Raw genomic sequence first — 72,089 nt, 5'->3', positions numbered from 1 at the left:
GGATATGTCATCACACATTTGTCCAAATCCATAGAATGTACAACACCAAGGGTGAACCCTAAAATAAACTATGGACTTTGGGTGACTATCATGTCCTCTTAGGTCCAACCTTGGTAACAACTGTACCATTCTGCCAAGTGATGTTGATAATGGTGGAGTAGGGAAATGTGTAGGAGTAGGGGACAAATCTTTATTCCTCCCTCCCAATTTTTTGTATGCCTAAAACCACTCTTAAAAAATAGTCTTTTAAAAAAACCAACAAATTTATTATTTTAATGTTCTGGAGATCAGAAGTCCAAAATATGTGAGTAGAGTTCCTAGAGGGTCTAGAACTTTCCTTATTTATTTATTTTTTTCTGAGAAATGGAAAATTTCCTGCCATATCAGTAAACAAGGATGCCATAGTCATCAGGGATTGCAGTCCTCCGGTGTGAGCCAGTGAGCCCTAAGGGGACTCAGGAAGGAGAAGAATACTTGCTATCTAGCAGCCATCAGACTATAGCCACTCCCTAGTGTGAGCCCTGAGGGACTCAGGAAATTGGCCCCAGATAGCTGAGGTGCCTATCAAAGGAATGATTTCAGAGATCCCAGACTCTTGCATCTTCCCATGCATAGAAAACCACTACACACCTGCCCTTTGTTGCAAAACTTCTATATAACATGGCTCCTCCCTGGCCTCCTCAGAGAAGTTCTCTGGGGATTATTTGTGATGCCTTCTTGAAGTCCTAAAAATTCCCACCTAATAAAACACAACTCTCAACTTTTAGGTTGTGAATATTTTTTAAGTCAATACCACTTTGTATCAGAGTTCAACCAGAGAATCAGTGTGTGTGAGTCTCTCCAGTAGTGTCCAACTCTTTGCAATCCCAAGGACTGTAGCCCATCTGGCTCCTCTGTCCATGGGATTCTCCAGGCAAGAATACTGGAGTGGGTTGCCATTTCCTTCTCCAGGGTATCTTCTCAACCTAGTGATTGAACCTGGGTTTCTCGCATTGCAGGCATCGCAGGTATTACAGGCAGAGAAGCAGAACCAGTAGCCAATTGCATATGTGTGTTTGTGTGTGTGTTCATGTATGTGTGTGTTTACACTAAGGAATTTACCAGATAGAAGCAGCTTCTGCAGTAACAGTGAAGCTGGCTAAGAAAGGCTATCTGCACATCTGACTCTGGAGCCCAGTGTCCACAAGCAGGCAGTCGGGAAGGGAAAATCACAAGCAGGATGGAAGCCCGTGAGGATGGGCTGAAACCATGTCTATTTTTGTTGACTCTGATCTTGGTGACAAGCATATCTACAGAAACTGGGGCCCTTTGTCGTGGAGCTGAACACACACATACACCTGACCCGTGAGTCAGAGAACTGAAGAAAGATCTGACGAGAATAGAAATTGCAGGCTCACCTTGCTTCCCACTGACAATCAGCAAGTTGGCAGCAATGTGTGTGGTGCTACAGTGTGGCTCCTGTCTCTGCTTTGCCAGCTTTCATGAGGGAGCCTCCTTTGTACCCATCCTAACAGGAAATGCAGGTGGAAGGGAATTCTGGGAGCAAAGCTATGCCCAGGTTGGCACTAGAAAGTCATCACACACCTCCTAGAGCTGTTGGAAGAAACAGTGTCTGAACAGAAGTCAGCTCAGTGGCCAGACCCAGTGATGTTAGTACTCATCTCTGTTACTATGATGGTTAACATGCAACCTCACCCACCAGTCCACATGAGGAGTATGTTTATGGCAAGTGGGCCCCTGTTGTTGACCAAAATCTTGGCATTCTCTGCCCACCAAAGCCAAATTAAAAATATGGAAACAGTTTGAAGGAAATAGAAAGGTGGCTTTAATTCTCAGCCAGCAGAAAGGGGAACACAGTAGGCTAATGCTGAAAGAACCGCTCCCCTCTCCATGAGGGGTCTAGGGGCGTATATAAGATGAGGGTTTGCAGTTAGGCGGTCTGTGATGAGGAACAATGGTATAAGAATCTTGCATTCTTCTTCGTCTTGCATTGTTTCAAAAGCAGTCATAGGCTGGTGCCAGTAGCCCAGTAACAGAGTCTGGCAGTCCGGTGACCCTGCCCCTTCTTTCTGATATATAAAAAGAAAAAAAAAGCTACAAGACATGATTTGCAGAGAGAGTGCTGTAAAGTAAGCATCAGATACAGGATGTAATTAGCATAGAGTCAAAGGATAATGGGTGCAAAATGTAGCTCATACAGAGTTTGGGGACAGAAAAGCATTTTTTAGTTATAGATCACAGATTAGGAACAGTTAAAGTAAAAATCAGGAGTGTTCAGGCCCATTCACTGTTCTCTTTATCTTCTTTGTTCTCAGGAAAGGCAAAGGAAAACCCATTCCTCTTTTTTCTTTTTCATTGCAGCACCCCCCTTTCATGGAGAACCACGCTGATGATGAGAAACAGAATGTTTCCTGCCATATTAATAAACAAGAATGTGACAGTCACCAGCAATTACAGCTACCACAGAGGGTGAGATGGTGAACAGAGAGGAAATTCAGGATGTGAAAACACAGGATTCAGGCTCCAGATAGCTGAGGCACATATGAAAGGAGTGATGTCAGTGAGCCCACACTCTTGTATCTCCCCTTACATAGAACAGGGCTTCCCCGATGGCTCAGCAGATAAAGAATCCACCTGCAATACAGGAGACACAGAAGATATGGGCTTGATTTCTGGGTCCAGAAGATCCTCTGGAGGAAGGCATGACAACCCATTCCAGCAGTCTTGCCTGGAGAATCCCATGAACAGAGGAGCCTGGCAGGCTACAATCCAAAGGGTCTCAAAGAACCAGACAGGGAACAATGGACAGGTTCAATATTGGGAAAGGAGGACGTCAAGGCTGTACACTGTCACCCTGTTTATTTAACTTATATGCAAGGTACATGATGTGAAACCCCGGACTGGATGAACTACAAGCTGGAATCAAGATTGCTTGGAGAAATATCAGCAACCTCAGATATGCAGATGATGCCACTCTAATGGCAGAAAATGAAAAGGAACTAAAGAGCCTCTTGATGAAGGTGAAAGAGGAGAGTGAAAAAACTGGCTTAAAACTCAACATGCAAAAATCTAAAATTATGATATCCAGTACCATCACTTCATGGCAAATAGATGGGAAAAACTGGAAACTGTGACAGATTTGGGAAGAGCAGGAGAGAGCAACAGAGGATGAGATGGTTGGATGGCATCACTGACTCAATATCTTCTGTGTCTCTTTGCGCAAGCTTCTGGAGACAGTGAGACAAGGAAGCTTGGTGTGTTGTAGTTCATACTGTCACAAAGAGTTAGACATTACTTTGTGATTGAACAACAAAAATGTGTAGAACAGAGCTAAATTGTTTAACTTGAGCTATCTGGTTTTCTTTAATTAACAATAAACTTTTCATGTTCAGACTACTGTCTTTTGTTGCAAAACTTCTATATAACCTGGCTCTTTTCATTGCCTCTTTGGAGTAGTTTCTCAGAGCTATCTGAAATGCTGTCTCCTGGGCTCCAGTCCTTTTGTCCCACATAAAACTTTACTCACAATTCTCACACTGTGCAATTTTTTTCCAACAGTGATCACAGAGGAAGAAATTTCTCTCACAAAAAAAGTGCTATGCCATCTTCTCTTAGAGTTTAGAAAAATGGGGAATTAGTCTCAGGCTGGAAGAAGCTGAAGGAGGGTGGAAAGCCCTCCTTCAGGGCTGGAGAGTATGAACTTTCTGCTAAGCTTTCTGCGACAATCTGCTTTGCTGGAACGAAAGCAATGTGCAGAAATATAAGGGATGCAAAGAAAGAGAGAACTCATAGGCCAGAGTAGCTGGAAGCTGGGAAAGAGATAGATGAAAACGTGTGGGGAGGATCCATTGAGATGTAACCATGGCAGGAACACATCTGAGTTTCTATTCACGTGAAATGAATGATCCCTGGTTAAGATGTGTCGCTGGCCCAGGGAGAAGAAAAAAGTAATGTCCCACAGTTGCTGACAGCCTGAGAACCAAACCTTACAGTGTGGGTTCTGGTTTTAAATTTCCTTTGTTATGGAGTCTAAATTGAACATAATGTGATCTTTATGTGAGGCCTGGTGTTAGAGTTGAATTGGGGTTGGATGGAGGCATGTCCTGGGGTTCAGGTTGGATGAGGAGAGGTAGTTTTCTTAGAATGAAGGAGAAGGTGGAGCTGAGTCAGCACCGAATGTAGGAAGGACTAGAGCTGCAAGAAGTTGAGCAGGTAAGGTAGCAGTGAGTGGTTGGGTGAGTCAGAGCTGAGAGGGAGGGGCAAATGGGTCCATCAGGGAAGGGGGCTTTGGAGGATAAAACTGTAAGTGGGGAGGGGCAAGTATGTGATGCTGCCTCTGTAAGCAGATGAGGGGTTGGCAGTGCTGGCACCTCAAAGGCACAGGAGCTTGGATTGTTTGGTTCCCTGACCTCCCAGTTCTGCTGCTATAACAAGTTATCATAGACTGGATGGCTTATAAACAGCATTTATTTCTCACAGTTGTGGAGATTGGGAAGTTCAAGGTCAAGGCACCAGGAGACCCAGTGTCTGGTTCATAGAGTTTCCTTCTTGCTATAACCTCACATGATGGAAGGGGTGAGGGAGGTCTTGGGTCCCTTCTATAAGGGCGCTAATCCCATGAATAAGGCCCCACCCTCAGACCTAAGCACCTCCCAAAGGCCCCACCTTCTAATACCACCACAGGAGATGCTAGATTTCAGCATATGAATTTGGCGGGAAACATTTAGTCTCTAGCAGGGGTAATAGTATCCACCTAAGGCTGCAGTGGGGAGTAATATAATCTGAGATAGGCAACAGATCGAGCCCAGAGTCTGGCAGGTGGAAGATCCCTGATAGAGCTCCTTCTCCACCCACTCCAGACTAGGACAACACCATCACTCAGGACATGTGTCCCGGCTCTGACCTTGGGCAAGCCCTCCTGAGCCTCAGCTTCTTCAGCTGCAAAATGTGGATAGTAATAGCACCTTCCTTCAAGTTGAGATGAGGACTCAGTGAGATGGTCCTTATAATGTGCCTGGCTCAGGGCCTGCCCAGAAGGCATCCTCGATTAAAGGCAGTTGGTGTCACCCTGAGCTGAGGGCTCTGCAGGGGCCTCTTAGTGAAGCCCTGAACCCACAGGAGAGTTGTTGCTCCTACAATGATCATTTGCTCCAGGTGTTCTTTCTGGAATCCTCCTTGGGACCCATGGATGTCCTTCTTCTGCCCCTTGGTCATGTCCTGTCTCTCTGTCCAGGTTTGGCAGGGCCAGTCTAGCCTGAACTTCATCTCTGGTGATGGGTGTTCACAAAACCATCCATTTTCCCTAAGTATCCCACTGAGATTGCAAGTCTCTTCCACCTGGTTAATGGCCAGAGCACAGCGTTGTTGGGGGCAACTCTGAACCATTCAGACTGTACACACTCTCTGCCACCCCCTCCTTACCAGCAATTTGGGAAAACACAGCCAATTCTTTAAGGCACTTCATGTGGAAAGCAGAATTTATACCATATGAACTATTTCTTTTTTTCCTTCCTTTTGTTTTCTGTTAAATGAGTCTCTCTTGCTCATTATTCTGTCTCATGGAAGATCTCAAAAGAGTGATGATTCTAGGAAATTAATGAACTCCTGGGAAGTTGAGGCTCCTAAAAACATACTCATTTAAAGCATGAAATATGGCTCCGCATGTGTGTAAACCCAGGCAACTTCATGGGGCCAGGAAGGCGGGGGCTTGAATTGCTTTGCTGTAGAGCTTTCTATAATTACCTGCCTCTTACCTGCCATTGCCCATGGCTTCAGTTTCAAATTGAGAAATCAGAGAAAGCAATGCAGCAAATGTGATCTTTCCACTCTGCCTCAGCCCCATGATGCAGCCAGGTAGCGCCCCACCTGCACCTCTCACCTGTACAGCCCCCTTGAGCCCAGACCCCTTCTCCAGCCAATTCCACTTTGGGGTTCCAGAACCTAACTCTGGACCTTGTCCATGACCTTATCATGAGGTCTGTGTGTGTCGCTTTCCCTAATGTCTGGCTCCAGCCTCTTGGGTTCTTCTCACTGCAGAACCAAACAGATGACCTGACGGATGGAACAGAGTTGGACTTTATACCATCCTCAGGCCTAGGCAAGAGGTTGTACCATGGGTCCCACACTGTAGAGGACCCTGGTCTGTCCATGCCTGCCCTATGGCATCAGGAATCACTGGAACCAAAAGGGTGATGGGCCCATCTGGATGTTGCCTGACACGTCACCAGTCTAGACCACTTTTTGGTGCCTGGGACCCCAGAGTCCCCTGCCCAGGTGGCCTGAAGCCCATTCCCAGACCCAAATCAACCATCATAGATATAGAGGAAGCAGATAGTGAAGAGGAAGCAGGATCCACATCCCTCATAAGAGGGCTCATTGGCTGAGACCCTTCTGTTGCAGGTGGGTTTCTGCCATGCCGGGGGTGAAAATGTCCAGAGGCCACTGGAACCATTAGGGGACTTAGAGTCAACAGGAGGATACCGTCCCCGATCCCTAGAGGTCTGACCAGTACCAAGTTCTAAATTTCAGAGTTCATTGACTCACAGTATCTCAGAGCTGCAGAGACACTGGTCTAGGCATTGATTGAGAATCTGCTGAGACAAGAATGAGGTTTATCATCATGCCTGTGTTCTCAGCCACACCCTCCACTCTGCTTCCAAGAATAGTTTAGTCTCTGCCCACTCAGCAGGAATCTGGGTCCTTGGCCCACAAAAGCTCTGTTTAAGGACAATTTGCTTATCCTGGATCCTAGGGCCTTCGTGTCCTCCACACAGAATGATTTTGGCTACCATTCCTTCAGAAATGCTCAGGCCTGGCCAATCCCAGCCAGGGAGAGTAGAAGGGCCTTCCCAAGGCTGGCCAAACTCCTGGAGTTTATGGAGGTGCTGAGAAAATTCCAGAGCTTCTCCAAGTGTGGGCTCTGTATTAGGATCAGCTAGCATAGCACCAAATCTACTGAACCCAGGTTCCCCCTGAGGGGTCAGCCTGGAGCCAACCTTCAGGGCCTCCCTTGGGGCAGGTGGACCCAGTTCTGAGGACCTGGCTCTGGGCATACTGTCCACACCTGTGTCAGTGTGAGAGAGCTCCACAGGACTCAGGGGTCACACTCAGCATCTCTGGGAGGGGGAATGTTTCAGCAGCCACCACCTGCCAGACCCCTGGGTCTCCACCATGAGCATGGGGGAGTCATGAAGGAAGCATTACTCTTATCAGAGAACTCTTCTGAAATTCATGTTCCCCATAAAAGGAAGCATATCACACCCTCAGTGTTCTCCAGCTTCCCTCCCAACCAGCTGGGTGCTGAGCCCTGGAGTCACGGATGGGATCAGGACCTGATGTCACTGACAGAACAGATTCTGGATTCAGCTGGGCCTGAATTCCAGTCTTATCTCTGCCTCTCTCCCCCTGAGGGACCCTTGATCACTCTGAACCTCAGCCTCCTGTCTATTCTTAGGGCAAAAGATGTGAGCAAAAAGATGCAGCAAAAAGTAGTCACCTAGGAGACTTCCCTGCAGGCACAGTGGATGAGTCTGCCTACCAATGCAGGGTACGTGGGTTTGATCCCTGGTCTGGGAAGATTCCATATGCCGTGGAGTAACTACGCCCGTGTGCTACAACTGTGCTGAGACTGTGCTTTAGACCCCGGGAGCCAAAACTACTGAGCCTGCAAGCCACAACTGCTGAAGCCTGCATGCTCCTGGGGCCTCAAGTCATAGCTAATGAGCTCCTGTGCAGCAACTACTGAAGTCTGCACACCTCAGAGCCAATAAGTTGCAACTCCTGAGCCCACTTACTACAACCGATGAAGCCTGCATGCCTAAAGCCTGTGCTCCACAAGAGAAGCGTGCATGCGGCGGTGAAGACCCAGCACAGCCAGAAATAAATAAATAAAACAATATATAGCAGTGTGTACATGTAAAAAAAATTTTTTTGGAAAGAGTAGTCAGCTAGGAGTGTGGAGGAGAAGATTTGATGAGACCAGACCTGTAAGCACTTGGCCTCGCCCGCCCTTTCCTGTAGGAGGAGCTCAGCACGAGTTGGTTGTCGTCACTATCACAGGAGCAGCAGGGTGGGGGCCGTGACAGCTTTGGAGCCAGAAGTTAGCCTGGCTGGGTGTGAATCTGGGGTCCACCCCTCCCCTGTATATGACCAGGCAAGCTTTTTAATCATGCTGGACCTCAGTTTCTGCATCCATAATATGGGGAGGATGGTCGTGCCTTCCTCGCAGGGTTGTTTTGAAGATTCAGTGAGTTCATGTGGGTAAAGCACCTGCTCAGGGTGACTCCATCTGAGCCATCACCCCAAATCACCCAGGAGGAAGTCAGAGTCAAGACTGAACCCAGGACCTCCTGGACCCTTCCCTGGACACACTATCAATCCCAGCAGCCCTAGGGGCTGGTTTCCCAGGCTCTGCTCCACCCCTTCGCAGCAGTGTGCTCAGACCTCCTGCATCAGCCAGCACATCTCAAGGTGGTTCTGTGTTGAAAGAAACAGACATACACCCCAAGTTCTCCAGGCCCCAGGACAGGCCTGCCCATCCTCTGAGCCACTGCCTGCAGGTGGGAAGGATGGGTCACTGGGCAGAGACCTGGTCCTGCATCCCTACCCTCCCACCTCCCCCATCATCCTGTCACCACCCTGGATCTGCTTCCCCCTCTGGCCTCACTCTTCTCATTGTACACTGGGATTGTTGCCCCTATGTCTTGGGCTTGTTGGGGGACACATACACATAAAAGATGCCTGCAACCCCCTGCACTGTGCCCCCTGCCATGTTCTGTGATTAATGTCAGCCTTGTTAGTTTCTACCCCACCGTCTCCTCTGTAGGTTCTCTTGGAGCCAGGAGTTCATCCCCTGGGAGTAGGTCCCCGTTCTCATGATGCTCCCCTGTCTGGACTCTGAGTCCCCCTCAGCAAGGTTTTGTCCTTCTCTGATTGAGGTTCATTCTTTTCTATTTGTTATTCAAGTTAGAACATGGGCAGCTCAGTGTTGTGTCCCAGCAAGGGAGAGATTCAGGGTAGAAGCATGAAGCTTCTGCTCCTGCTGCTAAGTCGCTTCAGTCACGTCCAACTCTGTGTGATCCCAGAGACGGCACCCACCAGGTTCCCCCATCCCTGGCGTTCTCCAGGCAAGAACACTGGAGTGGGTTGCCATTTCCTTCTCCAATGCATGAAAGTGAAGTCACTCAGTCATGTCCGACCCTTAGCAACCCCATGGACTGCAGCCTACCAGATGCCTCTGTCCATGGGATTTTCCAGGCAAGAGTACTGGAGTGGGGTGCCTTTGCCTTCTCCATGAAGCCTCTGACTACCTTCCAAATCTCCCTCATATCAGATCTGGGAGTAGGGGTGAGCAAAGCCCAGTGGAAGCCAGTGTGAGCCTGAGCTTCCCACGTGGACTCTGCCTGTGACCTCCTGTGTGACCTCAGGCAGGTCACTGCCTCTGTCTGAGTCACGGATTTTTCTTATCAGTGAAGAGGGACAGAATTGTATTTTTGGTTACCTCCTAGGGAGGGTTGTGAGAAACAAATGGAAGGAAAGAGGAAAGGAGGGCTCTGCTGATTAGCGTGATTGGCATATTAATACTGACCATAACTATGATGTGGTTGGGCCAAGGGTTAGCATTTTACTACTGGTTTTATGTTCATCTCTTTCAGGTTTACCGTTGTTTGTCCCTCTGTTTCTCCTTCCCTGTCTTCTTTTGAATTAGTTAAATCTATCTTTCAGAATTTCATTTTTATTTATCTATTGACATTTTGGGGCTTCTCAGGCAGCACTGAAATGCAGGAGACCTGAGTTCGATCCCTGGGTCGGGAAGATCCCCTGGAGGAGGGCATGGAAATCCACTTCAGTATTCTTGCCTGGAGAATCCCATGGACAGAGGAGCCTGACAGGTCGCAAAGAGTTGGACATGACTGAAATGATTTAACATGCACACACATTGACATTTTTAACATGCACAGATATTGACATTTTAGCTATACCTATTTGCATTTTTTAAGTGATTGATCTAAAAATTACAAAACACATTTGTAACTTCTAGCCTTGCATCTCTGTAAGTCCATTTTCTGTCCTTCCCCATCCTTTGTGAAATACTTGTCATATGTATTACATCTACATACATTATAAATTCCACAATGCAATATGATGTATTTTTGCTTTAAATAATCTAATGTATTTTAAGAAAATAAAATGGAAAAAAAAATAGTCTTTTATACTCACACATTTCTCATTTCTGCTGTTCTTCAATATTTTCTTGAATATTTAAATTTCCATCTGGCACCACTTTCCTTCAGCTTAAAGAACTTTATTTAGTATTTCTTATAGTTCAGTTCTGCTGGTAACAAATTCCCTTAGTTTTCTTTTATCTGAAAATGTCCTTATTTCACTTTTGTTAGTGAATGGTATTTGTGCTGGATATACAATTCTGGATTGACCATGCTTTAAAGACGTAATTGGATTTCATATGATCTCCATTACTTCTCACTAGAAATCAGCAGTCAATCAAATTATTTTTCTCTATGTAATGTGTCCTTTTTCTCTAACTGCTTTCAAAATTTTCTCAACTTTGACTTTCAGAAGTTTGATTATGATACACTTAGATGTAATTACTTTTGAGTTCATTCTGCTTGGGGTTTGTTAAGCTTCATAAATCTGTAAATATTTGTCTTTTACCAAATGTGAGGAAATTCCAGCCAACACTTATTCAAATAGTTTCTTCTACCTCTCAAACACATGCGTATGTGTGCATACACACACATCTTGCTAGGGCTGAGTTCCATGTACATTATGTTTTTCTTTCAATATGATTCTATAGATTCCTGAGACTTTAAAAAGATTCTTATTTCTGTATCCTTTAGATTAGAAATTTCTATTGATGCATTTTCAATTTCTTGGTTATTTCTTCTGTCTTCACTTTTCCATTAATCCATCTACTGATTTTTTAAAATATTGCATATTTTGGTTCTGTAATTTCCACTTAGTTCATTTTTATAGTTCCATTTCCCTGCTGGGGTTAAAAAAATCTTCTTTTTATTCATTATTCTGAACATTTTTTTTTTTTTACCATCATGAGTTTAATACTTGTTTATAGTTCTAACATCTGGATCATCCTGAGATTATTCTCCACTACTGGCCCTTTCCATGATTTTAGTTTGAATTGCTATATTTCTAGTAATTGTGGATTTTATCTTGGAAAACATTTTATTTTTTATTTTGGGCTGTACCACGCATGTGACTTGTGGGTTCTTAATTCTCTAACCAGGGATTGAACCTGGGCCCTCAACAGTGAAAGTGTGGAGTCCTAACTTCTGGATCGCCAGGAAATTTCCTCTATCTTGGACATTATTAAAAGCTCTTTTATAGACATTTTGAATTCTTCCAAACAATAGTGGTTTGTGTCTGCTGGCTCTGGGGACAAATGAAGCCAGTGCAGACAGGAGCTGCTTATTTACCTTGGGTGTTTATCCAGTAGCAACCGTTCCTAGCAAGAGCTCCCAGGTTCCACTACTTCCCTACTGCAATGTTTTCCCAACATGGTAGAAGAGGAATGTTCTCAGAATACATGACTGGTCACTTTCTTTCCTTCCTCTGGCCCTCGCTGCACTGCTCCATGGCTCCCCTTCTTTTAGGAAAAAGAACAGACCCACTCTGTTGGCCTGAGAGACACTGATCAGCCAGACCCCTCCCTTCCTGGGGTGGTACCTAACAGCTTCTTTCTCCTCACATCTTGGGGCATCTTCATGCCCTGTGAGTGACACTCTTCTTCTTGCCACAGACCTTTTCACAGGCTGCTCCTTGTGCTTGCAGGGCTCTCTTGATTCCCACTTTCCACAACATATCCTTCATCCTTTAATCCCAGCTCACCCATCAGCCCCTCAGGGATGCCCTCTCTGACCTTCTGTGACAAGGTCAAACTCCCTATCTATATGTCTTCATAGCACTCCATCTGTCCACCCGTCACTCTTATAGTATCTATTATAATTGTGAATACACATTAATTTATGACATAATTAGTATCTGTTTGCCAAATTAGACTATGAGCTCCATAAGGTCAGAGACCGTGGTAACCTTGGATTACATTGTAGTCCCTGGGCCCTAGGACAAAGTAAGAGCTTAATATAAAGGTGTCAGAAGGGTGTGTGCTTAGGAGGTTGGCCTTGGCAATCACACTGCATATCTCAGTTCTAGGGCTCACTTCCCATTAGGAATATGGTTTTGACCCTTGAGTGTGACTTATTTCAGGGAGCAGTTTTCTTTAAAAAAAAAAAAAACATATTGGAGTACAGTTGATTTATGTTTCCCCAGTGGCTCAGTGGTAAAAAAAAAAAAAAATTCACCTGCAATGCAGGAGATGCAGGTTTGATTCCTGGGTCAGGATGATCCCCTGGAGCAGAGCATAGCAATACACTCCAGTATTCTTGCCAGGAAAATTCCATGGACAGAGAAGTCCAGTGGGCTATGGTCCATGGGGTCAACAAGGGTCAGACATGTCTGAAGTGACTGAACACATAGTTGGTTTATGGCATCTGCTCCCATCACTTCATGGCAAATAGAAGAGGAAAAAGTGGAAGCAGTGACAAATTTTCTTTTCTTGGGCTCCAAAATCACTGCAGATGGCAACTGCAGCCATGAAATTAAAAGATGCTTGCTCTTTGCAAGGAAAGCTATGACAAACCTAGACAGCATGTTAAAAAGCAGAGACCTCAATTTTCTGACAAAGGCCCCTATAGTCAAAGCTATGGTTTTTCCAGTGGTCACGATCAGATGTGCCAAAGATTTGATGCTTTCGAATTGTGGTGCTAGAAAAGACTCTTGAGAGTTCCTTGGACTGCAAAGAGATCAAACCAGTCAAACCTAAAGGAAATCAATGCTGAATATTCATTGGAAGGACTGATAACTGAAGCTCCAATACTTTGGCCACCTGATGTGAAGAGCAAATCACTGGGAAAGACCCTGATGTTGGAAAAGACTGAAAACAAAAGGAGAAGAGGGCAGCAGAGGATGAAATGGTTAGATAACATCATGGACTCAATGGAGAAGAATTAGAACAAACTCTGGGAGATAGTGGAGGACAGGGGGGCCTGGCATGCTATAGTCCACGGGGATCACAAAGAATTTGACATAACTTAGTAACTGAACAACAATAACAATTGATGTACAATGTTGTGCTTAGGCAGAATATTTCATTGCAAAGGCCAAATGGCTTAAGCCATTTTCCCCACAGGTTGCAGAAAGCCTGCTTGAGAATGAGGTCAGCACAAAGGACATAGAAATAGGAGACTAAAGCCAGGAGATAGAGCCCCAGATCCAGTCACCAAATGAAATGAGCTCTTCCTCTATATTTTCTGGTTATGCAGGCCAATAAATATTAATGACTTACCTTAAAACTTATAACATTATTTTTACAGAAAGAAATGTATGAGATCATTACTTAAAGTTTCCAAGGTAACCAAAAGAAGAACTAAAAATATAATAATGTTGGCAGAAGGGGAGACCGGCTGGTAGAATGAGCGAAAGCCCCACTCATCATAGCAGGAAGCCAGAAGATGGTGGTACAAACATATCATTTAGCTTTATGAGGAAACCGGTAAGAGAAACAGCTAAACAAGTTAAAATTGGTTTACCTCTGACAAGCAGAACTCAGGGTGAGAAGTTCAAGAGGCCACTACTTTTCATTATCAGCCTCTCTATACTATTTTTTTCAACCATATGCATGAACCATTCTGCAAAATGAAATATACAAAAATAAGTTTGGCACATTACATAATTGCAGTTCCTTAAGCTGATTCGGCTGAAAGAGCCCATTCACTTTTTGTTTTATAAAAATAAACTCTCACACTTATAGCTAAGAAAGTAAACATTAAAACCCGCATCATTTATTTTGTTGAAGTGATGGTGTAATTAAGTTTTAAAAATAGAACCTGGGATAACTTTCTCTCTAGTGTTTAAAGAAAAGATGGCTTGGACAGAGGTGGACTCAGTCATCTTCCTGGAGGAAACAGGATGGGCAGTGGGGGCTGCACTTGGCCCCCATGAGGACCATCCAAGACATCCACTGCCTGGAGTCTCCTTCCACGACCCACGTAAAGACCCATCGGTGCCCAAACCTGGGTGACTTGAACTCACAGGTGAGTGTCCAAGAGGTGGAGGAGGCAGCAGTGGTGGGTGGGGCAGTGGCCAGACCCTTCATTGCCCGGGGAAGTCTGTTCCCAGCACCAATTGTAGGGTTCATCCTATTCCCCCCTCCCTCCTTCCAAAGTGGCCTTCGGGTAGCAACTCATACTGGGGCAGATCCCTGAGGCAAAGGCAGATAGTGAGAAAGACATGGGGACCACAGTCTTGCAGTGGAGGATGGACCATGCTCTCTCCTGTACCCTGATTTCTTCCCAGGATCAAAACAATCTTCTAAGTTCACCTACCTTCTAACTTCTCCTCCCAGATCAGTCCCTCCATAACCCTGAACGTTCTTTCCTCCTCTGAGAAGTTAAAATGATGAAGCTAAGAAATTCCAGTGAGTCCCTTTAACTCTGAGTTTCTGTAATTCCAGAATGGACCATCCATGAAGGTAGAAATCATACATGCCTTGTTGAGCCCTGTATTTCTAGTGCCCAGCTCAGTGCCCAGCACAAGGAGGACATTAGGGAAATATTTATTGAATGAAATAATGAGTTCTAAGATCCTATAATTCTAAGTGTTTAAGGCTATGATTCTAGGATTGAATGTCTCTATGATTCTAGAATTCTGAATTGCTATTACATTTTACCAAGGATCTCCCACAACAAATGCCAACAGGGGTTGGTCAGGGAACCTGTATAAGAGAAATAGCTGGATTAGCCAGATGCAGGTGCAAACACTCAGTTTCTCAGGCCCAGTGGGGCAGGGCTCATGCAGGCCTCACAGACTGGCCCAGCTGGGGTCTTGCATCTGGCCTCGCTGAGAGCCGGCAGTCCCCACTGGTGATACTGTTCTGGCATTTCAGCTTTGAGGTTTCCCCATCCCAGTTCTCACTTCCTTTCTGGAGGTTGGTTCTTCTCCTTTGTTGTAGCTTGTTTTAAGCAGAAACTTTTCTTGCAAGGAGCAGAACACAAAAGACTCTGAGAAAAATATGTAATGATCTGTTGACCCACAGAACTGGAAAATACAGGGAGGGGGACCTGGCATCAGGGACTGGTGGAGACAGGGGCTCAAGCCATCTGCTCAGGGCTCTATGTTCCTTCCCCTCCTGTTTTAAAAAAAACTTGTTTATTCACTTTCTAAATTTTTTGGCTGCACTAGGTCTTTGTTGCTGTGTATAGGCTTTCTCTAGTTGTGGCAAGTGAGGGATATTCTCTAGTTGTGGAAGGAAGGCCTCTCATTGCTGTGGCTTCTCTTGTTGCCAAGCACGGATTCTAGGGCACATGGAATTCAGTAGTTGTGGTGCACAGACTTAGTTGCCCAGCAGCATGTGGCATCTTCCTGGAGTAGGGATTGAACCCATGTCCCTGCACCGCCAGGCAGATTCCTAACCACTGGATCACCAGGGAAGTCCGTTGTTTCTCTTTTCTTCACTCCGCCTCCATCTGTATTGATCCCCTTCTCAGGCAGGCTTCCACCTCATTGCAGGGAAGAAGCAGTTACCCCAGGACTCCATGGTCCTTACAGCTTAGGATCCCAGGGAAAGAACAACACACTCTCTCTCTAAGCATCCACATGTCCACTCTCAGGAAACACTCTGATTGGCTGAAGCTGGGTCATGTGCCCTATGTGGGCAGGGCCAGCTACACCAGCAGAATTGTTTCCTCTTCACAAAAAGGACTCTGCCCCAGGGCTGCAGGTGGGGGTAGTAGAAAGTCAAAGGCTCAAATGTCCTCTACATGATATGGAGGAAACAAAGATCTCCCTGGTGTGACTGCAGTCCCTCCAAGTCACAGAGGGTGACAGTGAGATCCCCGAGCTGGTAGATCAGCTCTCCTCTGTCCAAGCACCGTTGGCAAAGATGGAGAAGCCCTGAAAGGGCTGGAAGACAGGCCTTTCAGAAAAGCCTGAATCTGCCTCATCACCTTCTTGGGCTCTCTGTGTGGTGTGGGAAGAGAAGGAGGGACCAGTGGCCAGGGCCAGACTGGGTCAGATCACCCAGGGTCCGATCACCCACCACAGTTGCCAGGCCTCCTGAAAGAGGTAAATACCCCAGGCATTGTCTAAGTCTCTGTGCCTCTACTAGGCTGCCTCATGGGCTGCAGACAGAATGAATAAGCAATAAGATGGTGGATGCCGTGGAATAACCTAGATTTGAAAATGAAGGCGTTTGTCAGGTCAATCAATCAGGCAGCTGTCTGCAGTTGCAGCAGGTAAATCATAGGAGGAACCAATCAGCAGCTGCCTCCAGTGAGCTGGACCAATCAGCTAAGTTTGTTCAGCCACTCACTCACTGAACGGCAATAAATACACCTGTTAAGAGCCGGGGTGGGCAGGATTGGTGGTGGTCCAGTTTCTCTATTAGCTCCAGGGATCTCCCCACCTTTCTACGTGGGGAACAGCTTCTCCAACAAGCTCGGGACAAAATGGCTTCCCATAGTACCCCAGCTCAAGGCACACAGGTGGGATCCTGCTGGCATCTCTGTGTCACTTTGATATATACTTGAGTCATCAAGCTCGTCAGAGGTGTCAAAATGTTATGATCAGAAAGAGAAGGGATGAGTGGAATCAGGTGGGGTTAAATATTTGTCAGGTTCCTGAGTGACATACTCAGGAGACATCCCCACCCTTTCCACAGGGTCATCAACAGGTGACACATGGGTTGGGAAAAAGGAGCCTCTCCTGAACTGTCAGGCTCTTTCAGGGCCTCTGGGGAAACGCGACTGTTTTTTAAACATCTTTATTGCACTAAAATTACTGTACACAAATCTGGACATATTGAAAATGTACAGTCTGGAGAGTTTGGGCCAATGTTTACACCCATGAAATCATTGCCACAATCAAGATAGTGAACATATGTATTCCTTTTCAGGCTTTGTCAGCCTCCCACCCCACCCTCCATCAGCCACCAGACTGCTTTCTGTCATGATAGGCTAGAATCATATATAAAGTCCTAGAGTCACTCAGCATAATAATTTGGAAATTTGTCCATGTTGGTGTGCATGTGTGTCAATAGTTTGCTCCTTTTATGGTTGAGTAATATTCCACAGTATAGACACACCTCATTTTTCTTTTATCCATTCACCTGTTGATGGACATTTGGCACTATTACAAATAAAGATGTATTGAACATTCATGTACACAACATCTGTGTACATAAGCTTTGCATAAGCAAATGCTTCCTTTTACCTCAGGGAAACACCTAGGAGAGGAATGACTAGGTCAAATGGCAGGTATATGTCTGACTTTCAAGGTAACTGTCAAAATGTTCTCCAAAGTGATTGTATAGTTTTACATCCCACCTGAAGTATATCAGAAATCTTGTTCTCCACATCCTTGCCAGAACTTGGCATTCTCAGACTCAGGCTTTAGCCATTTAATGGGTGTTCAGCTGTAATTTCTGTTTCCCTAATGATTACTGATGTGGAGAAGTATTTCATGAACTTATTTGCTACTCATGAATCTTTTAAAATAAAATATTCAAATCTTATGACCATTTTTTAAACTGAAATGTTTTACTTTATATTATCAAGTTTTAGGAGCTCTTGATATGTTCTATGTAATAATCTTTTACCAGATATATGTTTTGGACATATTTTCTCAGTTCATAGTCCACCTTTCCATTTAGGAAAGTATCTTTTGTGTGATAACATTTTTAATTTTGATGAAGTCTAATTTATTGATTTGTTTCTGTTATAATTTGCATCATAATAAAAACTTTCAATTTTGTTCATCCATTTTTTTTTTCAGAGGAAAATTCTTTTCAGGATAACAGGTCAACACTTTTTGACTTGTGTAATGCTAATGCATAAAACAAAATTTATTCCCCTAAATAGTCTGTAGAAAACTTGGCAGCCAGGGTAGAATGTCTGGAGTTAAGATGTTCATCCATTCTTTCACTCATTCATCAGATATTATTTACTTAGTGCCTGCCATATTCTAGACACAAAAAATACAGCAGCATGCTCCCATCCTCCTCTGATGTCCAGGTGCATGGCAAGCATAAACAGACAACCAACTAAATGAATATATCTTTTTATTTTATTAATGTTTTAATTTTTGTTCAATTTTTAAATTTTTTTAAACTTAATTTTTAATAAGTTTTACTGGGGTATAGTTCTTTTACAGTATTATGTTAGTTTCTGCTATACAATGAAGTGAATCAGCTATATGTGTACATATGAATGAATATATTCTGAAAACTGGAATACTTGTTAGACAGGGAGAGAATGAGACAACATCAGGAAAAGAAAACTAGACCCTTATTTGGATGGGAACTCAGGGAGGGTCTCACTTGAGAAACTCAGTTTAAACTGAGTCCAGAAGAGTTTGTAAAATGAATGGGAAGAGCTTTCTTGGTGGCAGGAACTGCCTATGAAAAGGCCCTGAGGCAGGAAGGAGTTTCCTGGGAACTGAGCCCCCTGCATGATCGGAATAGGACTGGAAGCCAACAAGGACTGGGTTGAGCAGGACCACATGGGCCATGCCAGGGTCTAATGGCTCATCCCAGCGCAGCAGGGGCCGTGGGAGACCTTCAGGCTGGGTTGTGGTGCCCCCAGGCTGGTGGTTTTACAGTTCTTTCATCTGCTCCGTGGAGAGTGGACTCAGGAAGGAGAGGTCATAGAGAAGGACGTTCCAGGAAGAGAGAGCAGGACTCGTTCCAGAAACAGCCAGGGTCAGCGGGGAGCACGGAGGGATGGGGAGGTGCTTGAAATGAGGGAGGGAATTTGTGTCTTCAGGGCCCTGTTCTTGTGTGTGTGACCTTGAGTGGCTTCCTGAGCCTCTCTGACCTCTTATCCCTCCTCATGAAACAGGGTTGAGGCCCCTCACTCCATAGGATTTACCCTGAAGTCCTGACACGCACTTTTGTGCGGCTGAGTTCTCAATGCTGTCTCCAGGTCAGTGTGAAGCCATCTCCCCACTTAGGGTGGGGCATCACAGCATCCCTGACATGCAGGTGTGTTTCTTTCATTTTCCAGATGAGAAAATGGAGGTCCCGGGAGAGGAAGTGATATGTCCAAGGGTGGTGAGTGGCAGAGAGTGACCAGGAGACTGAGGATGGTGGGTGGTGAGTGTTGGCTTTCTCTGGGGCCCTGTGGCATGGGTTCATATCTCATCTCCCACTCGCTGGCTGAGTGTCTATTTTTTCCTTTTTTTAAATTTAGTTCAGTTCATTCACTCAATCGTGTCTGACTCTTTCCAATTCCATGAATGGCAGCACACCAGGCTTCCCTGTCCATCACCAGCTCCCAGAGCTTGCTCAAACTCATGTCCATCGAGTTGGTGATGCCATCCAGCCATTTCATCCTCTGCCATCCCCTTCTCCTCCTGCCTTCAGTCTTGCCCAGCATCAGGGTCTTTTCCAGTGAGTCAGTTATTCTCATCAGGTGGCCAAAGTATTGGAGCTTCAGCTTCAGCTTCAGCATCAGTCCTCCCAATGAATAGTCAAGGTTGATTTCCTTTAGGATAGACTGGTTTGGCCTCCTTTCAGTACAGGACTCTCAAGAGTCTTGTCCAACACCACAGTTCAAAAGCATCAATTCTTCAGTGCTCAGCTTTCTTTATAGTCCAAATCTCACATCCATACATGACTACTGGAAAAAACACAGCCTTGACAAGATGGACCTTTGTTGGCAAAGTAATATCTCTGCTTTTTGATACGCTGTCTAGGTTGGTCATAACTTTCCTTCCAAGGAGCAGGAGTCTTTTAATTTCATGGCTGAAGTCAACATCTGCAGTGATTTTGAAGTCCAACAAAGTCTGTCAATGTTTCCATTGTTTCCCCATCTATTTGCAATGCAATGATGGGACCAGATGCCATGATCTTAGTTTTCTGAATCTTGAGTTTTAAGCCAGCTTTTTCACTCTCCTGATTCACTTTCATCAAGAGGCTCTTTAGTTCCTCTTTGCTTTCTGCCATAAGGATGGTGTCATCTGCATATCTGAGGTTATTGTATGTTTCTCCTGAGCATCTTGATTCCAGCTTGTGCTTCATCCAGCCCCGCATTTTGCATGCTGTACTCTACATATTAGTTAAATAAACAGGATGACAATATACAGTCTTGATGTACTCCTTTCCCAATTTTGAACCAGCCTGTTGTTCCATGTCCAGTCCTAACTGTTGCTTTTTGACCTGCAAACAGGTTTCTCAGGAGGCAGGTAAGGTTGTCTGGTATTCCCATCTATTTAAGAATTTTCCACAGTTTATTGTGATCCACACAGTCAGAGGACTTAGAGTAGTCAATGAAGCAGAAGTAGATGTTTTTCTGGAATTCTGTTGTTTTTTCTATGATCCAATGGATGTTGGCAATTTGTTCTCTGGTTCCTCTGCCTTTTCTAAATCTAGCTTGAACATCTGGAAGTACTTGGTTCACGTACTATTGAAGCCTGGCTTAGAGAATTTTGAGCATTACTTTGCTAGTGTGCGAGATGAATGCAATTGTGTGCTAGTTTGAGCATTCTTTGGCATTGCCTTTCTTTGGGGTTGGAATGAAAACTGACCTTTACCAGTCCTGTAGCCACTGCTGAGTTTTCCAAATTTGCTGTCATGTTGAGTGCAGCACTTCCACAACATCATCTTTTAGGATTTGAAATAGCTCAACTGGAATTCCATCACCTCACTAGCTTTGTTCATAGTGATTCTTCCTAAGGCCCACTTGACTTTGCACTCCAGAATGTCTGGCTCTAGGTGAGTGATCACACCATCATGATCATCTGGGTCGTAAAGATCTTTTTTGCACAGTTCTTCTGTGTATTCTTGCTACCTCTTCTTAATATCTTCTGCTTCTGTTAGGTCCATGCCATTTCTATCCTTTATTGAGCCCATCTTTGCATGAAATTTTCCCTTGGTATCTCTAATTTTCTTGAAGAAATCTCTAGTCTTTCCCATTCTGTTGTTTTCCTCTATTTCTTTGCACTGATCACTGAAGAAGGCTTTCTTATCTCTCCTTGCTATTCTTTGGAACTCTGCATTCAAATGTGTATATCTTTCCTCTTCTCATTTGACTTTCACAGTTCTTCTTTTCACAGCTATTTGTAAGACCTCCTCAGACAACCATTCTTCTTTTTTGCATTTCTTTTTCTTGGGGATGGTCTTGATCCCTATCTCCTGTACAATGTCAGAAACCTCCATCCATAGTTCATTAGGCACTCTGTCTATCAAATCTAATTCCTTAAATCTATTTGTCACTTTCACTATATAATCATAAGGGCTTTGATTTAGGTCATACCTGAATGGTCTAGTGGTTTCCCCCACTTTCTTCAGTTTAAGTCTGAATTTGGCAATAAGGAGTTCATGATCTGAACCACAGTCTGCTCCCAGTCTTGTTTTTGCTGACTGCACAGAGCTTCTCCATCTTTGGCTGCAAAGAATATAATCAATCTGATTTTGGTGTTGGCCATCTGGTGATGTCCATGTGTAGAGTCTTCTCTTGTGTTGTTGGAAGAGGGTGTTTGCTATGACCAGTGCATTCTCTTGGCAAAACTCTGTTAGCCTTTGCCCTGCTTCATTCTGCACTCCAAGGCCAAATTTGCCTGTTACTCCAGGTGTTTCTTGACTTCTTACTTTTGCATTCATGTCCCCTATAATGGAAAGGACATCTTTTTTGGGTGTTAGTTCTAAACGGTCTTGTAGGTCTTCGTAGAACCGTTCAGCTTCACCTTCTTCAGTGTTACTGGTCGGGGCATAGACTTGGATTACTGTGATATTGAATGTTTTGCCTTGGAAATGAACAGAGACCATTCTGTCATTTTTGAGATTGCATCCAAGTACTGAATTTCGGACTCTCTTGTTGACTAAGAGTGCTACTCCATTTTTCCTAAGGGATTCCTGCCCACAGTAATAGATATAATGGTCACCTGAGTTAAATTCACCCATTCCAGTCCATTTTAGTTCACTGATTCCTAAAATGTTGATGTTCACTCTTGCATCTCCTGTTTGACTACATTCAATTTGCCGTGATTCATGCACCTAACATTCCAGGTTCCTATGCAATAATGCTATTTACAGCATTGGACATTGCTTCCATCACCAGTCACATCCACAGTTGGCTGTTGTTTTTGCTTTGGCTCCGTCCCTTCATTCTTTCTGATAACTCTAAATCAGCACCAACTGCCTGTGGGGCCTCTGGCCCTCCGCCAAGAGGGGAGGATCCCAAAGGAGGAATCTGCAAGCAGTGCCTCCTGTTCCTCTTTGTGACCTTGGCATGGGCTTCCCTGTTCTGGGCCTCAGCTTCCCCACTGGCAAAACGTGAGCGTTGAACCTGATGCTTAGAGAGATGGAAAGTGTCAGTCACTTTGAGCCCTTAACCTCTCAGGAATGTTCAGGGACTGAGGAAAGATGGGGAGGGGAGGACAAGAGGAGTGGGGCCACAGGAGAACCACAGCTCACGGATGGTCATGGGAAGACAGGCATCATCCTAAATGGTCCACGCAGATCCACTCAGCTGGTGCCCACACCAGCAACCTGAGATGGACACTATCCCCAGTTCCTGAGATGGAAACTGAGGCACAAGGAGGTATGTTGTGGCCAGAACACTGTCCTGGGAGGTCGTGACAGATCTGGACCCTTGATTTCTTGGATGACCTTGTGTTAGTGGTTCAGTCATATCCGACTCTTTGCGACCCCATGGACTGTAGCTCACCAGGCTCCTCTGTCCATGAAATTTTCTAGTTAAGATTACTGGAGTGGGTTGTCACTCCCTTCTCTAGGGGATCTTCCTGACCCAAGGATCAAACGCAGGTCTCTGGCAATGCAGGCAGCTTCTTTACCATCCAAGCCACCAGGGAAGCCCAGATAACCTTAGCGGTGGTCAAGGAAGGAAGTGGGGAAAATGGAAACAGAAATGATTGAGGCTTGCTGTGGCCAGGAGCTGCTGGTGCTCTAACACGTGGTCTTGCATCCTCAGGATATTCCCCTGGAGCTTGTTATCACCTTGTTACGGTCAAGGAAACTGCTGCCCAGAGAGGTTTAGACACTTGCTTAATGTCACACAGCAAGTTTGTGACAAAGACAGGATTCAAGCCCAGGTCCTTCTGATTTTTTTCACCCCTCATAGGCTGCTTTGGGGGTTAGTTCATTCCCACCTGCTGGAGGAAGGCTGAGCTGATAGTGGGGTACATCTAGTGGCCAGCCACAAAGTGCTCTTAAGCCAACAACCAGAGAAGGATACCCGGGAAGAGGGGGCAGGGCAACCTTAGGCCCCCTGTGACCTGTGGCCAGAGGGTTCAGCTCAAGGTTGGTCAGTGATAGCGGTAGTTTGATGTATGAGGCAGGGAACCCAAAGTTGGTGCTCTGTGACAACCTAGAGGGGTGGAGTGGAGAGGGATGTGGGTGGGGGGGGGATAAAGAGGGAGGGAACACATGTATGCCTATGGCCAGTTCATGCTGATGTATGGCAAAAACCGTCACAATATTGTAAAGCAGTTATCCTCCACGTAAAGAAAAAAAAAAAAAAAGACTGCGTAGAGAGAGGGCAGGGGAGGCTCGGAGACTCAGGGGGCTGAGCAACTCAGGGGACGGGTGGACAGAGTTTGCCTGCAGGATCGGCTCAGGGATGTGGGGCAGGCTGGGAGGTGAGCAGCAGGACCAGGGAGAATGTTGGTGCAGTTTGCAGGTGAACAGTCCTTGAAACTGGGGTTTCTAGGCCCTCCCAAGCAGTCTCCAGGTTCCCCTTGGCCTTGCCCACTTTGACAACGGTACTCCCAGAGGCTAGAGGTGACCTTTAAACTCCCTCAGCTCCCAGCCCTCCAGGGCCCCCCTTTACACTCAGAGGAAAAGCTGGAGCTCCAGGCATAGTCCACATGCTGCTCATCCTGGTCCCCCTGCTTCCTCCCTCGCTCACCAAGCTCCAGATACATTGAGCCCCTGCTGTTGCTCATACAAGATAAGCCCACTCTGGGTTCAGGGCCTGTGCCCTTGGCTGTTCCCTCTGTCAGGAACAGGGCTTCCCAAGTGGCTCAGTGGGTAAAGAATCCACCTGCAGTGCAGGAGATGCAGGAGGTGCTGGTTCAGCCCCTGGGTCGGGAAGATCCCCTGGAGGAGGGCATGGCCACCCACTCCAGCATTCTTGCCAGGATGACTGAAGTGACCGAACCTGCACGCACTGCCAGGAACCTGCTTCCCTCTGCTGTGACCAGGGCTTGTCCCTCCACGTCACTCAGGTCTCTGCTCAGATGTCCCCTAAACTGTCACCCTCCCCAGCCTATCCCTCTCTGCCCCACTCTGCTTTATTTTTCTGCAGAGCACTTGTCAGCCCTGACATTATTTAGAAATGTATTTGTTTACCATTTGTCCCCTCCCCACCTTACAAACTACAGCAGGAGCTCCACGAGGGGAGGGACGCAGGCTATTCTGTTCCCTGCTGTGTCCTCAGACAGGACCGCACCTGGCATGCAGTAAGCAAGTAACTTCTTCAATAAATGAAGAAGTTGGAGCCAGACATCCCCAAGTTCAAATCCTGGCCTCTTCACTCTCTTGCGGTGTGACTGGATCCTTGTTCTCTGTAAGCCCACTGTGCCCCATGTGTAAAATCGACCTAATAATCATGCCAGCTCACATGGGGGTTGTGAAGTTACTAGAGTGGATGCAGCAAGGGGCCAACTATGGGGCCTGGCACGTAGGATACACTCCAGAGATGAGAGAGAGTAACTGCGACTGCTGTTGTTTTAACAGTAGCAAGGACGGGGTCTGCATGCAGTGATAGTGTCTACTCATCCATTCGTCCGTGCTCCATAAACCCATACTGACACATCTGCTTTCAGATGCTGAGAACACAGTCAGACCCTGGAGAGGATCACAGTACAGTAGAGGGAAGACTGGGGGATAGAGAATAAGGGGCCACGTGTGGAGACAGAGATGGGCTCATTGGGGTTACAGAGGATCAGTTTCACAGAGAAGGGTGTATTGATGGCTGGGTCTTGAAGACTGAGTAAGAGTTTGCCAGGCTGACAGGGAGGGAAGGGCATCCAGGCAGAGGGAAAGGCACTGCAAAAATGGGGAGGAGGGTTTTCCTTGCACGGTGTGTTCTTCGCTAATGTCCACTACTCTGCATAGCTGGTGAAGGGCCAAGGGGTTTGGATCATGATTCAGGGACGGCATGGAGCCTGGGAAGGATTTCCAGCAGGAGGGACCTGGTCAATTTTATGCTGTGGAGGATCACTCCAGGGCAGAGTGGAGGGCAGGCTGGAGAGGAGGTGCTTGAGGGCAGAGAGACTGTCAGTGCACAGAGCTGGGGCATGAAGGGGTGGCAGTCAGCCAGAGGACCAGGGAGGAGCCCAGTGGTGAGGATGAGGCCCAGGTCAGCTCAGGAGAAGCAGCCAGGCCAGTGAGCTTCACGTGGAAGTGTCTGAGCAGCAGAATTCAGCTCCTTTAACTCCTGGATAACATCAGATCCTCCCATGTGGCCAGAGATGGAATGATAGTGACTGTGAGGTCAAGAGCCAAGATGACCCTACAGTCAGCCTGAATATCACCCCTCATAGGCCACAGGGATGTCAGGAAGCAGTGTTCTATTGAGTGGAACCACTGCAGAGAAACCTGACAGGACTAGAGAAGTTTCCTTTTCCAGAAAGCCAAAGGGAGACACATTTGTTTCCATGACACATTCATACTTTTCAAGAGACAATGTGATTGTTTTCCTAATTTTGCTCTGGAAAGCAATGAATGGAAGATTTCACCTGCTGTGACAGCCTCTCCTTCCCTTAGGCACTAAACAATAGAAGAAGCTTCCAGGCCCAGCTCAATGGTGCCTGAAATTCCATCACTGGAGCGTCATTTCTTTGGCTTGCAGTTTTGTCCTTTGTAAAAATGCAAATGCCTGCACAGCAGAGGTATACAACATAAATAACTTCTGTTCATTCACTCCACAAATATTTACCAAGTCCCTTGTCTAAACCAGGCAGGGGCTAGAGGCTGCAAATAGAGAAATTAATTAAGACTCAGTCCATACTTTCAAGGAACTCACAAGCTGTGTGTGTGTGTATCTATATTTGGGCAGGGCAGACATGGCAACCTAACTATAACAGTCTTGCAAGTGATATGATGGTGGTGGGTAAACGATGCCAGGGGAAGCCACAATACGCATGACCCAATTATGCGCTGCTCAAGGTTAAGTGTTGGGTGCTAAGTGGCTTCGTGTCCGACTCTGTGACCCTATGAACTGTAGCCCACCAGGCTCCTCTGTTCATGAGATTCTCCAGGCAATAATACTGGAGTGGGTTGCGGTGCCCTCCTCCAGAGGATCATTCTGACTCAGGGGTGAAACCCGCATCTCTTAAGTCTCCTGCATTGGCAGTGGGGCTCTTTCCCACTAGTGCCACCTGGGAAGCCCGCTCAAGGTTATACCAGGAATCTAACATATCATGGAAGAAGAGGATTCCAGCTGGGGGCGGGGTGGGGTGGGGCACAGCCAAGGCAGATGGATGGAGTCATGAGCCAGGGTGGTGGGGTACGGGGGATTCGAGGCTTCTCAGCAGCCTGGGACACAAGATAGGACATGGAAGAATGGACTGGCACAGCAGGGCGGGCTCCTCACTGACTGGATGAAATTACTCATCTCAGGTGGCAGGGTGTCTGTGACAGTTCTTTGCTGCTGCCCCAGCTTCTACCTCACCTCCTCCGGCCAAGTCCACCACCTTGTCCTCTGGGAAACTGCCACACTCAGCTCCAGAGGTGGGAACTGATTGGCTTAAGCCATCAGCCCTCCAGCCTGCCGGTACGTGATTGGCTCAGGGCGGGTCACAAGACCCAGCGCCCGCCAATGAGATGTAAGGTGTTTGCCAAGGCGTTGAGGGGGTGGGTCTGGGGGAAGGATGTTCCTGAGGGGACTCCAGTAAGGCCCTCATACTTTTCTTTCGGCTCCAGGGAGTGAGGGTGTGAGGGACCAGGGGTGAAGGCAACAGTGAAGGAGAAAATGTCAGAGCAATGGAACTTGGCCAGATCAACAGTTGAGGGTCTCAGTTTCCTGACTCAGCAAATTTCCACAGTTGTTTAACTGGCTTTTTGGTTTCTCCCTCATAGCTCAGTTGGTAAAGAATCCACCTGCAGTGCCAGAGAACTGGGTTCGATCCCTGGGTTGGGAAGGTGCCCCGGAGAAGGGAAAGGCTACCCACTCCAGTATTCTGGCCTGGAGAATTCCATGGGCTATACAGTCCATGGGGTCGCAAAGAGTCGGACACTCGTTGAAAGTCGGACTGAGCAACTTTTAAATCAAATCAAATAAAATAAAATCTTTCCAGATGTTTGCTGTTGTAAACAACAAATGATTCACATATAGATACATATGCATATCACCTTTGCCTTTCTGGAGAAGGAAATCACAACCCACTCCAGTATTCTTGCCTGGAGAAACCCAGGGACAGAGGAGCCTGGCGGGTTACAGTCCATGGGATTGCAAAGAGCTGGATGAGCGACTAACACTTTCACTTAACTGGTTTGTTGTTACTCTCAAATGAAAATTTCCTAACTGGGGCAGGCAGGGCATTTCTGGAGGACAGAATTGAGCAGGAGCAGCCAGGGATGCTCTGACCTGGGGTGGGATGGAGTGGTCAAGTCCCTCTCCTTTTGGTTTCATCTCCATGCAAAGTTCTTATGAGTTGAGATCTTTCTTCAGAAAACACCCCCTGACCCTTACACTTGTCCTGGCTCCTGTGTGTTAAGTCCTGATCAGATGACTGGGTTCTATTTCAACCAAGCCCACTACCTGACTGTGGATCCCAGGGCAGTCGCATCCCCTTTCTGGGCTTCTGTTTGACTCATCTATCAGCTCCCACACTGAGCTCCCCAAGGGTAGATGTGGTGGTTAAGCCAGCCCTGTAGTCCCAGAGCCCAGGACAAACATAGCCTAGAACAGATGTCTATGGGGCTATTGACCAATCAGTGTGGGAGATGCACCTTCCTGTTCTAACCTCCCCAGGTCAGGGCCATGTGTGATGCTGATGCGAACACTCCCTATGTCAGTTCCAAAACCCTAGTGGAGACCTTAGCCCCATGCTAGGGCAGGAAAAAGGGACTGAGCATCCAGACACTATGTTGGAGGTGTCAGCTTATGCAGAACTTCTAGTACAGCCACAGTTAGACAGGTGTCTAACTGGGGTCTCTTGCATTGCAGGTGGATTCTTTACCAACTGAGCTAACAAAATCACTCCAAAGCTCAGCCATTAACTTTCCAGCTGCACCTGACATGGGTAGTTAAGCTCTGGGCCTTTCTCCTCAACCTGCGTATTGGGGTGTGTGTGTGTGTGTGTGTGTGTGTGTGTGTGTGTGTGTGTGTGTGTGTGTGTGTGTTAAGGCCAAGAGAGAAGACAGTGGTAAAATGGGCCCCTGCCAGAGGACAGACTCAAAGGATGGAGTGAACCAATGGGGACTACCCCAGAGCTGCTCAGTTTTGGTGGTGTGGACTGCACCTTAGAGTCCTTGGAGAGAGAGGACCCATGTCTATATTCATGGCAAAAGCAGAAAAGGCGGGTTGGGGGAGACCCCCTGGAGGTGGGTCAGGTGCCCAAGGACTGGACTTGCAATCTCATGCCTGTTTCCAGCCTTTCTAGGACTGGAGCTCCTCTCTTGAGGGCAGATAGGAAGAAGAGGAGTACAGAGAGTGAGAGCCTGGGATGGGGTGCATTGACCTTGAGAGGGTTATAAGGTTAAAGAAGAGTCATCACAAGACATCACTCATTCACTCGTTCATTCATTCATTCATGTTTTTAATCCTGGGATTTGTAGTTACTAGCCAGGAAAGTGGATAACATGGAATTACACAAATGTATTAGATTACATAGAATTACATTCTTTTATATTATATTATAAATTATAATAAGGGTTACGAAGAGGGGTGTGATGAGGAGTCAGTTATAAATGATTAAAAGAAGTGCAACAGAGGTGGCTGAAGAGGTGGGGTTAGAGGAAGAGTTAACTGACACTCATCCTTGCCTGTATCCTAATTGTCACAATAACCCAGCAGGTCAACAATCTAAACATGTCAATTAAGAGGCAGAGATAGTCAGGTTGGATTAAAATGGACACAACTGCATGCCATCTACACAAGAAAAACACTTTAAATATAAAGACATATAGGTTAAAAGTAAAAGGTTGGAAAAAGATGTACCATGTAAGCATCAATCAAAAGAAACCTAAAGTGGCTATATATTAGTATCAAAGAATATTTCAGAGAAAATGCCGTGACTATGGGTAGAGAAGATAATTCTGTAATGACAAATAAGCCAATTCATTAGGAAGACATTCAATCCTAAATGTTTATGAGACTAACAGAACTTCAAAATACATGAAACAAAAACTGATGGAACTACAAGGGAGATACATAAATTCAAAATTATAGTAAAAGATTTCAGTATTCCTCTTTCAAAATTAATAGAAAAGTACACAAAAAACCAGTACGAATTTAGGTTTGAACAAAACAGTCAATCAACTTGACCTAACAGCAGAATGCATACCCTTTCAAATGCATGTGGATCATTTACATAGATCATAGTCAAGACCATAAAAATGTCTCAATGAGTTTAAAAGGATTCAAGCAATATAAGTATGCTCTCTGACTACAATATATAATTGAATTAGAAATTAATAACTGTGAAAAATCTCTAGAAAATCGCTATTTGGAAATGAAATAAAACATTTCTAAATAGCTCATAGGTCAAATAAGAAATCAAAAGAGGAATTAGAAAGTATTTTGAGCTGAATGGAAATTAAACACAGCACAGTGAAAGTTGTGCGTGTGCGCTCAGTCACTTCAGCTATGTCCAACTCTTTGAGTCCTTATGGACTATAGCCCTGTCTGACTCTTTGCAACCTTATGGACTATATATAGTCTGCCAGGCTCCTCTGTCCACAGAATTCTCCAGGCAAGAATACTGGAGTGGGTAGCCATTCCCTTCTCCAGGGGGTCTTCCTGACCCAGGGATCGAACCCGAGTATCCCACATTGCAGGCAGATTCTTTACCATCTGAACTGCTAGGGAAGCCCCAGTTAGGATCTTTATCATAACACTAATGATAGAAAAGAGGAAAGGTCTCAAATCAATGATCTCGGATTCAATCTTATGAATTAGGAAAAAAAGATCAAATGAAATCCAGAGTAAACAAAAGAAAGAAAATGATTAAGATCAGAGTGGAAGTCAATGAAATAAATAACTGAAAAATAAAAGCAAAAACCAATAAAACAAGAACCAGTTCTTTGGGGTGATCAGAAAAGCTGATAAACCTCTAGCCAGACTGTATAGGGAATTAAAAAGACACAAAGTACAAAGATCAGAAACGAGAGAGGTGACAACAGTGCAGATTCTACAGATATTGAAAGGATAATAAAAGAATATTATGAGCAACTTTATGACGATAATTTCACAGCTCAGAAGAAATGGATGAATTGCTTAGAAGATGTAAACCACCAAAGCTCACTCAAGAAGAAATATGTAACATGAATAGCTGTACATCTATTAAATACATTTGGTAGTTAAAAATATTTCCCAAAAGATACATCCAGTTTCAGATGACTTCACTGGTTAATTCTATTGATCATTTAAGGAAGAATGATACAAATTCTATGCAAAGTTTTCCCCCAAAATGAAGGTAAGTGATAATTTCTCAATTCATTCCTTCTGGTCAACAATTCTTTTGCACCAAAACATGATAAAGACATAAGAAAAACCCTACAACCTATATTTATTATTAAATTAAATGTAAAGTTTCTAAGCAAAATTTTAATAAATAAAATCCAGCAACATCTGAAGAGGATAATATATTATGGCTAAATGGGACTTATGCCAGCAGTGAAGAGTTGGTTTAACATTTGAAAGTCAATGTAATTCATCATATTAAGATGAAGACTTATAATGAAAATTCAAAAAAAGAAAAATTATACTATTATCTTAAATGACACAGAGATAGCATTTGACAAAGTCCAACATTAATTCCTGATAAAGATTCTCTGTAAGCTAGGAATAGGAGTGAACTTCCTCAACCTAATAATGAGTATCTACCAAAACCCTATAGAACTGTCTTTTGAGAGAAAGATACCACTCTTCTCCTAAAATCAGGAAGAAGGCAGATGTCTGCTCTTACCACTTCTATTCAAACTGAACTAGAAGTTCTGCTCAGTAGACTCACACACACAAAAGTTAAGTCACTCAGTATGGAGAGAAACAAACTGTGTTTATTCACATGTAATGTGATCATTTATGTAGAAAACCTGATGGAATTTGTAATACAAAAAGGATATTAGAGTGAATAAGTGAGCTCAGGGTGGTTATAGAGTATAAGATCAATATGAAAGTACCAAGTATATTTCCATATACTAGCAACAAATAATCAGAAATAAAAATTAGAAAAACAATACTATTGACAATAGCATGAAAATATGAGATACTTAGGAATGGATCTGATAAAATATTTGCAAGTCCGATACATGGAAAACTACAAAACACCAACACTTTTCCTCGAATTGTTCTATAGATTCAATGCAATTCCAATCAGAAACCAAGCACCCTTTCTGTCCAAATACTGACAATCTTATTCTAATATCTAGATAAATAACCTAGAATACTGAAAACAATTCTTAAAAGCAAAGTTGGAGAACTAACAGTGCCTGATGTCATGGCCTATTATAAAGCTATAATAATTAAGACACTGATACTGACATCAAGAATGACATATAGAACAATGGAACAGAAAAGAGTCCAGGAATAGACCCATATGTACATAGACATTGATTTTTTACAACTTCATTGAAAAACAGTAGTTATTTCAACAAATGATTCTAGGACAATGGATATCCATATGCAAAAAAAAGTTGATCCTTATTAAATGTAAAATCTAAAACTATAAAATTTCAGAAGAAAGCACAGAAAAAAAATCATGTTGCTTAGGCAAAGATTTCTTAGATATAACATCAAAAACACAACTTTAAAAGGAACAAACTGATAAATCAGACTTCATCAAAACAAACAAAACATCCTCCTCTTTGAAAGACACCTTTAAAGAGAATGAAAAGATAAGCCACAGATTGAAACAAAATATTTGCAATTCATATGTATGCTAAAAGATATATACCCATAATATATAAAGATGCTCAAACCTCAAGGTAAGAAAACAAACAGTTTTAAGAAGGTCAATTTTTTTTTTAAATACCTCATCCAAGCAGATGGCAAATAAGCACATGAAAGTAGGTTCAACAACAGTAGTCATTAGGAAAATAAAATGCATATTAAAACCACAATGAGATATTAAAATTCACCTGTTAGAGTGGTTAAGATGAGAAAGACTGATCATATCTTGCCCTAAGAATTTTACATAATATCCTCTAGCAACTTACCAAGGAAGATTCTATTATTATTTTCTTTTTGACAAGTGAGAAAGTCCTAATCCTTACATTTTGAGACCTGGGAAAGTCTTAGGGAATCAACCAATCTGATGCCTACCCTGACCCACTTCCACCAGCACTTCTATTTTATAGATGAGGTAAGGGACCCTTGATAACAGTGACTGTGCTGTGCTGTGTTCAGTCGTGTTGGACTTTTGGACCCTTTGGACTGGAGCCCACCAGGCTCCTCTGTCCATGGGATTTTTCAGGTAAAAATGCTGGAGTGAGTTGCCATTTCTTCCTCCAGGCAATCTTCCTGACCCAGGGATCAAGCCTGCATCTTCTGTGTCTCCTACATTGCAGGCAGATTCTTCACCACCGAACCATCAGGGAATCCCAATAGTGGCTACCCAAACTCAAAATTGATGACTTTATTGAGTTCTTATAGTTTATTCCTACCTGGAAGTTTATAGATGTGAAAAAGCTGGATCTCATTATGAAATGCTCCACCTGTTTATCCACTTGGTGTGAAATGAAAGTTGTACATACATGTATACATCTGTGTGTGGCCATGTATGAATGTTGGAATACGTTGTTTTGTATGGGTAGTCATGTCAATGTGTTCCTTTATGTATATTCTGGTGTACGCGTATTTGTACTTATGTATCTACCACCCTTCTAAATTTCTCAGAAGCCACTCTGAGTCTTTTTCCAAAAGACTTTTTAGGATCTATAGTGGCAAATGTTAATTACTCAACTTTTCAGCAGACCAGGTAAATCCTGTTTCCCTAGGTGGAGGGTAGATGAAGTTGCTTCTGTCCTTTTTCTCACTGGTATAGCCACTCAAGAAGAAAATCATGGTTCTTGAAAAGAAGAGATTACTGTTATTCTCATGGACAAAGCTGTGGGCTTGGATGGCTTGAAGATAATATCATCTCCATGAGATGTAATTGTAGAGCAATATTCTCCTCCAAAGCCACAAAGCTAAAAAATAGACACACAAGTGATGTCAACTCAACATACAGACCTGAAGTTCTCTTCTCCACCACTTTTTTTACTTGGCTAACACCTAGTCACATTGGGTTAAAGCTTATTCTCTCCAATAAGACTTCTCTGATCCTCATATTCCCTTCCCAGTTTCAAAAGTTTTTGGTGAGAATTGATCAGGCTTCTCTGGTGATTTAGATGGTAAAGAATCTGCCTGCAATGTGGGAGACCGGAGATTGATCCCTAGGTCAGGATGACCCCTCAGAGAAGGGAACGACTACACACTCCAGTATTTTGCCTGGAGAATTCCATGGATAGAGGAGCCTGGCAGGCTAAAGTCCATGGGGTCATAGAGTTGGACACGACTGAACAACTAACACTTTCACACTTTTCACTCACTTTCATCTATTGAAATGTCAATCCTGCTACAGTACCATGGACAGAGGCCACCCCAGTGAAGGGCTGAGGTGTGTCTGCATTGTGCAGGACCAGGAAGGGTAGCCTAATATCTTCTGGCTAATGGTGTGAAGACATGTGGGAAATGGGAAGCCCAGGTCATGGCAGGTCATCTGGTCCAACTCATTGCATCTACTCAGCATGTGATCTGAACCACACGCACATTTACAAACTTCCAGAGAATGTCATCAACCCATGATGGGGAAAGCTATGGGGGAAGTTTGGGAAAACTTGAGTCTAGTCTCTGACTCCTTACCATGCCATGCTGCTTGCTCATACCATGACCTTGGGCAAATCATTTTCCGCATCTGGGCATCCTCAGTTTTTAATCTTTAAAGTGAGGGGCTGCACTTTACCATTTCTAAGGGCCCTTCTAGTAACCACCCCCATAATAAGGACTTTACAACTTCATTGTGACAACATATGTGCATTTCCCCCACCATTTGACAGATAATCCTGCCTTCTAGCTTTGTAAGCCACTTGTTGTTGTTGTTGTTGTTTAGTCACTAAGTCATGTGTGACACTTCTTGCAATCCCACAGACTGTAGCCCACTAGGCTTCTCTGTCCATGGGATTTCCCAGGCAAGAATATTGTAGTAGGTTGCCAGTTTCATCTCCAGGGGATCTTCCCAACACAGAGATCGAACCCACATCCCCTGCATTGGCAGGCGTATTCTTTACCACTGAGCCACCAGGGAAGCCCTTGCAAGCCCTAGTTCCTGCTTTTATAGCATATACAGCCCATCAGCAGTACAGGGAACCTCCCCTCTCGTCCTTGATGTCCACATCCCTCTGTCCTGACCATTCTGGCACCCAGTCCCACTGGTCAAGGCAAGTCAGGGACAGTCACGGATAAAGACTCAAATATGGTCAACTTTGACTGATGGCTGAAATTTTGACGTCAGACCAAACTGAATTTGGGTCTGGACTGCACTACTCACCCTCTGTGGAATTTTAGAAACATCATTTCATTTTCTGAGCCTCACATGATAGGATATTTGTCTGACTGAGTAGTCGTTCACAGTCAGGATGAGCCAGTAAATTCATCTTTCCCATTGCTCTAACATTTGTACCCATTGTTTTGCAATTGTTCATGGGATAATGATTCACTTGTAATTCTCCATTTAAGTCTCTTCTTGATTGATCTACTAGATGAAATTTGCCTTCAGCTTCTTATTACAATACTCATTACAGCCACCATTAGAACATGGATTCATAACTGTTCTTCCAACTAATATAATTGCTGTTAGACTGATATGAATAATTTCTCCTATCATTACCATAATCAGAAGTTGTTCACTGAATTCCTTCACTGGCATGGTCTGGATCTCTGCACTTGACCAGTTTTCACTCAGCTTAGGCCAATCCATCTGCCCCTCTCCAAAAAGCACAGCCTTATCTCTCCCAGTTGTCACAGTCGGTTCTGCATCCACTCCTTAGAGAACCCGTCTCTTTGTAGATATGCAGCAACTACTGCTGCTGCTATTGATGCTCCTGCTAGAAATGACCTAGGCTAGGTGTGGTGCTAAAGAATTTGCCAGCATCACCCGTATGAGAGAGTTACCGTTCCCACTGTCCATTTTGTGGATGTGGAAACTGAGGTTTAGAAAGGTTGAGCCAGTTTCCCTCAAACATTTGACTAATGAGTGATGGATCTAGCATTTGACTTCAGGAGTTTCTGATCCTTGAGCCCAAACTTTTGGAATCTCTCACTACAGAAATGGGGCTTCCGAGGTGGTGCTAGTGGTAAAGAATTCGCCCGCCAATGCAGGAGATGCAAGACATATGGGTTCTATCCCTGGGCTGGGAAGATCCCCTGGAGGAGGGCTTGGCAACTCACTCCAGTCTTCTTGCCTGGAGAATCCCATGGATGGAGGAGCCTGGTGGGCCACAGTCTTAGGGTCACCAGGAGCTGGATGTGACTGAAGCGACTTAGCATGCGTGTGCTACAAAAGGAACCTGTCCTATCCTACTTCCTCTGGATTCCTTTCCCACTATGCTCTTTGCTCATGAACTTGGATAGAGAGCCTGAAATCTCTAATTCCTTCTAACCTTCTGTGACAGAGAAAATTTCCCTTTTCATAAGGAGCGTTCCAGGGACTATACACCCTATAGCCCAGCCTGAGGCCCCTCCTCTGGCTCTAGACCTTCTTAATCTGGGAACTAACATATTCCTTTCCCCTTTGCTCCGGCCAACAGCTTGGATGCATCGCTTTGCTGCAGATGTGTGAGGTATGGCATTCTGGCAGGATTTACTTCACCCAACTGTGAGTTTCTGGATTTCAGACGATCCTCAAGCATTTTGGGAAGGAGAATATTATGCCCAGTTGAAAGACAGAAAACTGAGGCCAGAGTGACATATTTTTGAAAGTGAAAGAAACCTTGGAAATCATCAACCTCCTTGTGCAGGTGAGGAAATAGATCAAGAAGGAAAGTGACTTGGCAAGGTGGCCAGCACCTGATCTTAGGGCCCTAGATGGTCAGTCTCCATCAGGGAAGTAGCCTGTGAACAGGTCCAAGGTTTTTCTTGTCCATTTGTTTGTCTTTTCAGCATAATTCTCACTTAGTCTGCTCTTCAGAGAAACCACGAGTGGGGCAGGAGTTGTGTGAATTCAGGCTCAGACTCCTGGGTCTGTCATCAATTCACCGCACGTGGCTTCAGTTTTCTCATGTGGAGAATGTTCTTCCCTGGACCAGGGTGCTGAGTTTGAGTCCCCAGGGTATTCTGAATGTGCTTACGGTATGTCATCCCATCCTCCCGTCAAAGGACATCAGAGCCAGACGTGGCCTTTGCAACTTAGCTGATCTCAGCTTGGCCAATGCCATTTTAGTTCCCCAACAATGATTTAATTCCTCCTGCTGGAAACCCTGATCCATGCATGTGGTCTCAATAAATTGATGTGCCAGAATTACCCTTCCTTAGGGCTGTTCTCGGCAGCTATGAATGGGCAACTGTTTGGGTGCTTTTGAATGAGCTCTGGAGTCCAGTTGGGACACGTCTACCATGGCATTGTATTTTAAGAGCATCTCGCTCTGTTCTTTAACCTTGATTTAATTGGGGTTGGAACTTTCAGCTGAGTTTGAGGACTTCCCCCAGCAGGAGGATGTCTGGGTTACCTGGACCTGACTGTTACAGAGGGTGGAGTGGGATGGAATGGGACAGCACAGTGAAGGTCTTGGGGTGGTGGGCCATGCAGTGGATAAACCTGTGGCTGTGGTGGGAGAAGGCTGACTTTGGCATGGCCACGCACATTGGCATAGATCGCTGAGGGAGATACCCAGCTTAGATGCCTAGAGATATTATGATTTGTTCATTCACTCATTTATTTATTTCTGCTCTCACTCACTTGAGAGACGTATGTTGATCATCTCTTTGTCAGATGGCAGGGGCACGCCCTCAGTCTTGCACAGGAGACAGGCTGTGTCTTGTGACGTATCTCGTCTTTTAGATGTCAGGGCACTTAACGCCCTTGGGGAGGGGCCGGGAAGGAGGACACGTGCCTTAGAGTGGGTGCCCTGAACCAGACCTAGGACAGGCATTTGAGTTCTGGTGGTTGATTCGGGAGGTGATTTCAGGACACACAAGTGAGAGTGTAAAGAATGAAGCAGTGAAGAGAGTGAGACCAGCACATCACTGGGTGGGACCTCTGTGAACCACCAGGGCTCTGCCCGTCTGGGGCCCTCTGAGGAACCACATAGAGACACCTCAGAACCATCCTCATCACTGGGTGGGACCTCTGTGAACCACCAGGGCTCTGTCCATCTGGGGCCCTCTGAGGAGCCACATAGAGACACCTCAGAACCATCCTCATCACTGGGTGGGACCTCTGTGAACCACCAGGGCTCTGTCCGTCTGGGGCCCTCTGAGGAGCCACATAGAGACACCTCAGAACCATCCTCATCACTGGGTGGGACCTCTGTGAATCACCAGGGCTCTGTCCGTCTGGGGCCCTCTGAGGAGCCACATAGAGACACCTCAGAACCATCCTCATCACTGGGTGGGACCTCTGTGAACCACCAGGGCTCTGTCCGTCTGGGGCCCTCTGAGGAACCACATAGAGACACCTCAGAACCATCCTCATCACTGGGTGGGACCTCTGTGAACCACCAGGGCTCTGTCCGTCTGGGGCCCTCTGAGGAGCCACATAGAGACACCTCAGAACCATCCTCATCACTGGGTGGGACCTCTGTGAACCACCAGGGCTCTGTCCGTCTGGGGCCCTCTGAGGAGCCACATAGAGACACCTCAGAACCATCCTCATCACTGGGTGGGACCTCTGTGAACCACCAGGGCTCTGTCCGTCTGGGGCCCTCTGAGGAACCACATAGAGACACCTCAGAACCATCCTCATCACTGGGTGGGACCTCTGTGAACCACCAGGGCTCTGTCCGTCTGGGGCCCTCTGAGGAACCACATAGAGACACCTCAGAACCATCCTCATCACTGGGTGGGACCTCTGTGAACCACCAGGGCTCTGTCCGTCTGGGGCCCTCTGAGGAACCACATAGAGACACCTCAGAACCATCCTCATCACTGGGTGGGACCTCTGTGAACCACCAGGGCTCTGTCCATCTGGGGCCCTCTGAGGAGCCACATAGAGACACCTCAGAACCATCCTCATCACTGGGTGGGACCTCTGTGAACCACCAGGGCTCTGTCCATCTGGGGCCCTCTGAGGAACCACATAGAGACACCTCAGAACCATCCTCATGGTGGCTGGTGGCTCTGGGGTCATGAGCCACTGACCCTCATCCTCAGTGTGAGGGGTACTCCCAGGAGGTGTTAAGTCCCCTTCACTTAGACGTTGTGATGTTGGAGAAAGCCCACAGGCAGAGAGGAAGTGAAGAGGAGCAGTTATTTGAAGCAGGAGGCTGTTAGTGTTCTGGAGGCCGCCAGGATGGCTTGAGGATGACTTGGGATGGGCCAGGGGACGTGAAGTGAGGGGACAACAGCATCTGCTGCAACGTTTTAGAAGAGGTGACCCACCCAGTCTTACAGGGTTCTCATAGGTCCTAGGAAGTGTTGGATACTGACAGACGGAGGAATCTTTGGAAGGTGAATAGAGAACCTCAGATGTTAGAGACTGTTTATTATGATTTCTCCTCCTCAGTCTCTTCATCTGCAAATAAGGAGGCCTAGAACCCAGACTCATCTGGGCTCCTGCCAAGCCGTCTTTGCAAATCACCCTGAGAGGAGTGAATTGAATCAACGGCCGGGGTTTTCAGTGCCTTTTTTGGCAAGTTCTCAGAAAAATCTTTATCTTTGCACAGCAACCAGATGGTTCTCAACATAGATCTGAAAGAGGAGGAGGTGAGGAGAGAGGCCAGGATGAGAGGAGCCAGAGGAAGCTCAGAGGGTGGGGATGGGGAGGGAGAGCTTCAGAGGAGACTGTGGGACAGACAGACCCTTCGGGAAAGAGGCTGGAGCGGCGGGGGTCTCTGAGCTCTGGGGATCAGGCACGGAACCCTGCCCCCCGATCTCTTCAAAAACAAATGCATTCAGAGAACACATAATCACAGCCCCAGCAAGTGCAGGGATCACTTTGAAATGAGTAGAAAGTGCCATTCCCCAGCAGCCTCCTTCACTTCACCCCAGGAGAGAGCTGCTTGGAGCTTAGGTGTGCTTCCCAGTCCTTAAAAGGGCCTCTGGACTCCTGCTGACTCAGCTCCCCCACCCCCCACCCACCCAACTCAACAGACAAGGGAGCACCCAGCAATGCCTCCTGCAGGCCTACTGTGTGTGCTGGTCCTGTGCCTGGGGAAGTAACTGATAGTGAGGAAACAGCCTGGGCTAGCGTGGGTGTGCAGATGGCACCCTGGTTTAGGTCCAGGGAGCATTCAAGCAGCTGATGTGGTCTACCAGCACGCTGGTGCGTACATGCATGCCAAGTCATTTCAGTCATGTCCAACTTTTTGCAACCCTATGGACAGTAGCCTGCCAGGCTCCTCTGTCCAAGAGATTCTCCAGGCAAGAATACTGGAGTGGGTTGACATGCCCTTCTCCAGGGGATCTTCCTAACCCAGGAATTGAACCCACATCCCCTGAGCCTCCTACACTGTAGGCAGATTCTTTACCACTGAGCCACTGGAGAAGCTCCAGATTGACGGGTACTACAGTGGAATTTCTATGAGCCCTGCCTTAGCGACACTGTAGCAGCCCAATGCCCAGTAAATAGCAAGGAGGTAAACACAGCCAGACCTGCATCCTGAAGCATATCCATCCAGGCAAGCTGACCTCTAGCCAGATTGTAGGGAATGAATGAGAGTTCATTGTTGTTTTAACACTTATGGGGATAGCTTGTTACGCAGCAATGGCTGACTGATACAAGTGCCTACCATATGTTAGGCTCTGGGTTTAGCACAGGTATCCTGGAGGTGACAGGATTCACAAGTTTCCTGCCCTTTTGGAGCTCATAGTCTGGTTGAGACACAGACAATGAACAAACCTCCAGTTGATTAGTCATAAAACCTAAAATGAGGGAAATATCCTGGGAAATGCCCCAGAGAGGGATGAGGAGGCCAACTTTGGTGGTCAGGGAGAGTTGCTGGAGGAGAGGAGCTGTATGTTGAGACCTGCATGATGAGAAGAAACTGAGGTGAAGAGCTGCGAAGAGTGCCTGTGGTAGAAGCAACAGCAAAGGCCATGTGTCACAGGGACTCACCGACCAGAGACGGAAGAGACAGCCAGATGACTGCAGGAACGACAATAATGAAAGCCAGTGTTTACCAAGCATGTGCTAGGAGCTGTCTTAAACCTTTTACTGAAATGATCTCATTTTATCTTGACGACATACCAAACAAGAAGTAGGTGTGTTAGTTGGAATTCTTTTGGTTGAAAATTACAGAGACCCAACTCAAACTGGCTTCACCAAAGGGGAAACGGAGTGACTCATAGAGGTGGAAAACGAGCACAAATAGCTTTAGGCAGGGCCGTATTCAGGAACCATACTCAGGTCAGTAGAGTCCCTCTCTCTCTTTCTCTGCCACTGTTCATTTGACTTCTTTTTCTGTGGGGCCCTCTCTCACTTTGTGGCTGAACTTTCTCAAGAGGGAGCAGAGGAAAGAGATGTGAGAATCACAGCCGTCAGCAGCTCCAAGCTCCCATCATCCCAGGTGGGGACTCTGGAGGGAAAAGAGAGCTCTCTTTCAGCATCCACACGCATCCCAGATCAGTCACCTGCTCATTCTCTGACCCTACCATGGATTGGTCCAGGCTGGGCCTTTCACTCCACCTGCATACACAGGTTGAGGGCTGTGACTGATAATCCTATCAGAATTGTGTGCTCTAGGATCTAGAATGTAGGTAGCAGTGATGAAAACATCCTTAAAGACAGAGTAGGGGGGTTCAGTTACCAGAAAAAAAGGAGGAGATACTGAGTAGACACAAACAGTAGCTTTTAAATTATTTTTATTATATATACATATATATTTCTACTTATTATTATTCTAGCTTAACAAGTAAGAAAGATGAGTCTCAGAGAATAAGTGATATTAGTTAGCAAGTGGCAAAAGTGAAAAGTGGAAGTGAGGTCGCTCAGTTGTGTCCTACTCTTTACAACCCTATGGACTGTAGCCCTCCAGGCTCCTCTGTCCATGGGATTTTCCAGACAAGAATACTGGAGTAGGTTGCCATTTCCTTCTCTAGGGGATCTTCCCAACCCAGGGATTGAACTCGGGTCTCCCACATTGCAGGCAGACTCTTTACGGTCTGAGCCAGTGGCAAAACAAAATGTCAAATCCATCACCGCCTGACTCAAAAGCTCCAAACTCCTAAACATCAGGCGCTAAACCATTCAACCAGCCCCTAACCCTGAGTCCCAACAGACCTCAACTCATGATTCCAACCCAAAGAGGAAGACTGTCAAAGCTCAGCTGCACAGGCGCCTGGAAGTCTCCAGAGTTTGCAAACCTAGTCTTCATGATGGCTTTAATGTGAAGCTGCTTTGCTTTTCTTTCCACGGGGTGTGAACACACGGCGACAACAGACTGTCTCTTGTTGTCTAAGCAGTGCTGAGAGTGAGTGTATCAAAGGGAATGAGACCACGGTTGTTATTGCCAGAGGCAACATTAGCCAAGAGTTAGAAAATACATGAAGGGCACTAGAGCGTGATCTGTTTGTCATCTGAACATGCTTCCGAAACAGCAAAGTACACAGCCCCAAACAGTCAGACACAATTGTAGTCTCTCTTCCTGCCCCTCGGTTGTCCCCTGGGCTCCTTCCCAGCAGCGACATCCTCTTGTTACCTCTCCTGCCAGGCTCAATCTGGTAAATTTCATTTAAGGGGTGATTCATAGCCATACAGCTCATCAAATCTGGAAGGACCTTAGGGAGCCTCCAGTCCAACCTTGCTCATTTAACAGATGAGAAAACAGAGCCCTGGAGAGGTTGGGCACTGGTTCAAGTCAATAAGTAAACCAGGGGTATATTATATGCCAGGCTCTATGGTAAGCACTTCCATGGAGCTTATCACATTTAATCCTTCTGTAATAACCTGTGAAGTGTTACTGTCTCCCAGCTTACTTCTGGGGAAACTGATTCTCAGAGAGGTTAAGTACCTGCTCAAGCTCACATAACTTGTAAAGTAACCGAGTTGATTTTTAAACTTATTTGTTGTTGTTACATAGCTTAGTTGGTAAATCTTCTGCCTGCAATGTAGGAGACCCGGGTTCGATTCCTGGGTTGGGAAGATCCCCCGGAGAAGGAAATGGCAACCCACTCCAATATTCTTGCCTGGAGAATCCCATGGACAGAGGAGCCTGGCAGGCACAGTCCATGGGATTGCAAGAGTTGGACAGGACTTAGCGACTAAAACACAAACACATAAAACACATAAGAGTTCAAGCCACGAACCACTGTGCACATCATGTGTCTATTTGAATTTTCTCTTCTCTCCAGCCCCGTTCTTCTGTGTCTATTTTTGACCTCTATGGACCCCTTGTCACCTGGCTTGCACTACCTGCCGTCATCAAAGGGAGGCTCCAGAGGAAAGTTGGTGGGTGCAAGGAGGGGTGCCGTTGGGTGTTCTTTCTTTCTTTTTCCCTGGCATATCCAAAAGGAAGACTTTCCTGCTCCTTTGGTGATTCTTTCTGTGTGCACTGGCTTCTCTCCACGTTAAGTGGCTCTGGCAGCTATGGGGTCAGTGATTACGGCAGTAGCAGCAGCATCACTGGCACCTCCAGAGCCAGCAGGAAGTGTGGCCCCCAGTTCCGCTAACAGTACCTTGGTCCTGGGGGGGTGGTGTAGCAACTTCCTGAAATTACTGACTTCTTGATGATCTCACCTTCAGTGTTTATTCATGCAGCTCTCTTAATACAGTGATAGGCAGTTCCCCAAGGCAAACCTCTAAATCTGAAAATTTCCTGTGGCTTCCCTAAGTGAATCCTGGAGGTTACAGCACTTGTCCCCAGGAGTGACTGCAGGAAACAAGCCATTAAGAATGGAACTTGGGGATAAACTAGAAGGTTGGGATTGACATACACACTACTGTGTGTGAAATAGATAACCAACAAGGACCTACTGTTGGCACAGGAAATTATACTCAGTATTTTAAATAACTTATATCAGGCAAGAATACCGGAGTGGGTAGCCATTCCCTTCTCCAGGGGACCTTCCTGATCCAGGGATTGAACTCGGGTCTCCAGAATTGCAGGCAGAATCTATGTTGTCAGAGCCACCATGGAAGTCACCAAGGGAAAAGAATCTGAAAAAAAAGAATAAATAATATATATATATATAATCACTGTTCTACACTTCAAAAAAAGAATGGGACTTGGGTTTTGGCTGTCTGGTAAGTGGGGGTGACCTCATTATCAGTGAACAATGGAGTCGTGGGACTCCCTAGATACAATGACATCAAAATTGCCTAAATTAATCAAAAATGATCAAAGCTGTTTAAATAATGTGGTTGTGTGCAATACAGCACCAACTGAAGGCAAAACTTTTGTCAACCCCACGGCTGCTAATTTGACCATCATGGTACTATCGATGACTATTTACAAGGGTCATGGGATGTGATGATTACTTACGACTGATGCCTGTTTCAGATAGTTTACAGAAAGAAATTCAGGAGCTCAGAGCTTTAAACTATCAGCCCAACGCATGATTACAGAACTGTGTCATGACTCTAAGGATCCCTTATCTTTGGTAGCCACAGGACAGATACGGCTGAAAATCTGATGCCAAAGTCACTCACATGAGTTCCAGAATTACCATCTAAGCTGAACTCAGGGCTTTATGTGAAAGCTTTATGTCAGTTCTCGTATGTGAAACTTAAGGCATTTGCTGGGTAGCAGAGGGACCCTGAGAATGGGCAAAAGAGCTCAGATAAATAGAAATGTCTTTTTCTTCTGCATCTCTCTGAGATTCCCTTTGTCATCAGAAACAGTTGTCCTTCCCTGGTCTAAGGAAACTAACATTCATTTCTTGAAGATCTTGTAATAATAAAAACTCGGGGTGGTAATTCCAATTACAACCCCATTTGACTTGCCTTTTGGCCTGTGTAGAAAGCAGTCATATCTTAGAAAATGACTGTGGATTATCATAAAATGAATCAAGGAGTGAAGCCAATTGCAGCTGCTGTTGAGATCAACACTACCCTGGCACTGTGGGAAATAAACATCATTTCAGGCACTGTTCACAGTTATTGAGCTGGCAAAAAATTTCCTTCTCTACAGTAATTTGCAATGACCACCAGAAGCAGTTAACTTTATCCTGGAAGGTATGTCAGTACACCTTAGCTTGAAGTAGGGCTTTCTTGGCTCTCCTGATTTGCCATAATCTAGTCTAAGGCACCTTGGTCATTCTACTATCTCATGAAGCATCGTTCTGATTCATCAGTTTGATGACAGCATGCTGACTGGAAGTGTTAATCAGGAGGCGGAAGTATGATAAGTGCCTTCCTACAGTGCATGCATGTCAGATGTGTGGGAAATGGAAATAAACCCCATGAGTAATCAGTGGTTTGTTACTTTGGTCAATGAGTCCAGTGGTATAGACAACTGGGGGATAGATCATCCATGATGAAAAAAGTCTCTGTGCCTTACACCACCTACCTCCAATCAAAATTACCAGATAGCATGTAAAGCTGCCAGTTTTGAGTAGAGTGCAGAGCAAGAAAAGGATCCACAGCAGGTCCAGGCTTCAGTAGGAGAGGCTTTGCCACCAGACCATTTGACCCAGGGGATGTGATGGTCACCAGAGCTTATGTGACAAACATGGATGCTGTAGCAAGTCTCTGGCTAGTGCTAGTAGGGATTCAGAGTGAAGAGCCTTGCTTATCTGAAGTATAAACATTCCCTCTTCTGCAGAGTGTCCCCTATTTGACAAGTAGTCTCTGGTTTGCTTTGGGGCCCCAGTGGAGAATGAACACCTAACTGTGGAAAAAGTGATTGCATCTGATTGCCCATGACAAACAGGTCAGAAGGATGGCCTTATACAAAAGAGTGAAGTGAAGGGAAGTGGCTCAGTCGTGTCTGACTCTTTGCGACCCCATGGGCTGTAGCCCACCAGGCTCCTCGGTCCATGGGATTTTCCAGGCATGAATACTGGAGTGGGTTCCTATTTCCTTCTCCATATACAAAAGAGATCCATCTTCAAATGTAAGGAGTCTGTGCAAGTTTAAGTTCAAGAGAGTTTCAAGGACACAAATAAGTTATGCAAGCAAGGGATTCATCCCACTGCATGTACTCCTAATGATTTCTTAGTTTTCCCTCAGCTCACATGCATGGTCTCAGGGGAGGTTCTCCAAGACAGGGTGGAAATAGCAGAAAACACTTGAGCTTGGCTTACACATGGTTCTTCATGCTATGCTGACACCAGTGAAAATGGAAATGAAATGCAGTAGCACTAGTCCTTCTTGGGAGTAGTAGGGGACACTCTGCAGAAGAGGGCATCCCTGAAGGGCAGAGATGAAGGGACAGTCTTTCAGGGAACAGAAAGTCAAGTAACACCTCTGTCTGCTCCCTTGGCTTGAGGGGAGAGACGGTCAGAGGCAAATATTTCCCTTAGTTCATGGGCTGGGTCCAAAACATGACATGGTGATTAGGAAAATCACAAGATGGGAGTGCTGGTGACAAGGGGATTTGGGGAAAAGGTAGGCTTTGAGGTCTCTTGGGATGGCAGAGTGTACAAAGAGAACCACCGCAGAAGACACCATAAATAATCAGTTGAAAAGAGATCCATCCTATGCATGTGAGCTGGCCTGTGTCCCTGGACTCGCAAGTGCTTGTGATGCTCCTGGGCGTTATTGCCATGGCGACAAGAATAGATACTATGCATGATCTTAACAACAGGAGCTTTCTCTTACTCAAGCCTAATCTAGACATAGCCACTAATGAGTGCCCAATATTTCAGTATCAGAGTCTAACACTGAGCCCTTAATATGGCAACATTTCCTGGGATGACCAGCTAGCCACTTGATGACAGGTTGGTTACTTTATATCCCTTCCATCTGGAGGGGACAGGCATCATCTTTGAGGAATACACCCTAATATTTCTATTAGTTCCTCTAACTATGGATCTACAGAATATCTCACTAGTATCATGATGTCTCATGTAACATTGCTTCTGTGTAAAGAGCAGATTTTCTAGAACAAGATATGGGCAAGGGGCTCGTGCCTGTGAAATTCACAGTATGCCTCATCTCTGTGAAGGAGCTACAGCAATTGAATAGAATGGCCCACTGATGACTCAATATAGGGCCACCCAGGAAAGAGCACCCTGCAAAATCTGTGTGGGGTCCTACAGGATGGGGTATCCATATGTGGCCTGTCCTTCTCTTAGCCAGGACTCGTGGGTCCAGGAATCAAGGAGTAGAAGCAGGAATGTTTGTTTGTTCCCACTATTATACCTAAGAGCTCACAAAAATTTTGATTTCTGTGCTCTGATGATTAAAATATAGTAGTTCCCAAGGAAAGATGGTTTCACCAGGGAATACCACAACGGTTCCTTTGAACCAGGAGCTGAGAAGGCCACTCGGTCAACCTGGGCTCTTCATTTTCCTGAAACACCAGGTAAAGAAGAGGGTTCTGAACTGGTTGGGGGATTGGTCCTGATTATCAAGATTAAACTGGTTGCAGGCAACAAAAGGGGGCAGAAACCCAGGGGTTTCTCTGGATGTCTCTAATAGTGAATGTAGTAGAAGACTACATATCAACCCTATAAAGCCAGACCCACCAGAGACTTAAACCTTTTAGGAAAAAAGGTTTAAATTTCCCATGAGTTAAATAGAACTGAACAAGCAGGGCGCCATTTGAGAGCCAAAGGATCAGGAAAAGGGTGGTAGGAGAAAAGAGTTGTTAATACTAACTACAGCCTGTTGATCAGTTATGAATATTTTATTTTGTTTATTGATATTTATGTATATTAGCAATTTGCTATAGATGGAATGCTTGTGTTTCCTCAAAATTCATATGTTGAAGCCTGATCCCCAGTGTAATGATATTAGGAGACTGACCTTTAGTAGGTGATTTAGGTCATAAGGATGGAACCCTCGTAAATGAGATTAGTGCCCTTATAAAAGGGACCCCCAAGAGCTCCCATGCCCCTTATACCACGTGAGGACACAGAGAAGACAATCATGTATAAATTAGGAAGTGGTCTTCACTAGACATGGAATCTGCTGGTGACTTGAATCTTGGACTTCTCTGCTTCTAGAATTGTGATGAATAAACTTTTGTTTTTAAGTTACCCCATCTAGGGTAATTTTGTTACAAAAGATCAAAAGGATTAAGATACCATTTGTCAAAAAAAAAAAAAAAAAAGATACCATTTGTCTTTTGCCATTCTTTTTTTCTGCTGTTTTATATTAGAGAGTCCCTTGGTCTGCAAGGAGATCAAACCAGTCAATCCTAAAGGAAATCAACCCTGAATATTCATTGGAAGGACTGATGCTGAAGCTGAAGCTCCAGTCCTTTGGCCACCTGATGCAAAGAGCTGGCTCACTGGAAAAGACCCCGATGCTGGGAGATATTGAAGGCAGGAGGAAAAGGGGACAACAGAGGATGAGATGATTGGATGGCATCACCGACACAATGGACATGAGTTTGAGCAAAGTCCTGGAGATATTGAAGGACAGGGAAGCCTGGCGTGCTGCAGTTCACGGGGTCGCAAAGATTTGGACATGACTGAGCAATTGAACAGCAACAACAAGGATTTAGATAAGTGTAGTTTTTCTGTAAATTGAATATCCAGGTGAGACTGTGGTAAAGTTCGAAGAATTCTCATTACCCAGAGTTGAAGAAAGCTGCTGATGGGGCTTGGTGTCTTCCTTCTCCAGGAAAGAATAGAGGATATGTTCCCTTACAGGAGAGTTAACCATGCTGGGTGGAAGCATGAAGCTGTAGTAGTTATTCATGGATGGGGGTGAAAGGGTGAGCATGCGTGCTGAGTGGTCAAGGAATGGCAAACAGAGTATCTTCCTGTTTACCATCAACTCTATTCCCATTCTTTCCTCTCTCCAGATTGGAGGGATGGACTTTGGAAACTACATTGCCCACCATCCTTTGCTAGCAGCCTTCCTGTTATATCACTCAGTGGGAGGTGTCAATGGAGAGGGGCAGGTGGAAGGAGGAGGGAGGCCATTGCTCTTCCACTCTCTTTCTGGAGGTTTCTCTGCAGTGGAAGGTGACTGTTGACTCAACAGATGTGTTCCAGCAGACTTACGGTAAATGAATTCATTCACTCAACACGTACTCACTGAGATACAGCACTGAACAGAACACGATTTTCGCCTGTAAGGAGCTCACAGTTTAGAGAAAGATTAGAAAACTATAGTCCACCAGCCAAGTCAGGCCTGCCCACGTTACACATGGGCTGCAAGCTGAGAGTCATTTTAAATTTGTAAATTATTGACCAAAAAAAAAAAAAATCAACAGAAGAATATTTTGTAACACATGAGAACTACATGAAGTTTATATTTTAGTGTCTATAAATAAAGTGGTTTTTTTTTTTTTTTTTTTTGAGCACAGCTAGGCTAGCAGAGTTGAGAAATTGCAAGAAAGATAAGACTATTTAAAGCCTAAGCTATTTGCTGTCTGGTCCGCTATCAAAAAAGTTTGCCTGTCCCTGACGCAGAGGGTAAGGCAGAGTGAGGCAGGGAGTGAGCTGAGAGCCCCTGGAGCATGTACTGAGCCCTGCTGGAGGGTGGAGGAGGGGGAGACCACTTCTGGTGGGAAGGAGCAGCTTCCAGGCAGAGGAAACAGCTCCACAAAGGCCTAGAGCCATGCACCCCCACGGCTAGTCTGAGACAGTTTGTTGTTTAGTGTGGAGTGAGAGGTGAGGAAAGGCTGAAAGGATCAGAACCAGACTGGAAAGGGACTTCAGTACCCAAAGGCAGGGGTGGGGCTCATGCCGGGGGTAGCAGAGAGACATCGCTCTATGGAACAGAGGAAAGTTAGGGAAGGGGACTTTGGCTGCAGAATGAAGGAATTGCAGGGGATGTGACAAACAGCAGGAGAGCAGTTAGAAAGGCAGTCAGGGGCAGGAGGAAGAGCTTCATTTGTCCATTCCTGGTCTGCTTCTTTAACAGCTGTGTGACCTTGGACAGGCACTTAACCTCTCTGAGCCTTCCTCATCAGTCTGGTGGGGATCACAATACCCTCCTCTGAGAGCTGTTGGGAGGGTTAGAAGAGCTGGTCTCCATCATGTATTAAGGAGTTTGGTTCTCAGTGGGTGTGGGGAATGAGGCTCTTACTGTTACAGTGATGAAAACAGTCCTGCAGGGGCAGACCTCCCACCCCAGCTGTGCGCGCCTTGCGGGGCCACATGCCGGACTGATCAGATCACGAATTCTGAAAAATGGACAGAGCAGGAGAGCTGGTTCCTGGAGACCGAAGAAGGAAGGATCAAAGGCTGATTTGCGTGATGGTCCTGGACCCCAGGAGAGACCTCAGGGATGGCAGTTGCTGAGAGAAGGAAACTTACACCCTCAAGGGACTTGTCATATTGCCTTCAGGCAGCAGAGCTGACAAGGGACCCCAGTTTTCTCCACCTGTCACTGCTGGCCTTGGGACCTTGTGAGGATGTCCTCTGGAACATCAAGGGGTTGGAGTGGAGGACTACTCTTTTACTAGAAGCTTCTAGGCATCCTTCATAGGTCACCGATCCAGCTCCTAGGAGCCAGGAGTCCTGTCTCAGCAATGGGACCATGAACACCCCTGTCCTGGCCTTCACAACTCTTATTCCTCTCCCTCCACACTGCCCAGTGGCCTGAGCCTGACCCCACTTGGAGGGAAGCCTGCCAGGCAGTGGGAGGGAAGCCACCTGGCCATGTAGTGTGACCCTGCAGGTTTATAAAAGCAGTGGTTCCAGGACTGGGAGTGTGGGAGAGAGACATTGGGGAAGCCAGAGCCATGGCAGCCAACAGCTGGCAGAAATGAGTGACCATCCCCCTTCTGGAGGTGAGACCACATTTTCAAACTTAAGAGCTGGAAAGGACAGCAGGGCCCCAGCCCCAGGCAACCACTTCACGCATGAACCTAAAGAAGTCACTGTCGGAGCCAGGACTAGAGCCCAGGGCTCAGGACTCCCCATCTGAGGCTCCTTCCCCTGGACTCCCCATTCAGGACTCCTGCCCTGACTCCCCATCCATCTGGGGCTCCTCCCCTGGACCCCCCATCCAGCCTCCTGCCCTGGACTCTGCATCCATCTAGGGCTCCTCCCCTGGATTCCCCATCTGGGCCCCCCCGCCTCCATGCCTCTCTTTCCCCCATCTGTCACAACTCTCAGGCAGGTGTAGGCACAGCCCCAGATGGCATCTTCCATCTTGGGCAGGTATGTGTCTCAGTCATGGTGTGATGTCTGGTTCTTATTTAAATGAACAGCATGGGGAGGACAGAATTATGACCCAGGAGAGATGAGAATGCCTTGTGAGCTGAGGTGTATCCGCCCCACCCCTAGACTGCCCTGTCAGTTTTGAAGCCAAACTCAAGGGCAATTAGATTTTACATATTTTCCCTTTTCTACTTCAATAAATATTGCCTGTGAAAACAAATTGGCATTTTCTCTACTTAATGCATAATAACTAGTCTTATAAATCTAAATTATCCCTATAAATCTAAATTAAAGGCCTAGGTTTAAATGAATTGAGGACATGTAATTAATAAAGTGCTAGCATTATCACCATTACTAATCTGTTTACTTCAAGCCAAACTTTCATTTTCAAAGGAATTTTTCTTTGCTCTGTGGGGGTGGAAGGAAGAAGGGAGCCACGGGGCCCCTGGGCAGTTTCCAGGCTTCTATGGTGGCCATGGTTTGCCTTATTTGTTAGGATGGCCTGCCGGGGCCATCCTGGGATGAGAATCACTTGGACTGTACTCTGGCTCCCGGTCCCCAGACTGGACCACTTTAAGAGACGAATGGTGCTCTAGTTAAGGGGCGCCCAGGTGGCCTCACTGTCTCCCCCATCAGACTGGTGATTGGTCATCGCGTCCTTACCCCCACATTTAATGATAACCAAATCTTCCCTCTTCAGCTGCCCCCAGCTTTCCCTTCGAGGACAGCCCCTCCCTTCATCCCAGCTCTTCCCATCACAGTCCGGGGAACCGTTTGTCTAGTCTGAATTAGGGCAACAGCCCCTACCTTTCTCTGGTCCTGGCTCCATCCTCCCAGCTGCACCCACACTCCATGCTGCAGCACTGGGATCTTTCTAAATGCACATCCCACCAAGTCTTTTCATGGCTTCCTGCCCCCCAGAGTTCCTCACTGCATTCAAGGTCAAGGCCAAACTCCTCCATGTAACTCCTGAGGTCTCTTGGGGTCCAGCCCCTGCTGCCTCTCCCATCTTCTCTTTTCACGGTCACTCCCAACTCCCACTACCTCCCTGGGCCACACGGACACGCCTGCCTTCCCCCCAGCCCTGCCTTTCACCTGATCTGGCTCAGCCTTCAGCCCCACCCTTCAGAGAGAGGATCCCTGCTCCTCTCCTCCCTGGAAGAACAAGCAGGCTAGCTCCATGACCCAAATCCCCAGGAGTCATTTGGGGCCCTTTTTTTTTTGAATAGCTTAAAAATTATTACTAAAAGGAAGCATTTGAACCCTCAGCCACGGGATGGAAAAAAATCCTTGGTCCACAAATGAGATGAGGTTTCAGTCTCCATTCCACAGCAAGCTCTTGTGTTCCCCATTTGGGGCTTCTGTTTTCTCTTCTGAAATGGGGACTTTGAGCTCGGCACTGTAGGGGTCCACCTCACTCTAAGTCTCCCACCTGGTGCCAGGGAGACCTCGTCATCTCTAGACCACCACAAAGCCTGTGCTTGAAAGATGGTAGCCCCCACTAGCTATTGAGCATCTGCTGTTTGCCAGGACCAGAGCTAAATTCTTACCAATCACTGTCCCCATCAGCTTCCAGGAGAGCCCTGCCCATACATATCCCATTTCCAGATGAGGGATGTGAGGCTGAGACAGAGACCCAGAGTCACCAGCTGGATGTTTAAACCAGGATATTTAAATTCTGGAGCCCAAGCTTCTCCCACATTTACCAACTGTGAGACTTTGGGCAAGGGGCCACACCTCCGGGCCTCAGCTTCCCCATCTGTAAAATGGGAATGCTACAGTAGCACATTCTTCCCTCGAAGGGCTGATGTGAATCTTAAAATGGATTAGGTGTGAGATCCAGAGCCCAGCACTGGGCACACAGCAAGTGTTCAACACTACAGCGCATGGGGTTTCGAAGAATCGGACACGACTTAGCAATTGAATAACAACAACCCCTTAACCTACTGTGGGCAATGGTGTTGATCTGATCCAAGGAAGTCCTCCCCATTACCTGGCATTTGCTCTGCTCTCTGATTATTCACTGACACACACCTCCGCTGCACTGGGCACTGTGGAAGGCAGGGAAGGACGAAGTAGAGCCTGAATTCTGAGCTCAGTCTCTAGTCTTGCAAACAAACGTGCATTGAGAACATGGCATTCCACAAAGGATGGACCATGATATTCCAAAGGGGGAAATGTGCGTGACTGAACCAGGCCAGCAGGTCGGGTCCTTTCCCACCCCTGCTCTCCCCCTGCAAGAGGAGCCAAACAGGTAGACAGGTGAGAACAGACAGAGGGAGAAGCTGGTTGATTTAGGGAAGATCCTGTCCCTGCTGACTGTCTAGAAATGCCCCGAATCTGTCACTACAGTCCCTCTTGCTCCTCTCTCCACCTGGATTCTTCCGGAAAGACCTGCACTGGAGAGTGGCCGATTCCTCCCCAGGGCATCTGTAGCTTCTTGCCTCCTGGGGCCAGTTTGGCAAAGGCCTGAAGACTGGGGAGGGACAGCTGGGGTTTATGCCAGCAGGGATGGGAGGTGCGCAGGGTGAAGTTTCAGCGACCCTGCGCCGGGATGTGGCCCCTCCTTCTCATCGCTGTGGGGTCCAGGTTGTTAGATGTTCTAATTAACAGCACTGAGAATTAAACTCTATCCCCCAACATGAGCTCACTCCCCTGAGAGTGTTCTGGCTCAAATACTGATTAAATATGAAACGGTTCCATCTTCTGAGCAGAAGTCAGGGAAGCACAAGCCAGAGATGGAAGCTGTAATTAGCAGCTGATTATGCTGTGTGAGTTATTAAAAGATAAAATAAAATGAAAACCAACATCCTTCAAATAAAAACAATTAACAACGCCCACAGTTATTTCTGCCCTATTTAAAGGGACGTGGACTTGTTATTCCTCATTGCCTTCCTGTTTTTTATGGATCCAGTATTCACCCAGGTTATTTCCTAAGCATCTACTATATGCCATGGATACTGGGGGTGGGTGAGAAATAAATGAGTCAGGCAAGGTGCTGGCCTCTTGGGGATCACAGTCCATAGAGGGGCATCAGTTTGCAAGGAAAAGTCCCAACTGATATGTGGCGATACCTGGAAATGCAGCAAAGCATGCCATGTGCATGAGGCAATGTGGGGGGATCATGCAGGGGACTAACTCAGATGGGGGTGGGGGTTTAGGAGCTGACAGTGAGTTGAGGCCTGAAGGAGCAGGTTACCTGAAGAGTGGGGGGCGGGGGAAGTAATCTACAGAGAGGGAGCAGCATGTGCAAAGGCCCTGGGGCTGGAAGGAGGGTGTCAGAGAGAAGAAGGCAGGGCACTGGGGCAGAGTGTGATGAGGAGGAAGTCTGAGGAGGGTAGGAGGGAGCAGCCAGGCCCCGCGGGGCTCACTGCCTTAGCTGGCAGGGCAGGGATAACTCAAGCTTCTCTAAGCAGCACCGAAGGATTTGTAGTAAGGGAGTGGCCTGATCAGTTTGAGGATTTAAGAAGCTGCTTCTCCAGTTCCTCCTTGGAGGCTGGAGGGGGAGCAGGGGCTCAGTGAGGAGGTGATGGGAGTCATCCAGGCAGGAGTCAGTGGTGGTTTGGACCAGAGTAGTGAGGAGGGGATGCAAAGCAGGGGGCGGCGGGTCCAGGCGGAGTTTTGGAAGGTGAATCACTCCACCTTGGGGGTGATGGGTGTGGCGGTGAGAGAGCTGTCTTTAGGGCACACGGGTTTCTGACCTGCAAGGGAGGCCAGGGGATGGAGCTGCCATTGGCTGAGTGAGAAGGTGGACAAAGAGCAGTCTGGGGGGAGGAGGTGAGGCCAGCGTGGTAAGTGGTGTGTGTGGCTCCCGAGCACATTGCAGAGAAAGAGATGAGAGGCGGCAGCTGGGTGTCCGGAGATTCCCGCCAGAGACACCCCTCCATCAAGGGATCGCAGCGTGTGCCTCCTGGGGAGAGAGGAAAGATAAAAGGTGGGGGGGAGAAGGGACCAGGACTGAGAGACCATCCTCATCCCTCCATCCTTCCCAGGTCCAGCCCGAGGCCTCAGGGTGGGCAGGAAGGGCCCCTGGCTGCCCCCAGGGCCCCCGGGGGAGGCTGCGGTGGGGGCCTGGCTGCAGGGAGGTCCTGGTGAGGCTGGGGTTTGTGTTACAGGACCTCCCTGTCCTCCCACTTTGAGGACCCCTCCCACTTTGGGACCCTGACCTCCCCCCTTACCACCACCCCCCTTACCCTCCGCCGGCTCTTGCTCCCAGCTTATTACACCCTCCCAGGCAGGGGCAGGGAGGCCCAGAGCTAAGGTGGAGAGGCCGCCAGCTCCCGGCCACGGCAGGCTGCAGTTCTCTGCAGTCATCACTGCCTTCCCCCAGGAGCTAAGCCACCCCCACACCTTCCTCCTGCCCACTCCCCAAGAGGCTCCTTGGGTATTGTGTTCTTCTCCTCCCTGGGCAGGAAGGGCCCTGTCTACTGGCTCAATATGATCCGTTACACTTGTTTATAAGCTTTCTAGTTTTTGAACCTGAACATCCCCATCAAATCACTGGACTCTGCTCTTCCTAGAGCTTTTCAAAGGGGGAAAAAAAAAAAAAAAGACATAACAGAAAGGCTTGTTTTTACTGTTGTCCCATCAGAGTCCCATTTTCCATCTGTCTATCAGCCCCCTCACTCAGGCAGCAAGTTCTTGGCCGTGCGTGTCCTGTGCTGAGACCTGCGCTGGGAGACGGGCTGACCCGCAGCCTGGCCTGGGCCTGCTCCCATCAGGGCTCAGCCGCGCGTGCGGCCATGAGTCCGTGTGCCTGAGCGTGGGGGCTGGATGGCAGCGGGCATGGAAAGCGATAATTACAGCTCAGTGTGGTCAGCACAGTTTAATCACCATTCATTCCAGATGCAGCAGACATTTTGATCACCTACGAGGCGCAGGCACTGTTTTAGGCACTGGGGATACAGCTGTAAACAAAAAGATTAAAAGCATTTCTGCCCCCATGGAATCCCTGGTCTGCTGGGGAGACAGATGCTAAACCAATATGGAGTCTCTCAGGTTGTGGCTTGTGCTATGAAGGGAAGGAAAACAGCAAAAGGGGTGGGGAGGGACAGGAAGCCTAGGGAACCTCCCTGAGGAGGTGACATTTGAGCAGAGGCATGAAGAAAGTAAGAGTGTGACTTGTGTGACTGTCTGAGACTTATGAGCAGAGGGAGCAGCAAATGCAAAGGCCCTGGGGTGGAAACACACTTGGGATCATCTGAGTAACAGCAGGCTCTGCCTGACAGAGGAGATGCAGGGAGACTTGGCAGGACAGAGAAAACCCCATCCCTGTGTGGGAGAGGGTGCTGGAGTGTTCAGGGAGGGCTCCCTGGAGGAGCCACTCTTGCCCTGAGGCTTGAAGAATGAGCAGAGGTGGCCACCTGGTACATTCCACCTCTTTGCTGTTTGAAGTCCCAGTTAGAGATTAAGTTCCATGAGGGCAGAGATTTCTCTCTGTTGTGTTCACTGCATTATCAACAGTGCCTAGAGTGAAGTCCTGGACATGGTAGTGACTCAAGCATTTGTTGGATGAATAAATGAATGAATGAATAATGAACAGCTTTAAAAGTGTGCCATGAGGTAGACTTTATCCTCAGGGAAAAGCTTTTGAGGGGGGAGCGACTTCGAGGGGTTTGATTTTAAAAGATCTTCTGTCCACGTTGAAGGAGCCTAGAGGCTGAGAGGCAGAGGAGGTTGAGCTGCCTCTGGAGTGTGAGCTGATGGGTCTGGACCAGAGCAGAGCATTGGGGAGGCCAGATGGGCTGAGACATGGAGATCCCAGGAGGTTTCTCTGCTTGCTTAGCCGTGGGGAGTACGGAGCTGTGGACATTGAGGGCAAATACCCAGTTGCTGATGTTGGGGGCTGATTGACAAGACAGAGCAGGCTGAAGGGACCTGCAGTCATCCAGGTTCACACAATGTAACAGTCACACAGCAATGACTAACAGGATGAGAGTGAGCTCGAAAAGGGAGCTGGGGATGCATGGTACTATGGGCTTTTCTGCAGAGGAATGTTAGATGTAGAAGTGGTGCTGATCCAGGAATACAAGCCAGGGCAAGAGGTGTGATTCCTGTTGTGCTGAGGGGTGAATCCTGCAGCCAGGTCACACTGGAGCAGGGTGGGGTGGACCTGGCAGAGCCACCAAATAAGAGAGGGAAGCCCCCCATATGGGGGAACATGACACTGACTTCACACGTGGGGATCCATAACTGAGCCCAAAGGCTGTGGCTAGACCAGAGGAGACCACTTCCCTTCCCTTCCCACAGTGGGCACTGTGCCCACTGTCACACATGAGAGACCTGGGGGGCAAGGAGGGCTTCTCAGATGACCCCCAAATCCCAGACTGGGGCCCCACTGTCCTCAGCGGGATGACCCTGTTCTCCCTGCCCTCCAGCGCCTGAGGAGGGAATGGGCCAAAGCCAGTTCCTTGCCTTCCTTTCTGGTACCTTTTCAGTCTCCAAGGGTTGTAGCATGTTTTACTGTCTATAGCGCTCCTCCTCAGCTTGCAGAGAGACCCTGCTCGGATGGTAAAAGGCATCACAGGTAAAACTTCTGCCCTTGTTGCCTTGAGAGCAGGGCTGTCTGCAAGAGCTGATCCCCACAGCCTCGACTGTGACCCAGAAAAGAGTGAAGGAGCAGCCCCCGGGCTTCCCTCAGAGAAATAAGGGCTGAGCCCAGGGCGGCGCTGGAGCAGCGCACACAGGAACTTGTGGAGGGGCTGACTTCAGCGGTAGGTGTGAGAGGGTTCCTGCCTCTGCCCATCCTGTGCATCTTGGAGACAGGCGCTGGCCCTCTCTGAGCACCGGGTCCTCACATGCACACAAGGATGCTGGGAGTGCTGAGGGTGAGGCTGGGCAGCTCTTAGCGCAGGGCCTGGGGCACTGTGGGAGCTCTGTCCGTGGCAGCCGCTCCTGAGATGCCCTGACTCTCCTCAGTCACTGAAGCACCTCATCTCCCGGGTCTGGTGCCCAAGGGCGGAGCTCCTTTCTGCAGAAGAACTGATCACAGGTCAGGGCCCCTGGGTATCCTGTTGATACCATGACTGCCCTGCTAGCTGGCTTCATCATCCCCACTCTACAGATGACAAAACTGAGGCTGGAAGAAAGGGAAGAGGTTTGTGCAAGGCCTGGGGCTGGAAATTGGATTCAAACCCCTGTCTGCTGCTTTCAAAGCTGGAGCCTCACCAGGACTGTGTCGGGATCCACCACCCACCTTGGAGGGATTAGTAGGAACCAGTGGGCAGGAACCAGGGCAGGGTCAGCCCAAAATGGAAGTGGGCTGAGCCCAGGCCTCTGCCAGCTGCCACCTCAGGTATCAGAACTCCTGCCGGGAGGTTTCCTCCTAGGCCCCATCCACCCCTCCAGCCTCCTGGGACCCCGGTGCACAGGCTTAAACCTGGACCCTGCCTGGGAGTCCTGCTCTGACATCTCAGCCGAGGACAGTGCATTCAGCTTCACAGGCTGGGAAAAAGCAGAAGCAGCAGCCTCCCGATTTGTTTCAAAAACAAGTGGGGGTGAAGGACGCCTGGATGCTAGTCACCCATCACCTGGTCGTGGATTTCACAGCCCATGACTCCCACTCCTAGCTGTGATGGCCTCCGAGGTGTTCACCCAGGATAAAGGCACCTTCTCTCCCCAGGGGTGAGGTGGAGGGATGATGGGGCCCAGCTCATCCAAAGGGCTCTGGTTGCCATGGAAACAGGTGGCTGGAGAAGATAGGCCCTGAAGCAGAGGGCCTCAGCCAGGCTCCAGCCTCTAGAGTCGGGTCCACTGAGCCCAGGTGTGGTTCCATCACCATCCCCACTGCACAGGTGGAGGTGCCCCCTCCCCATTTCGGGACTCTGGAGCAGGTCACCTGGGCCCCTGGGACAGCTGCATCTGCCCCCAGGTCCTGCCAGCAGAGGTGAGAGAAGCAAAGGCTGAGAGTGAGCCTTTGGGGTCAGAGACCGTGGCTGCCAGGACTGGACACAGGCTGCCAGGGGGCATGGAAGGAGGGGACACCCAGGACTCTGGACTTACAGAGGTCCCCAGAGGCCTTGGGCTCAGCCTGCTCCTTTTCTGGATGGGCGAGCTGAGGTCTTAAGGGTGCAGGGCACTCACAGGCCCCCAGCATCAGCTCCAACTCCCTGAGGAGGCTTCTTCCCAACAGGCACAGCCCCTGACACTAGCCAAGCCTCTGGTGCCTCTGACATCCTCTGCCTCCCCCAGCAGGCAGACTCTGGATTGGACATGTCGTGTGGGCATTGAGTAGCAGCTGAGCAGAGACCCAACTGTCCTGCAGGCCCACAGGGCACAGAGCTCCAGTGTGAAACCTGCCCCGATGACTGAGGCTGGTCCTGGATACTCTGGCTGCCTGGATGCTAGTCACCAGGTCTGCTAGTCATGCTGGTCTGGTCTGCCCAAGTTGATCGTCCAGAACCATGGCTCTTAGCCACCTTCCTGGGCCCTGGCTGGGGTCTGCAACCACCGACTACCTTGGTCACCTTGGATGTCCTTCTGCCCACAACATGCACTCCATTATGGTGTTAGAACCCCTTTTTCCCTTGGGGCTGTCTCTCTCAAACCTATTTAGTTCATCAGTTCACAATGATTTTTGTGGGGTGGTCTAGGTACAGCCAAGCAGGGCCTCCCATTTTCCAGATGCAAGTAATTGGATCAGCGAGGCCACATGTGACCCCAGCTGGCTCAGTCAGTTACTTCTGAGATTATTGCTACAACGGTGAGGAGAGTGGCCCTCTAGGTCTTTGCAGGGAGATAGATCAGCTAGGGACAGAGCCTAGAGGATCACAATGAAGAGATGCTGGGCATCTGAGTCCCTGTGGCATCAGGTGAGCACTGGATCCAGCTGCAGCTTCTAGAATCTTCCATTATAAGCCAGTAAGACAAGAATGGCTCTCTCTCTCTCTCTCTCCCTCTTTGATACACACACACACGGACACACACACACACCCTTTAAAGAGGCACTTGGCACTTAATAGGGTGCTCAGCAAACACTTCCTAAGAACATGAGTGGCACATCCCACTGGGAGCATAAGGGCATTTAAGTGAGTTCCTAACAGCATCCGCTGAGTCACTGTGTGGGGGGACGCTGGTGACCCCTCACACGTGTCTCACACATTATGTAGCACAAACTATGGCTTTAGAGGAGTGACCCAACAGGCTGCACATTAGAATCACACGGGAAATTTTAGAAGGCGCCAATGGGGGCCCAGGTCACACTCCTGACCTGGAGGCAGGGCCCATTTGTGGGGTGCAATGGGCATGCAGGGTAGCAGAGACTATGACCAGTGTCCCCCCTTCAACTCTAGTGCCTTGGCTCCCAGATAAGACAGACCTGGAGCCCTCCAATGGGGCCAGCTGTGGGGTCATGGACATGTGTCTGCCCTGCGTACCACCTTGGAGGTCTATTTATGGGACACTGAGGGCCACCTAGGATCTCTAAACCTCCCATGACTCCATAGACGGCCTCCTGCTGCACCCCACCATCTCACCCAGCACCCACAGGCTTCTCAAGATGCTCTCCTCCTGCTACCATCCCCAGAGCTGCACCCCACAGCCTCCAAGTCTGTCACAGCACAGGCAGATATAACTTCTCACTGGTGCATCTCCCATCACAGCAAAACACAAGTAGAAGCTTCAGAGAAGTGTGTTTACTGCTGCCTTCTTAAAACACCTTTGCAATCTATAAACACACCACGCCTGACCTTTTCTCATGTCCCAGCGTGAGCGAATCACAGACTCCCCCATAAACTAGAAACCCTCAGGGGCCTTGATGAGATTTGGGTGCCCTTAGAACACGTGTTGCCACCATGGATGCCCTCTTAAGTCATGTGAGGGGCTCCTAGAACTGACTGATGTCTGCCCTGCCCCCACCAGGCTGTGATTAGTCTTGAGTGACTCCAGGCTCCTCTTCAGATGACTCAAATGCTGAGCCACAACTAGTAGCTATTAGTTTCCATGGTACCATAGCCCATCCCTGGAAAGCATGGATCAGACTTCATAACTCAAGCTCCATCCTTCTTCCCTCTAGGGTCCTCAGGGGAGCAGCTGAACCCAAAGGAGCAGCTACAGATGAAAATCAAAGAGCAACCCTGCAGTGGCTTTATGCTGTGTCAACTGATTAATTAGGGATCAGGCTTCCCCAGTTCTCTTCCCCACATAATTCCAGGTTAGCCCTGGCCACAGGAGACTATCTGTGATTCGGAGGCAAGAGAGAGGCAGCAGTCATATTTTACCATTTGTTGGCTCACTGCGTGGATGTGGGCACCACCTGCATTTGCAATTCTGCCAGCTCCCCCCTGCCCCCCCCACTCCGCATCCCCTCCTGCATCTTCCTGAGTTCTGGACCAAGTGCTCCCATAGCCTTGAGGTGGGAGATGCCAGCTTCTCTGCACGTTTCACAACAGCAGTGAAGTTGGAGCAGAGGAAACTCCAAGGCATCCAGTGTGTGGGTTCTATTCCACCCTTGGGGTGTCTGTTCGCCCTCACTCCCATCCATGGTCGGCTTTCCTCCCTGACTTCCCGTCCAACTGACCTACAGCAGCTTCAGGCTTGGCACGAGGTGGAGAGGCAGAAAACAGCCTTCAAAGGTGATTGCATGAGGTCTAGCCCTCTTAGAACAAAAATGAACCCCAATTAAATAAAACACATCTTTTCCCCTAACAGAGCATTTCTGCTTCTGCTTGAACCTTGATGGATAGACATTTTATTCATAACTGCATAAATACTTGATGTGCCTGCCTCCACTTTGGGAGCCCCTGGGGGAGAGGGGGGATTGAGGCCCATCCATGGCCTCAATTCAGTTCAGTTGCTCAGTCATGTCTGATTCTTTGTGATCCCATGGACGGCAGCACACAAGGCCTCCCTATCCATCACCAACTCCCAGAGGTTACTCAAATTCATGTCCATTGAGTCAGTGACGCCATCCAACCATCTCATCCTCTGTCATCCCCTTCTCCTCCCACCTTCAGTCTTTGCCAGCATCAGGGTCTTTTCAAATGAGTCAGTTCTTCGCATCAGGTGGCCAAAGTATTGGAGTTTCAGCTTCAACATCAGTCCTTCCAATGAATGTTCAGGACTGATTTCCTTTAGGATGGACTGGTTGGACCTCCTTGCAGTCCAAGGCACTCTCAAGAGTCTTCTCCAACACCACAGAAAGGCTAAGGATGTCAGCATAGTTGTGCCTGACCCTTTGCGGCCCCACGGACCGTAGCCTACCAGGTTCCTCCATCCATGGGATTTTCCAGGCAAGAATACTGGAGTGGGTTGCCATTTCCTTCTCCAGGGGATCTTCCCAACTCAGGGATGGAACCCGGGTCTCCCACACTGTAAGCAGATGCTTTCCCATCTAAGCCACCAGGGAAGCCACCGTGGCCTCCTTGCTCTCAAATTCAGCTCTTCTCCCTTTCCCCGCTCTGCATCGCAGGGAGCGACCCTTCCCAGGTGCTGTGGCCCTCTGGCCTCCTGATGGATGAAGCTGAAGGAGATATGAGTGCAATAGTGGAGGTGGGGAGGTCAGGGCATTCCCTCTGTCTCTGCTTCAGGAGCCATTCTCAGCAGCACCTGCCTTTCCCCTGGGACCCAGCTCCCGCTGAACAGCCCCTCCCCCTGTGGTTCCAGAGTTCTCTGAATAACCCCGCCACGGCTCTGGCTCCCACCTGGTAACCTCAGAGTCTGGGCTCTGGTACCTCTCAGTTGCAGGGTACCGACTGCTCCCAGGCATTCACTGCACATCAGTTCAGCTTCATCGTCTCCTGCCCAGTACCTTGGTTCTTCCAGCACCTGCGCCACCAATTCCCAGCTTTGAATTCTTTATCTGCATCCCTACAGTGGACCCTCTTTTGCTGAATGCACCATGATAGGCAGAGGTTGTTTTTGTTGTTCAGTTGCTAAGTCGTGTCTGACTCTGCAACCCTGTGGACTGCAGCATGCTAGGCTTCCCTGTCCTTCTCTATCTCCCAGAGTTTGCTCATGTTCATCGAGATGATGATGCCATCCAGCCATCTCATCTTCTGTTGTCTGCTTCTCCTATTGCCTTCAATCTTTCCCAGTATCAGGGTCTTTTCCAATGAGTTGGCTCTTTACATCAGGGGGCCAGAGTAGTGGAGCTTCATCTTCAGCATCAGACCTTCCAATGTATATTGAGGGTTGATTTTCTTTAGGATTGACTGGTTTGAATTCCTTGCTGTCCAAGGGACTCCTAAGAGTCTTCTCCAGCACCACAATTTGAAAGCATCAATTCTTTGGCACTCAGCTTTCTTTACGGTCCAACTCTCACATTCATTCATGACTACTGGAAAAACTGTAGATTTGACTATACAGACCTTTGTTGACAAAGTGATGTCTCTGCTTTTTAATATGCTGTCTAGGTTCGTCATAGTTTTTCTGCCAAGGAGCTAGTGGCTTTTAATTTTATGGCTGCAGTCACCATCTGCATTGATTTAGGAACCCAAGAAAATGAAACCTGACACTGTTTCCACATTTTTCCTATCTATTTGGCATGAAGTGAAGGACTGGATGCCATGATCTTCATTTTTTGAATGTTGAGTTTTAAGCCAGCTTTTTCACTCTCCTCTTTCACGTTCATCAAGAGGCTCTTTAGTTCCTCTTCACTTTCTGCCATTCAGTCCTGGAGATCAAAGGAAAGTTTACATGAGACCTGCCTTCTCCTGCCCTGGCCTCACCATGGCTGGGTTTACAAAGCTGACTGTCTCCTGGCTGCAGGCAGGGGCAGACAAGGGGTGGAAGGAGAGAGATTCCAAGGTCATCACCTTTCATGCACTGACCCTGCTCACTAGTGAGCATGGCCCAATGAGTGTCCTGCCTCTGACCAATCAGATTCACACTTTCTTCCTAGGGGAGCACCGAGGGGCATCAGAAGGACACCAGAGGTGAGTCTGCCAGAGGACAAAGGTCAGAAGTTTTCTCCCAACAATGATCTTGAGTCAGACGGTGATAATTGCTATATTAGTAATTTAAACAAAGTGCACAATTAACCCCAAGCAGGTCATTGATTGTTGATTCCAATTGGAAGGTGAACTAAGCCTTAGGCAAGTTCTGCTTGCAACCTAGAAGATGAGACTTCAATGGGAAGACGAGGGGTTCAGTGCAGGGTGAGAGGAGGAGCAGAGATGCAGAGGATTCAGGAGCTTGGCCGGGTCCGGTAGGTCTGGAACCAAAGATCCAGTGGGGAAGGCTGGATTTAATCAAAGTGGACCCCAGGATAGAAAGGCTGGTGGAAATAGAGACGGACGATTTAAACCTAAGTGAGGAACAGAGAAAACATCCCTCGCCCATCATACAGTGTGGGGCTGGGACCCGCACCACTGATGGTACGTGGGTTCAGAGCGTGGTTCTTTGAAGTGCACAGCCTCAGATTACTAATATGCTTCGACGAGTAGAATAGCGCAATCATAATTCTCAAAGCCAGAGAGTCTTAAGGAATCTTATCATCTTACGATAATTGAATTATTGGATCTTACAATCTTGGGTTTTTATAATTACAGCAGCTGTGAGTCTTAGCTCTCCCAGGGTGTCATAACCCAGACTCTCCCCACCCTGCCCCACTGCCGGGAATGATAATACGCATTCCCTGCTTGGTGCTTCGCTGCATTGTCATTTAGCCTCCACAACAACTCTGGGAAGTGGAGATCTATTTGCCTAAACTTTCAGATGAAGAAACCAAGGCTCCGTGAGCATAAGTCACTGCTGAGGGTTGGACACCTTGTAATTAACATGATCAAGACTCCAGCCAGATCTCTTGGCCCAAAGCCCATGCCCCCAGACTCTCTACTGGTTTGCCTCCCTCGAGGCCTCTCTGCTGAGTGCCCACCTTTCCTCTGTGCACACCTCTAGTGATGGGGAGCTCATTACCCCTCCCCAGGGCCGCCATCCATCCTGACGGTGGACGCATCTCTCCTGTTGTTCCTAAATCTGCCCTGGGAAACCCCACAGGAGAAGACTCCTGGGACTCCTGTAGGGAGGGGGAGCAGCTGTCCGAGGTGGGACGGCGCTCACACAGGAGAGAGGCGTCTCAGGTTAGGGGACCCCCAGCTGCAGGCCCTCCCTGTGATAGAGAGGAGGGGGGTTCATCCTGAGGGAGGGAACCAGCCTAGACGTTGGCAGCAGGAGCTCTCAAAGACAAGTGAAGACGAGCCCAGAGCACTGGGCGCTGCGGTGGGGGATGGACTGTGATACAGAACACAGCTCCCCAGCAGTCAGAGCCCCAGACCTAAAAAGACTGGAATCCCAAGTGCTGTGCCTTTAATTTCTTGGTTCTTCTCCCTGAAAACCTAGTCCACAAAATGTGCCTTTGAGCCATCCATCCTCCCAGATGGCTTTTTAACTGGAGTTGTTTGCTAACTGGGAGAAGAAGAAGGAGCGGTGGGGGAGTGGGTGGAGCCATTGTAGCCCCCAAGCCTCGGGGGAGGAAATGCAATGGGAGCAGAACACTGTGCTGGTGAGTGGGCTTTTCCAGATAGAGACCCCCACCCCCAGGTTCAGCCAGGCCCACAAAGGGCCAGAGTCCCAATTATAACTGCTGAGGCTTCTTGAGTCTCATTGTCCTGATCTGGGTACTTTAGATGTACATGCTAAGTCATCATGTCTGACTCTTTGCAACACCCCCCCACCCCCCGGCCCCATCCCTCCGGCCTGGACTTAACTCTCCAGGTTCTTCTGTCCATGGGATTCTCCAGGCAAGAATATCTGATTGGGTTGCCATTTCCTCCTCCAGGGGATCTTCCCAGCCTAGGGATCGAACCCACCTCTCTTCTATTTTCTCTCTTGGCAGGCAGGTTCTTTATCACTAGCGCCACCTGGGAAGCTACATTCCCCCAATAAATCCTTGCAACAAACTTAAGGTCAACCAGTCTTATTGATAGAGAAACAGAGGCCCTGAAGGGGCAAGGTCACAGAACAAGCCCCTGGATTAAAAAACAGCCCTTGCTATCAGAGAATCTGAGATGGATTCCATTTCCATCTCTGCATTGTGTGGTCACTTTGTTTCCCCTTCCCCTCTCTTTCTCCTTCACAGAGACTGCCCAGCCCCTCCTGTCCAGCTGGGCCTTCAATGACTCAGGGGTCATTTTCTCCCCAAAGTGGGACATCAGACGGCAGCAGATGGGCCCTTGGTCACTGATGCTCCTGCAGCTGGAGATATGAGAGGCCCTTCTCCCTGGTCACAGCAGTCCACCCAGTTGGCTTTGCACCTTTATGGCCTTCCATGGAGGTCTGGAAAACAGCACCTCTGTGGTCCTCTGGGGCCTTCCTTCCTGCAGGGAGACTCAGGTTTACAATGCAAAGCACAGCTCCAGTTGCTTTATTTGATCTCGGGGTGTAACCGATGCTCACTGCCCTCCTCCGCTAAACTTTCTTAAGTCCCTTCACTCTCAGCTATCACCTTGTGTCTAGTGTGATAGCAAATGTTACTCTTGGGCTGGAGCAGGAGGATCACTGAACCCTTGCTAATTGTTCTCGAGCTGAGAGGACAAGGCGTGTCCATTCACAGTGACAGTGGGGCCACCAGGGCTCAGCTGGGCTCCACGTGTCCCTCCCTGCCCCACCTCCCCTGCTCCTATGGTGACTCCTCTTTTTGTCTGCAGGCTCCAAATTGCTCTGGAAGCAGCTGTAACCTGCAGTTCAGTGGAACCCTTGCTGTGTGTCCCCTTTGGGGACCAGGGCCTGAAAGTTGCAGAGTCTAGAGTAGCAATTCTATAAGCAAATATTGGTGTCTGTCCTATGGATGTGAGCTATTCGCTATCCTCTTTTTTATCAGGAATGGAAAGCAACACATCCCCTAAACCCAGGTCACTACTCCAGATCTCACTGGCTTCACACAAGGGCACCATAGGTCCTTTCCCTGCTGGCTCAGATAGTAAAGAATCTCCCTGCAATGCAGGAGACCTGCGTTCGATCTCTGAGTTGGGAAGATCCCCTGGAGAAGGGTATGGCAGCCCACACCAGCATTCTTGCCTGGAAAACTCCATGGAGAGAGGAGCCTGGAGGGCTACAGTCCATGGGGTCACAGAGAGCCAGACACGACTGAGCCACTAACCCACGGTAGGTCCAGCTGGCTCTCATAGACTTCCACACAGAGATCTGGTGATGCCGGCTGCTACCATGGTTCCATGGTTAAGACACAGACTTGGTCTGTGAGGTCTGGGGCAGGGAGGGACAGTCCTAGAGCATCTCCACTGGAAACGAAGTGCTCCGGCCCAAGGGTGCTGCACGTCACCTACTTCCAACCCACTCAAGAGATCTGGTCACACAAGCCTGAATAACTTCAAGGGACAGAGGAGTGGACCCTTTCCTCCCAGGAGGAGAGAAAATCGTGTATGGGTGAGTGAGGTCCCTTCCCCCTGCCTGTAGACTTTAGGGCTGTTACCAGGAGATGGGAGGCAGCATCTCTCACTCCTGGTGCTTCTATCTGCAGGTGCCGTTCTAACACCGACCTGTGGCACTTCAGCTCATCCTTACAGTGACCCATCAGCTGGGCATGGCTATTCCAGCTTCATAGATGAGAAACTGAGGCATTATGAGATTCAGTAACTTTGAAACTCAGTGATCTGGTGCCAGAGTCTGTATTCTCCATCACTTTTCTGTATTATCCTTGCTGGAATGCTGACATATCACCAGCAACCCCATTACAGGAGAGAAGGTTGAGGCAGTTTCTTGGTGATAAAAGCAGTGAGGAGAAAGAAATGTAAGCCATGGGGACCCTGGAGTAAAGGAGAAGGGGAAGTGTGTGTGTGTGAGTGTGTGTATTTAAACAATATTCTGGTAGTCTAGGATTCAACACATATTTGCTAGACATCTACCTGGTGTCAGGTCCTATTCAGGCATTGGATGGGCTGGAGGGAGGATACAGCTATGGGACTATTGCCACAGCGGGGTAAGTGAAGACCTAGAAGAGGAGAGGGGCTGGGCCATGTACCCAGCCAGTGAAGCAGGAGGACCAGCTCACTTCCTGCCCAAGCTGCCCTTCCAGGCTGCTTCTGTCCTTGCTGTGAGGCTTCAGGGACACCTGGGAATGTGAACTGATGATCAAGTAGCTGGGAAGCAGATGGCACAGGCCAGGACTCTGGGCGCCAGGATGGACACCCTCATAGGCTGCCCAGGGGCATCCATCAGGACAACTTTCAGGAAGGTGTTTGGGTGATCAAGACCCTGAGTCTGGGAAACATGACTGCTCTGGATTCCGCAGCAGGAGTCTGTCCTGAGAATGCGGTCAGGGTCTCAGCACACAGGGCCCAGAATGTTCATCACAGCCTGACGTGCCTAAGAGAAAAGCCTGAAATCCTCCAAGTGCCTGGCAGGCGAGGATGGCGGGATAAATTATGGTGCATCTAAATGAGGTACAATTGCAAAGCTATTAACATCATGCTTTTGAGGAATTTTCAGTGATGTGAGAAAATGCTGATGATGTATGGTGAGTTTATAAAAAAAAAAAACCTGAATAGCTGAATAAATTGTATGATCCCAATTACATAAAACTCAATATGTGCAGAATGAAAGATAAGAAGGATAGGGAGGAGGAGGGTGGGAAGGGGGAGCAGAGAGAAGAGGAGGAGGGGGAGGAAGATGAGCAAAGGGGGAGAGGAAGCAGAAGATGATGGAGAAGGTTGGGGGGGCGGAGCTGCCTCCTGTGGTCCAGCATCGGCTGTGTACCACATGTACACTTTGGTTCCCAGCAACCCTGATGGGTGGTGCTATCTATTTCATTTTACAGAGAGGAGAGTGAGGACAGAGAGGCTAAGTGATAAGGCCAATGTCACGAACCTAAGACACAGAGCCTGGATTTGAAGTCACTTCTGGCTGACCTGGCCTTCCCCAGTGGCTCAATGGTAAAGAATCTGTCTGCAACACAGGAGACACAGAAGATGAGGGTTCAACCCCTGGGTCAGGAAGATCCCCTGGAGGAGAAAATGGCAACCCACTGCAGTATTCTTGCCTGGAGAATCCCATGAGCAGAGAAGCCTGGTGGGCTCCTATCCAGGGGGTGGTAAAGAGGCAAGGCAGGACTGAATGAGCACGCCTGCACTGGCTGACTCAAGCCCTGAATATTTGCTAAGCTGGGGGAGCTGAGGCAGGGCTGAGGCTGGGGTATCTAGTCTCAGGGTTCAAGGTTACTAGATGGTTGTGAAGGGAGAACCAAGCTTTATAGGGGGTATGGTGGTTGCAGATTCTGTCTCCTCTCTGAGGTTGGTACCATCATCAACTCCATTTTACAGATGAGAAGGTTGAGGCAGTGTCTCAGTGTTCGAGGCAAATTGTGAAGGTGGCGTTTGGAGCCAGGTTTGTAACCTCTGTAACCTGTGCTCCTGTCTCTAGTTCAAGCTGCCAGGATTCCACGCATCTCCTTCTGGGGAGGGGAGAGGACTCCTCGCCCCCACTGGTGGCCTCATGAATTGCTCCCCTCCTACAGGAAGCCCCGATGACTCCACTTGCCTGGATCTGCCCCATTAAGAGTCCTTAGCGTTCATTCATGTGTCTCCCTAAAGTGGAGATGCTTTGTCAGGGAAGGAATGGCTGAGAGATTGCCTGGAAACCCAGCCTGTAGCTCATCAAAGTGCTTCTGCACCGGACATCTCACCCAATATCCAACATGCAAGAATGGCAAACAGAAGCCACCTTTATTCAAGGACTCCTCAAATGCAGGGTCTTCCCCAGTTCACTCCACCTCCCCTCTTCCCGCCAGCCAGAGGCTTCTGGGGAAACGACCCCTCTGTCAGCTCACTGGCTCACAAGTGAGGACCTGTGATGAGTCCCCCACATCCTCAAGTGCTCCCTGGGCTCTGTCCTCTCTGCTCCTCTCACCCACTGCTTGTGCTGATGGGTCAGGGTGTTTTGATTTGAAATCTGTTGCAGTAGTTTGAGCAGGTGAGTGAGGCTCCTGGGAAGCAGGGAAGTAATGAACACTTGCCCCATCCCTGAGTTCTCCTCCTCTCTGCTCCTGAGTGACTCAGGCAGGAGGCTTTGATGGGGGCCATGGTGCACTTTGGCCATTGGACTCCCAGCCAATTCTGATGCAGTCCATACTATGTGCATTCATGGGGGAGTGTCGAGGATGCTGGAAAAATTTAGCTAACTCTGTGCATGTATTGTGTATAATCCTTTACAACAGGGGTCCCCAACCTCCGGGATTTAATGCCTAATGATCTGAGGTGGAGCTGATGTAATAATCATAGAAATAAAGTGCATGATAAATGTAATGCCCTTGAATCATCCTGAAACCATCCCCCTCCCTGGTCTGTGGGGAAAATCGTCTTCCATAAAATCAGTTCCTGGTGCCAAAGAAAGGTTGGGGAACCGCTGCTTTACAAAGCACTTTTTTCCCCTATCCCTCCTCTGCCCACAGAAGCTGAAGGGATTATCAATCCTGCTTTACAGATGACAGAGCTGGGACAGAGAGGCAAGCTGTTTGCTCTCAGAATTTCCAACTAGTTGGTACTGGCAGGTAGACTTGAACTCAGGATTGACTGATAGGAAATCACTGTCTCCTCAGAGTGGAGTCCCAAATCTTGGGAGCTGGAGGAGTGAGGTCACAGTTGGGGATACCAGAGTCCCCAGTACAATCATGATCACCCCAGATCAATGTTTGTTGATCCCAGTCTCCTTCAGGGGGGCTCCCAGCTTCCTTCCAAACACCCCCAGTCACAGAGCAAAGGGCCCCTCCTCCCAAGGCTGCCAACCATGAGCAGCATTTCTACTGAAGTTCTTTTTTCCAACGAGCTAAAATTCACCCCTCATTCATTGGTCATGCATATTGATGCAGACTATCTGCCAGGGTCCAGGCCCAGGGAGACTTCAGCAAGCAGACAGACATGCCTCCACGGACCTGTATTTGCTCCAAGAAATATACACAGATGAGGAAAGAACCAGGGGTCCTGGGGGAGAAGGCGTTGATATTGGGCCACTTTTTGCCACCACTGGGGACCATCCGCTCCTCTGGCTGATCCATGGCTATTCAGGAGGAGGCACCCCCTAGCTGACCTGGGCTGCTCTGAGGTGTCTGCTCAACCTCAGGCTCCCTGAGGGTCAGAGCATCTCCACCTTCGGATGGCGAGGTCTCCCAGCTCCCTCCATGGGCACATGTTTGGCTTCCTGCTGTGGCCACCATAAAAGGCAGAGTCTGCAAAGCCAATCTGATCTCTGCCTTCCCTCCCCTTTGCCAAAAAGTTAATTGATTTTGCAATTAAAAAATGCAGAGAACGGGCGGTGCAATCAATTTTACGAAAACTTGCTCAGTAATGAAGTGTTTACTTCCAAATGGTGCACTTTCTCCGCATATCAATCTGGGCCTCTCACGCAGCGTGAACACAAAACTCTCCTGCCTTACTTCTCAGGCTCTCATGCATTTCCCACACTGGGTCCTGGAAGAACTTTGAGGCATCATTTAATTCTGGCTCCCTGGCTATCTTTTAAGGGCAAATATAATTTTCTCTGTCTTATAGAAGAAGAGACTGAGGGTCAGGGAGGTCAAGGTGCATGGTGAGACGGGGCAGAGGAGAGAATCCAATCACAGGCTTCTCCAGCTTCCAGCTTCACTGCTTTGTCTGTCCCACTGCATGGTAGAAACCAGGAAAGTCTGAGCTCAAAGAGAGCAGGAGTCCTTTCTCCAAACAAAGCAGCCTGACATATTTAGTGCCCACCTATGCCAGTTCCGCACTGGGTCCTCAACTTACATCACCACATCCATCCCTCATGACAGCCTTCCAACGGGGGACATGTTCCAGTTTTACAGATGAGGAAACTGAGCTTCAGAGAAGTTCAGTCGCCTGCCCAAGCTTGCACAGCACATACCTCCTGGCCAACCTTTGGGGCAGGTATGTTGCAAATGGAAGTGGGAGGTCAGTTCTACGTGTACCTGTGGGAAGAGAAAAGGTTTTGGCAGGCATCCATCCATTCATCCATCCATTAAAACCATTCATTAATTTGGGCATTCAGTAGACAGGTATTGATTGCGCGTCTATGTGACAAGTTGCATCCCCAGGTGGCACAGTGGTAAAGAATCTGCCTGCTAATGCAGGAGATGCAAGAGACATGGGTTTGATCCCTGGGTTGGAAAGAGTCCCCTGGAGGAGGAAATGGCAGCCCATTCTTGCCAGGACAATCTCCTAGACAGAGGAGCCTGGTGGGCTATAGTCCATGGGGTTGCAAAGAATCGGACATGACTGAGTACACACACACACACACGTGTGTGTGTGTGTGTGTGATGTAAGAAGATCTGTGCTAGGATTCAGCGATGAGAAACGTAGACCAGACCCACCCCCATGGGGCTCACAGGCTGGGAAATGGGGAGAGGCAAACTCAATGAACAATCATGAAAGTAAATGTAAAAAGTGGCAGGACTGACAAGACGACACCGATGGAGCCATGAGAGCCTGTGATAAGAGCTCTGATCTGGTCACGGAGGGCTTCCTGGAGGATGTACACTGGAGTGAGATCAGAGGCTTGGAAGCCACTTGGAACCTC

General features: G+C 47.7%; 1 long non-coding RNA gene across 1 annotated transcript; it reads left to right on the top strand.

Annotated features, from left to right (window-relative positions):
* Positions 1–22,331: 22,331 nt before the first annotated feature.
* On the top strand, positions 22,332–47,727 carry LOC122698968. Its single transcript, XR_006342471.1, has 3 exons — positions 22,332–22,360; positions 36,062–36,271; positions 47,672–47,727. It is a non-coding gene; the product is annotated as an uncharacterized LOC122698968 (long non-coding RNA).
* Positions 47,728–72,089: the final 24,362 nt, after the last annotated feature.

The sequence above is a fragment of the Cervus elaphus genome, chromosome 8, assembly GCF_910594005.1.
Source record: "Cervus elaphus chromosome 8, mCerEla1.1, whole genome shotgun sequence".
Taxonomy (NCBI): domain Eukaryota; kingdom Metazoa; phylum Chordata; class Mammalia; order Artiodactyla; family Cervidae; genus Cervus; species Cervus elaphus.
This window is presented reverse-complemented; position numbering and strand designations above follow the sequence as displayed.